Source organism: Myotis lucifugus, unplaced genomic scaffold (genome assembly GCF_000147115.1).
Source record: "Myotis lucifugus unplaced genomic scaffold, Myoluc2.0 scaffold_458, whole genome shotgun sequence".
Classification (NCBI taxonomy): domain Eukaryota; kingdom Metazoa; phylum Chordata; class Mammalia; order Chiroptera; family Vespertilionidae; genus Myotis; species Myotis lucifugus.
The window spans coordinates 309,659-361,350 of record NW_005871506.1 but is presented as its reverse complement, the minus strand read 5'-3'; the positions used below and the strand labels follow the sequence as shown (position 1 = coordinate 361,350).

Below are 51,692 nucleotides of genomic sequence, written 5' to 3'. Positions count from 1 at the left end.
GCCCCGACCCCATCCCGACCCGGTGGCAGCTGGCAGGACTCATGCTGGACGGAGGGTGATGGCCCCAAGTTGTCCGGAGAGCGCGTCTCCGCGCGCAGGGACTGAGCCAGCATCCGAGGGCGAAGTGGGCTTCCTCCTTGCCCCCTCCTCGCCCACGCGCCGAGTGGACGCTGGACGTGGGTCCCGCGGACGCGCACCAGCCCTCGGGCTTGAGCCTGACCAGCTCCCTCGAGCCAGCCCGCGGCTGTGCGGAGGGCGGTCTGCCGGAGCCCTGGACGGGGATGGGAGCCTGGCCCCGCGCGCCTCCCGGGCCCTTGCGTCCGCTGTGGTCGGGAAAGGCGCGTTAGGACCAGTGGTCCCGCGTGTTTTTTCCTCACTTCCGCCCTCTCCTCTGGTTGAATGTCATTAACGCTCCTCCTCCTTTCAAGAGGTTCTGGTCTAGGGAGTCAGTTTCTTTCGCTGCCCGCCCTTCCGCACCGCGAGCTGGATGTCTCCTAACCCAGGGGAGGCAGGCCCCGCGTGGCATGCCCAGCGGAGGACAGTGCCCCTGAAGGGAGAAGTGCCCCCCCCCCCTCTGGGAGAAGCGGGGTTAGTCCCCATCCCAGTCCGGGCTGTGAGCGAGCTCCTGGGTGGTGAGGAGGCTGCTTTGGAGCAGATGGTTCACAGGGTGGCAAAGGCTGACTTTGGTGTCCGTGTAAGCTCTGTCCTTTCCTATGCTCCAGGCTTGTTTTCCCCAAGTCCTTTATCAGAATACACTAGAGGCCCGATGCACGAATTCTTGCAAGGGGCTCTGCTGGAGGCAAAGACCAACAGTAGTTAGCATAATTATGCGAGAAGTCCGCTGGAAGGCTAATGGACTTTGATATTCAGCAAGGGCTGAAAATCAGCATATTGCCCTGCTTCGGCTGAATGGCTGAAGGCAATCCCCTAACCTGATAATCCTTTTACTGTTTACCAAACTTTACCATTGATATGCCTGTTTGCATTCCTAAAGGGCAAATGTGTATTCTAGTAAATAAAAGCGGATGGGTCCAGGGTTTCAGAGAGCCTCTCCGCTAGAGAAAGGCCTCCACCTGGCTCCCCCATGCCTTCCAAATTCATATTTCTTTTCTAGTGTGTTCATTTGTGCGTCAGCCCCTTCTCCAGACCTTGAACCCTAACCACAAATGGATGCGGCATTCACAGGGCTTGGCTCCCACATGCCTCTGCCTTGGCCCGGCCCGCCCCTGCTTCGTGGGGAAGGACGTCTGGTCTAATTAGCATATTATACTTTTATTATTATAGACTATTGGCCCAGTGCATGAAATTCGTGCAGGGGGGAGTGTCCCTCAGCCTGGCCTGCACCTTCTCCAATCTGGGACCCCTCAGGGGATGTCTGACTGCCGGTAAGTCGGACATCCCTCTCACAATCTGGGACCGCTGGCTCCTAACTGCTCACCTGCCTGCCTGCCCGATTGCCCCTAACCACCCTGCCTGCTGGCCTTCTCGCCCCCAACTGCCTCCCCCCTGCCTGCCTGCTCGCCCACAATTGCTCCTCCCCTCCCCCCCCACTGGCCTGATGGCCCCCAACTGCCCTCCCCAGCCGGCCTCATGGCCCCCAACTGCCCTCCCTGGTGGTCTCCTGGAAGGTCTCCCAGTCTAATTAGCATATTAACCTTTTATTAGTATAGATTATAGAGGAGCAAAGAGAAGTATTCTCTGATAGAGAAGTACTTTAGAGAAAAGTGAAGAATTCTATCCCATGATGAATATTTTTAAACTTTTACATGAAGAGTCTTAAGCATATACAAAGTAGAGAAGGGGGACATCAGTGTCTCTCACATCTCTCTCCCTCCCTCCCTTCCACTCTCTCTGAAAATAAATGGAAAAAATATCTTCAGGTGAAGATTAACAACAAATAAAATGAAATGAAATGTGCTTCTCCCTTACAAAAAACAATAAAAAATCAGGAAAATACAGTCATAAAATATAAAAGAAAAAAATAACCAATAATCCAACTAGCCTAAGAAAAATACCATTAGCATTTTAGTGCAGACTCTTTTGTATATACACACACAGACACACAGACACACACATGACTGTATATAGAAGTGTACAACTGAGATCATATTTTGTAGAAGCTAAATTATTTTTTATAGATCTTCATTGTTTAAAACAGTGAAAGTAAATAATACCAGTAAGTAATATCAGAAAAATAAGAATCACTATAATCCCACCATCTAGAAGATAGCTATTAAGTATTAAATATGTAAATTAAAATGTATAATACATGCTTCATTGTACAAAATTGTAAAATTCCAATCTCTGTTGTTTTGAACCTGCTTTTCGACTAGGTTTTTGAAGTTGAAGATCTCTGGTGTGAGGTGTGTACTGTGGGAAGTCTGAGGTGTGCTTGTTCCAGGAGCACTCAGAATTGTTAGGGTCATTGCAGTGCAGGAAGATTTGATTCCATGTGGGCCACATGGACAAGGTCTAAAGGGCACCAAGCACACGGGTTGCTTCCCTTCCAAACACTTACTTTGTTTGAATTCTGGAAATAGGGCCGCCACATCTACTAATATAAAAACCATGGGTGGTGTTCATCATGACCACAACCACTGCGACCAAGCAGAAGGAAGTCAGTCCTGCAGGGGTTGTCTTGGCAACGGCTGCGCCCTTCCCCGAGCTATTTCCTGGAGCTGTTTCCTATAAGGGTGGGGTTTGAGGCAGGAACCCGCCCTCAGAGCATGGAGGCAGATCTTTCTAAAGTGTGCTGAGTGCCAGCACAGCCAGGGGTGAACCTGAGTGGGGCTGGCTGAAAGACTTAGAAAAGACAGACAAGAGAATGAAAGCCGGGTCTCGGTGGGACGCTGCTTCTCTGAGAGACAGCGACCACGCCCACAGCCATGCCTTTATTTTATAGCAGATGCTACGAGGCAAAGTAAGAGCGTGACCAGGATGTTTACAACATTCTCCTGGGTTTCAATCCTACTCAACTACATGCACCTGAACTCTATCAAGCTCACATCACTCAGGCATGTGGGGCCACTTGTTCAGACCATAGGTTCAAGCTTACAACTACAGCTGTTGGCTGTAATTGTGCTGGGAGGGCCCTGCCCTCCAAGCTGGGACTTGCACGTGGCAATGAGAGGACGGTGCCCTCTCATCAGTCCAAGGCTTGAACCTGTCCAAAACACTGTAGCAGCTCCCCACAATAAAGTTTTAATTCTGTTTCTTTGTTACTGATGTTGTGGCCCCACACCATAACAAAGAAACAATTTCCGGAGGATGAGGCCCAGGAATCAGGATTTTAAAAAGATCCCCAGGTGATTCTAATGTGCAGCCAAGGTTGAGAACTACTGCTATAGATAATATTAAAAATATATCTAAACATGTAATTCTTTGTCCAAAAAATGAGCATGTTCAAAAATTAAATGAAGAAATTTTGGATATACTCTATGGAGATTTTCACACATATTTGAGTGATGATTCCATTGATTCCACAGATGATGCTGAAAAGGAAAATTTTCCCATCAAATTTCTTAATAGTATTACTCCTTCAGGAATGCCGTGTCATAAATTAAAAGTGGGTGCAATCATCATGCTATTGAGAAATCTCAATAGTAAATGGGGTCTTTGTAATGGTACCAGATTTATTATCAAATGATTACGACCTAACATTATCGATGCTGAAGTATTAACAGGATCTGCAGAGGGAAAGGCTATTCTGATTCCAAGAATTAATTTGTCCCCATCTGACACTGGCCTCCCATTTAAATTGATTTGACGACGGTTTCCAGTGATGCCAGCATTTGTGATGACTGTTAATAAATCACAAGGACAAACTCTAGACAAAGTAGGCATATTCCTACCTAAACCCGTTTTTGCACATGGTCAGTTATATGTTGCTTTCTCTCGAGTTTGAAGAGCATGTGATGTTACAGTTAAAGTTCTAAGTACTTCATCACAAGGGAAATTAGTCAAGCACTCTGAAAGTGTTTTCACTCTTAATGTGGTGTACAAGGAGATATTAGAATAAGTTTAATCACTTTATCAGCCATTGTTTGCATCACTGTTGTTTTTATATCATGTTTTTGTTGTTTTCATATCATGTTTTTGTTGTTTTCATATCATGTTTTTGTCGTTTTTATATCATGCCTCTGTTGTTGTTATATCCTTTTGTTACTGTTTATTTATTAATAAATTTATATATTATTTTCATATACATTTTACTAATTTCCTTTCATCTCTCACACTTCTATTATAGAGAAAGGGCAAATAGCAATATTAAAATATCTCTGCTAATTCCCTTTTTAAAAAATATATTTTATTGATTTTTTGCAGAGAGGAAGGGAGAGGGATAGAGAGTTAGAAACATCGATGAGAGAGAAAGATCGATCAGCTGCCTCCTGCACACTCCCCACTGGGGATGTGCCTGCAACCAAGGTATATGCCCTTGACCGGAATCGAACCTGGGACCCTTGAGTCCGCAGGCTGATGCTCTATCCACTGAGCCAAACCAGTTAGGGCAATTAATTCCTTTTAATACCAACAAATTACAGCAACAGATTCCTGGAGATGAATACAAACTACAAACAACCAATAATATCAAGCGACGCAAGGGAAAACAGAAGCACAGAAATAACTGGGGGGGGGGGAGGGGCAGGAAAATAAAAAGAATAAGCAGACTACCCTCACAAACAATCCTAAAAAAACCCCCAATATACTCGTCAATCAAGCAAACAACAATAAAACAATAGAGAGAGAAAAGAAGAAGAAAAAATTTGGATAGTGAAGGAAGATAAGGGAAAGGTGTATAAGGATTTAGAGCAGGGGATTGGACATAGGATATATAAGTAGGGTGAAATTTTGACAGGGGGTAAAAAGAATAGGGAAAATCTAAAGCTGGAGTAGGGTAAGAGAAACAGGACAACAAAAGGGAAAAAGTGGGGAAGAGGGTTTAGCACAGAGGCAAATTGAGGTAGAGAAAAATGTTGCTAAAGGAACGATGAAAACAGAATGGAGAACATTAGTCCCAAAATAAAATAAAGACAAAATAAAATGACACTTTAAAAAATGGTAAAATGGTAGCGGTAATAATACTAGTTAAAAATAAAAATGTAGTAGTTGAAAGGGTAAAATCAGGTGATGGGGGGAAAAAAAAGAAAAGAAAAAAAATGTTTTCTTAGTTAAAAGGTGAAAAAGTAATTTAAAAAAATAAAAAAAATGTGCAGTAATTCAGGTGCTTCAGATCTTCTCTTCTTTTTGGCACGCCTGGAATTCAGGAGAATGTTGAATTTCCCTCTGATACACTGTTCCTTCGTGTTGTAAGCCACAGTCCTGATTTTAAGGCAGGCCGTATTGGTTCCCCATACTGCCTTATCTGTATTTACAGAAGAGTCAGTTCGTGGCTCTGCCTCTGGGTGGCAGTGTGTCTGGATTGACCTCCGAGGCTATAAGTTCTCTCTGACCAGGAGTTCTCTATTGTACCTGAACCAGCTCCGCCCAGAGCTGGTTCCCCAGGCGCCACTCCCAGCTCTGTTTCCCAGGCTCCCCAAAAACAATCTTCCCCTACAAGCTCCGCTAGCGGCCCCAACTGGGCAATCCCATGCACTGGGATCAACAATCAAACTCACAGATTTAAGAGGAAGTGTGTAAACAAGAGCCTGGGAAGCTGTGCGAACTCGCAGGGCTCCACCTTCCAGAACTGCGCGGAGTCTCTGTGCGCACTCTGGCCCCTGGCACCAAGTAGCTGGCCACCTAGGAGAATCTGAGGTTGCCTCTTTGCATCCAGTCCAACTATGGGTTTATTTATAGTGTTACCTTCTGCCAGCAGCCCTGCAGGAGCCCTCCCCACTTGCGGGTCACGCTGGCCTCTATGGGCACGGATTTTGGGGGGCGCAGATTTACCCCCGCACACGCGCGCGTGTTCCTTGCTCCAACCTGAATTGCAAACCGCACCTTTGGGGGAGGTCTAACCTTTCCGTGGAGGGAAGCAGGTCTCCTCTGAGTTCATGTAGTCGCGCTGCTTGAGAGCCGTTGCCTCCGGGTTAGTAGCCGATCTCTGGATGCGGATAACAGCTGCTCAAGATGGCGCGGTCTCGCCGCTGAGCTGGCGCCCAGGGGGAGGTTTCAGCCTCAATCTCTAACCATCCCCATTTTCTAGGAGTTCTCTGTCTTTCCTGGCTGCAGACTGTCTCTCAGCTGAGTCTCCTCTGCTTTTTCGGGTTGTTTGTTACCCATTTCAGCTGCTGGCCCTTATCTGCTCCGGGACAAAGCACCAACACGTCCGTCTAAGCCTCCGCCATTTTTCTCTACCGAGCTCTGATGTACTTTAGATTAGTGCTTCTGATTAGGTGATGGGAGCAGAATGCTAAATTGTATGTATATCATGATTATAACTATAAAAATTATCCATGTGAAAAGTCTTGAGGGAAATAGTAAAAATTATTTTTAGTTGTGGGAGTCATTGTGAGTATGTGTGTTGGGGAGATGTGATTGTAGGAGGGGAGTGTATGGTAGGAATGGGGTTTGGTTTTACTTGAGGTATTGGCCAAATTTTCTGTTACTTTACTGATTTTATATTAATTACTAGAGGCCCAGTGCATGAATTCGTGCATGGGTAGGGTCCCTCAGGGTGGCCTGCGGGGATTGGGCCCCAGCTTGTGACCCCAACCTCACAGTGCCGCAGACCCGCCTGGCACCCCGCCTTGGCCTGGCACCGCCCCCTCACCTGCTCCACCATTCCGCCTGTGGGGGCAATCGATTGGGGCTAGGCCCCCTCCCCCAACCCCCTCCCCCTTCCAATCGGGCCCACGCTCACGCCCACCTTGGCCTGGTTCCACACCCTAACCTGCTTCACCATCTCGCCTGTGGCGATCAATCGGGGCCAGGTCCCCTCCCCCACCCCACGGCCATCTGCAGTGCGATCCCACCTATCGGGCCCCCACTTGCACCTGCCTTGGCCTGGCGCTGCACGCTCACCTGCTCCACCATCCTGCCGTGGTCCCACTCTTGTCGGGGCCCATCAGGGCCAGCAGCGCCTCCACTGCCACCCGCTGGCAGCACTGCGTTGCCAACGCCCACCATGTTCTGCGCTGCTCCTGGTGGTCAGCACACGTCATAGCGAGTGGTTGAACTTCTGGTCGAACTCCTGGTTGAGGGGACAATTTGCATATTAGGTTTTCATTATATAGGATAGGATTTTGAAAAGTAGTGCCTGTACACAAATCACAAATTTCAACAGTATATAAAGGAATCTAGTAAAACGTTTCATTACAGTTTTTAGAAATAAAAAGGTAAATAAACCTTAAAGATAAATTTGTTCATGTTTTACTTTGACTCACTTTAGGTTTTAGATCAATATGCAAAATACATCTACTAGTAAAGAAATTCAGATTTTCTAGTAAACTGAAGACCTTTATAGAACATTGAATTAACATGTTCAGGTGCTTATCAAAGATGGACTGTTAATTTTTATTTGGAGAAATGTAAATGGAAACTACCTATAGTTCTGGAAGGTTGGCTTTCCGATGGGCATTGTGCTTTCCTTAACACCTAACGTAAGTATCTCTAAGAAATTCCTGGTGAGAAGAACTGGCCTGGCCCTGCCCAGTGGCTCGGCTGTAGTGTTGTCCCTATCCAAAAGGTTATGGGTTCGATTCCCAGCCAGGTGCATATGGGAGGCAACCGATCGCCTTTTCTCTCTCACATTGATGTTTCTCTCTCTCCCTCTTCCTTCTTCTCTCTCTCAGATTAAAACAAAATATATCCTCGGGGTGAGCATTTAAAAAAATAATTGTATTGATTGCCCTGTAATTTTCAAAAGTACTTGAGACTAGTGGACTAGGGTACACAAGGTTATTCTGGCAATACTATCTGTGACCTAAAATATGGAGACAACCCACTGACCCTCCAGGCTGAGTGAAGTACATCACATGCCAGAGAACTGGGCAGCTGCAAAAATAAGAGAGGGTTCCATACTCACAGCCTCCAGGGCCGGCCTGGGCCAGCAGGACCTGACTGTAAGAAAGAAAGAAAAAGAAAGAACGTGAAATAAGAAAGAAGGGGAAATGAGAATATGTGCTAGTATATATTTGCTGCTTGCAAAAAGACACACACATATATTTTTATTGACACAGGAAGGATAAACTAGAAACCAATATTTTTTATTATTTATTTTTTGTTAATCTTTACCTGAGGTTAATTTTCCATTGAGAGAGTGGGAGAGAGAGGGAAAGACAGAGAGAAACTTTGATGTGAGAGAAACACATCAATTGGTTACCTCCTGCATGAGAACTGACCAGGGCCTGGGCCAGGGAGGAGCCTGCAACTAAGGTACATGCCTTTGACTGGAATGGAACCTGGGATCCTTTGGTTGTCAGGGCAACGCTCTATACACTGAGCCAAACTGGCTAGGGCTAGAAACTAATTTTAAAGAACTTATTCAAGTAGGTGGAGACAGGGTATAAGGGATTTGGATGGGAGTGAAACTTCTCTGAGTATGCCTTTTTAGTTTTAAATTTCTTTTTGTTAATCCTCACCCAAGGATATTTTTTTTTTTCCTGAGAGTGAAAGGGAGGGAGAAAGAAGGGGGCGGGGGGAGAAACATCAGTGTGAGAGAGACACATTGATTGGTTGCCCCGCACATGTACCCTGACTGGGGTTGGGGATCGAACCTGCAACCAAGGTACATGTCCTTGACCAGGAAGCAAACCCAAGAGTCTTCGGTATGTGGGCTGATGCTCTAACCACTGAGAAAACTGGCTAGGGCCTGAGTCTGCCTTTTTATATAACTTTGACTTGAACCATACAAATAATATTCTACATACTCAAAAAATTCAAGCAACAATAATAGAAAAAACCCTAAAATGGAATTCAAATAGAAACAAATGAACCCAGAAAAATATTTTTAAAAAATTAAAGGCTGTTATTGGGATGATTAGTGTTAAACTTCTTGGCTATCATAATGGTGCTGTAATTATGTAGAGCGCGGTCCTTGCTCCTAGGAAATCCATGCTAGGCGGGTCTAGGGAGGTATCTTCATGTCTGTAGTTTACTTTCAACAGATCCACAAAAAGTACATGTGTGTAGAAAGACATAAACAATGTGGAAGGACACGAATAATTGTTGAATCTTATATTATTTGAATTTTACAGTGGGTTCAACATATTTCAAAATAAAATGGAAAAACACAATATGGGAAGTTCATTGATGATAACCTATATGCCATCTTGTACTATATGTTAGATTGTGTGGCTTTTATTAATCTTAAAAACAAACAACAAAAACAAACAAAAAACCCCTTTGTTCCCAAATAAGTAAAGGAACCTTACACATAGGCACACAGTTTTGTTTTGGTTAATCCTCACCTGAGGATATTTTCCCATTGATTTTTAGAGAGAATAGAAGGGGTACACTGATTGGTTGCCTCTCACACATATCCCAGGCCGGGGATCAAACCTGCAATCCAGGTACATGCCTTTGACTGGGAATGGAACCCGTGACTCTTCAGTACTCAGGCCAACACTCTAACCAATGAGCAACACTGGTCAGGGCAGGCTTTACTTTTTAACTCAACACCCAATCTAGCATTTTAAAAAATATATTTTTATTGATTTCAGAGAGGGAGGGAGAGAGATAGAAACATCAATGATGAGAGAGAATCATCCATTGGCTGCCTCCTGCATGCCCCACATTGGGGATTGAACCCACAACCCAGACATGCGGCTGTGCGATGCGGCTGTGGGATGTGGCTGTGGGATGTGGCTGTGCGATGCGGCTGTGCATCACCATCAGGATATGGGCCATACTGTTTTAGAATACACGGACAAGTTTATCACCATACTGGAACTTTACATCCTTCGGATGGTGTTTCTCAGAAGTTTTCTCAACTCAATATTTTAGATACTGCTGAAGTGACAGGCAAAAGATTAGCAATGCCAGAAAACCAAGCTTGCTCAGAAAGACTAATGATCAGCATCAACAACCTCATGCATGAAATAAGTGAATTAAAATCATAAAGATGCTACATGAGGTAGAAAAGGAAGCCCAATCTGAAGCAGCTGTGAAAGGTATTGCTCCCACAGAAGTAACAATGGCGATGAAATACGATTGTAACAGTGACCTGGGTAGATATAATTCTCCCTGTGTAACCAAAGTTGCCATCATTTTCAGAAACAAAGATGGAGAACCTCCTTTTGAAAGGGACTTGCTCATTCATTGTAAACCAGATCCCAATAATCCAAATGCCACTAAAATGAAACAAATCAGTATCCTGTTTCCTACATTAGATGCAATGACATATCCTATTCTTTTTCCACATGGTGAAAAAGGCTGGGGAATGGATATTGTATTAAGACTCAGAGATGACAATGTAATCAACAATAATACCAGACAAAATGTAAGGACACGAGTCACACACGTGCAGTATTATGGATTTCATCTACCCGTCTGGGACATGTTTAATCCTATTTTAAATGCAGGATAATTAACTCTACAGTGTATTGTTGATTCATATTAAAAAATGGAAACCAATGGGATAAATTTCATCAAAGCAAACCAATCTAAGTTGAAAGTTAAAATATATAGTGGTTTGATGGATTATCTCACATCTAGATCTGAAAATGACAATGTGCCGATTGGTAAAATGATAATACTTCCGTCATCTTTTGAGGGTAGTCCCAGAAATATGCAGCAGCGATATCAGGATGCTATGGCAATTGTAACGAGGTATGGCAAGCCCGCTTTATTCATAACCATGATGTGCAACCCAAAATGGGCAGATATTACAAACAATTTACAACGCTGGCAAAAAGTTGCAAACAGACCTGACTTGGTAGCCAGGGTTTTTAATATTAAGCTGAATGCTCCTTTAAATGATATCTGTAAATTCGATTTATTTGGCAAAGTTACAACTAAAATTCATGTCATTGAATTTCAGAAATGCGGACTGCCTTATGCTCACATAGTATTGATATTAGATAGTGAATCCAAATTACAAATGGAAGATGACATTGACTGTATCGTTAAGGCAGAAATTCCGGATGAAGACCAGTGTCCTTGACTTTTTCAAATTGTAAAATAAAATATGGTACATGGACCATGTGGAATACAAAATCCAAACAGTCCATGTATGGAAAATGGAAAATGTTCAAAGGGATATCAGAAAGAATTTCAAAATGCGACCATTGGAAATATTTATGGATATCCCAAATACAAAAGAAGATCTGGTAGCACCATGTCTATTAGAAATAAAGTTGCCGATAACACTTGGATTGTCCCTTATAACCCATATTTGTGCCTCAAATATAACTGTCATATAAACATTGAAGTCTGCACATACATTAAGAGTGTCAAATATTTATTTAAATATGTCTATAAAGGGCACAATTGTGCAAATATTCAAATTTCTGAAAAAAATATTATCAATCATGACGAAGTACAGGACTTCATTGACTCCAGGTATGTGAGCGCTCCTGAGGCTGTTTGGAGACTTTCTGCAATGTGAATGTATAACCAATCTCATGCAATCACAAGATTAGCTATTCATTTGCCAAATGATCAGAATTTGTATTTTCATACCAATGATTTTGCTGAAGTTATAGATAGGGGTAGGCATAACTTGACTTTGATGGCTTGGTTTTTATTGAATAGAGAAGATTCCAACGCGTGTAATTATTATTATTGGAAGATTCCACAGCATTATGTGTTTAATACTTCTTTGTGGAGAAAACGCCAAAAGGGCGGGAATAAAGTATTGGGTAGACTGTTCACTGTGAGCTGTAGAGAACCAGAACGATATTACCTTAGACTTTTGCTTCTGCATGTAAAAGGTGCGGTAAGTTTTGCTGATCTGCGAACTGTAGGAGGTGTAATTTATGATACATTTTGTGAAGCTGCTAAACATCAAGGATTATTAATCGATGACACTATCTGGAAAGATACGATTGATAATGCGATTATCCTTAATATGCCCAAACAACTACGGCAACCTTTTGCATATATATGCGTGTTTGGATGTCCTTCTGCAGCAGACAAATTATGGGATGAGACTAAATCTCATTTTATTGAAGATTTTTGTTGGAAATTACACCAAAGAGAAGGTGCCTATGTGAACCGTGAAATGCATGCCCTTAACGAAATTGAAGAAGTATTCACATTGCATGGAATGAAATGTTCGCACTTCAAATTTCCGGACTATCCTTCATTAATGAATACAACTACATGTGATGAATCGTAGGAGCAACAACAGGCACAGGTTTTGATAAATTCTCTGAATGATGAACAGCTGGCAGCCTTTCAGACTATAACTTCTGCCATCGAAGATCAAACTGTACACCCCAAATGCTTTTTCTTGGATGGTCCAGGCGGTAGTGGAAAAACATATAAAGTTTTAATACATTATATTAGAGGTCGTGGTGGTACTGTTTTACCCACAGTGTCTACAGGAATCGCTGCAAATTTACTTCTTGGTGGAAGCACCTTTCATTCCCAATATAAATTACTGATTCCATTAAATGAAACTTCAATTTCTAGACTTGATATAAAGAGTGAAGTTGCTAAAACCACTGAAAAGACCCAACTTCTCATTATTGATGAATGCACCGTGGCATCCAGTCATGCTATAAACGCCATAGACAGATTACTAAGAGAAATTATGAATTTGAATGTTGCATTTGGTGGGAAAGTTCTCCTTCTCAGAGGGGATTTTCGACAATGTCTCAGTATTGTACCGCATGCTATGTGATCGGCCATAGTACAAACGAGTTTAAAGTACTGTAGTGTTTGGGGATGTTTCAGAAAGTTGTCTCTTAAAACAAGTATGAGATCAGAGGACTCTGATTATAGTGGATGGTTAGTAAAATTTGGAGATGGCAAACTTGATAGCAGTTTTCATTTAGGAATGGATATTATTGAAATCCCCTGTGAAATGATTTGTAAAGGACCTATTATTGAAGCTATCTTTGGAAATAGTGTATCTATAGATAATATTAAAAATATATCTAAACGTGCAATTCTTTACCCTAAAAATGAACACATTCATAAACTAAATGAAGAAATGTTGGATATACTTGATGGAGATTTTCACACCTATTTGAGTGATGATTCCATTGATTCAACGGATGATGCCGAAAAGGAAAATTTTCCCATTGAATTTCTTAATAGTATTACTCTTTCAGGAATGCCATGTCATAAATTAAAATTGAAAATTGGTGCAATAATCATGCTACTGAGAAATCTTAATAGTAATTGGGGTCTTTGTAATGGTACCAGATTTATTATCAGAAGATTACGATCTAACATAATCGAAGCTGAAGTATTAACAGAATCTGCAGAAGGAGAGGTTTTTCTGATTCCAAGAATTGATTTGTCCCTGTCTGACACTGGCCTCCCATTTAAATTAATTTGAAGATAGTTTCCTGTGATGCCAGCATTTGCGATGACTATTAATAAATTACAGGGACAAACTCTAGGCAGAGTAGGAATATTCCTACCTGAAACTGTTTTCAGACATGGTCAGTTATATATTGCTTTCTCTCGAGTTTGAAGAGCGTGTGACGTTAAAGTTAAATTTGTAAATACTTCATCACAAGGGAAATTAGTCAAGCACTCTGAAAATGTTTTTACTCTTAATGTGGTATACAGGAGATATTAGAATAAGTTTAATCAATTTACCAGTCATTGTTTTTATCAATGTTGTTTTTATATCACGTTTTTGTTGTTTTTACATCATGTCTTTGTTGTTGTTATATCATGTGGTTATTGTTTATTTATTAATAAATGTATATATTATTTTCATATACATTTTACTACTTTTCTTTAATCTCTGACACTTCTATTATAGAGAAAGGGCGAATAGTGAAATTAAAATATTTCTTCTAATTAATTCCCTTTCAATGTGCACAAATTCGTGCACCAGGCCAGTAGTGCTGTATGTAAGAAAGGTTAAAACAGGGAATCACTTGCAGGTCTGGAATGGATGAGTTCAATTTACATTATTTCTAATGGCAAAAGATGATTTGGTTTTCAAACAAATTGCTTCCCGAACAGTGTTCTGGAATGCATTAAGTTCGAGAACCAAGGTTCCCCTGTATTATAACCACCCACCTCAGTTTACCTACTCAAACAACTAGATGTCATCCTTCAGCGCCTCCTTCCTCTTTACCCCTCCACCTTCCTTAATCACTAAGTCACCAAGCTTCAAGAAGAAGGAATTCTTCTAAGCATTTTTCAAATTCTCCCTTAATGTACTCACTACTCACTACCAGGCACTCATTTAGAAATGCTTAGTGCACCAAGTTTGCTCCAGATGAAGTGCAAACTCTACCATGTTATATAAGGGCCACCCTGACCCTGCACAACTGGAATCTGATGTTGAAGCAATATTGCGCAGAAGTGAGGTGACCGCCCTTCTCCAGGTTTGTTGCACCTTCTCTCTCTGAATAACAGCAACAAGCCCGGACACCTCATGCCACAAACACATGCCCTGGTCAGCCTGGGGCCCCTCTGGAACTCATGATTGTCCAGGGAAGTTATGCACAGAGACTTGGCAAACATTACTTCGTGGTTCTGGGGGTTTCTGGGGTGTCTAAAGGCTTTTACAAGAGAAGGACACAGAGAATGTGGTGATCTAGCTTGATCTCATCCTGAAAAAGACAGGGGTTGGTGATTTCATTGTAGTCATAGTAAACCAATCTTTGTGAAATGTTCTGGTGAACATTATGGTTTGCTTCACACAAGCCGTGGGTGGAGAGAGGAGGGGCGGAATCTGCACTTTGAGTAGGTCATAGATTTCCCCCAAAGGTCTGGGTTCCTGAACTTGTATGGAGGTCCTGTTCAGGGGGAGACGGGGAGCCATGGCATTCTATTTCCTTCCTAAAATCTAGTTTTCTGCTTGACTCGGTTACTGTCTGTCTGTCTGTTCATCTACAGGAGTAATAATACTCCCCTCTCCTCCCTCTCTCTCATCCTTCTGTCTTCCATCATTTTTCGTTATCAATTTCTATTTTTGTTGATCTTTCTTTTCTTTTCCTTCCTTCCTCCTTTGTTCTCTTTTTGTCTCTCCCTCTAATTCTTTCTATCTTTCCTCCCTCCCTTCATGCCAACTTCCTTCCCTCCTTTTTCTTTCTTTCTCAATTGCTGTTTTAATCTCTCTCTCATGTTTCTTTCCTTTTTCTCTGTTCCCCTCTCCTTTCCTTACCCTCATCCCCACCCTCCCTTTCTTCTTCTTTTTGCTCCTCTTTTTTAAAAAATTTACATTCTTTATTGTTGAAAGTATTACATATGTCTTCTCCTCCCCCCCCGCCCCCCACCCCATTCTCCCTTTCTTCTCTCAACATGTAACATGGAAGATTTTGAGCTCATAATCAGGGAGACAAAACTCAGATGTCTTGTAAAGAATCTCACATCTCCTGAGGAAGGCAGATGGCCTGAAGGGAATGAAGGGACAAGGGCAGGGCCCGAAGAAATCCCTGCAGGCGTCATGGGGCCCTGGCTGGCCCAGACCTCTTCCACTCCTGCTCTCGAAGCTTCGTCCGCTGGATTTTCCCAGAGACCGTTTTGGGCAGGTCCAAGACAAACTCCACCTGTTGGGACAGATCAGTCCAGGGTTGGCCATCCATGACTTCACAAGGTTGAATTTTTTTGAGGAATTACTGTAGGTGAGGGGAAGCTCCTGGGGCTGGGAGGCTCCAGGTGAGTGACTACTGAGTTTGGAAAACTCCCAGGACATAAGAAGGTGCAACAGGAAGGTTCAGAAAGTGCTCTGGGACAAGGAGAAGAAAGTGACTAGAACAGGACATAGGAGTGAGCCGACTGGTCTCTGACGTACTGTGGGGCAGGGAGAGCAGTGCAGGGGACAGGAGTCAGACACCTGAGCTCTGACATCAGACTGCGCTCCAGTCTCGCCTCCACCATCTACCTGGCTTTGAACTAGGCTTTTCTGAGACTCATTTTTCCTACCGAGTCACCTGGAAAATCACCACAACCTTGTGGCGTTGTTGTGAGATAAAATGCAGGCTGAGTTCTTGGCGGGGCAACACCCAAGATGTCAGCCATGGGTCTGAATCTGGACTAGAGACAGTGGGCAGCTAAGAGTCAGGAAGCCTGGTTTTCAATTTCATCTCCATCCTTTTCTGTTGGTGTGTCCTCAGCACAACTCAAAAACCTCTCCACCTCCACCTTCTGACCCGTGGGAAGGAATGCTTGCTGTTCAGGACCCTTCCGTCTCTAATATTCCTGAATCCTAAGGTGTGCGCAAGGAAGAGAATTCACTGAGGCTTCTGGCTGTAGGGCTCAGCTTGCCAGAGCGTTGGTCTAGAAGTCAGATGGTTTTGGGTTTAAGAAAAGTAATAATAAGAGGGATACTGGTATGGAAAAGGTATCTTCTCACCAGCTGACTTGCTGTGAGGCAAGGCTAACTTTGTAAAGGAAAGAATTTGTTAAAATCACAGTCGGATAAAGCAGGGGTTTGGCAAACTATAGCCTGTGGGCAAAATCCAGCCCTTCTCCTGTTTTTGTAAATAAAGTTTTATTGAAACAACAGCCATATGTGTTCATTTACAGTTGAGGCTGGCTGCTCTCTCACTGTGGGGCAGAGCTGAGTAGTTCCCACAAAAACAGTATGACCTAAAACATTACTGTTTGGTCGTTGGGTGTTAGTGGAGAGTAGAAGGGAACCACAGGAGGTTCAGTTTAATGCTAAGAAGAAAGCGATGCTGCACATCATGAGGAAGGGAGCAGAACGGGGTGGTTGCTGGGAGGAGGAAGAGTGTGGGAAGAACCGCTACCAGGGCATTCTAAGGGGAGATGTAAAAGGAGACACATCTATGGGATAAACTGTTACCCTGTGTGACAGGACCCTCTCCACTGGGTCCTCAGAGATATTCAGCTACAAGTAAAAATCCATAATATGCTTGTTGTGGTCAGATTTCTAGTTGCTTTCAAAATACTTATTAAATTCTTGCTAAGGTACCTTATAAGCATTAACTGTTCTTTTTAACAACCTGTGCAGGGGTGACACCATAATCCCCATTTTACAGATAGGGAGAGTGAGGCACAGAAAGATTGCTGAGTGAGTGATGGAGGTGAATGCCAGTCTGTGTGGTGGGCTCTGATGTACTGCAGGAATGAAAGACTCACTTTCCCGTTGCCAGGCCCTTGCGGAGCACAGCAGCTCAGGAGAGTTGTCCCTCCCAGGGTCCTGCCCCTGGCCTCGCCCCTAGGCCCTGCCCTGGGCCCCACCCCCCAGGGCAGCCTGCACCCATGCCTGACCTACAGGGGCTGTAAAGGCCTTTCCCCAGCTGCTGCTCAGGAAATTGAGAGGGTGTCTTAGCTTCAAGACTCCCCATGGGGCTGGCTGAGGCCCCCACTAAGCTCCATCACAGTGCAACTCTACCTCCAGTCAATCCATTCCCCTCCCTTCCCCAAGAGTTCACCCCAAAGACTCCCTCACAAACCTCTGCCATGTTAGTCTCCTTCTGAGTCTGCCTCTCAGAAACCCGCCAGGGACAGCTTGTGCGGACAAGCGAGTGAGCACCTGGGTTACATAGAATCTGAGGGGCTTCATGTGGCCGCTCTCACCTTCTACCCCGGACTCAAAAGAAGAGAAATTAAATCCTTCCCTGGGACAAAGTCTACCTTGTGCCCAACTCCAAAAACTGGGCCTCTCTTCCGTGTCCACCTCTATGCCTTAGTTCCCTGCCCCACAGTAAAAACAGCTGAAAACTGTTATAGTAGATTGTATGCTTTTTGCCCTTTCTGATAACAGCTCTTCCATTTACCCATGGGAGCCACCCCTCCCTCACTCGGTCCATGTCCTGGTGTAGGGCAGCCCTTCCTCCCATCTTCCTGCATTCCCTCTAGGGGTGACCGCATGACCCATAACTGGCCAATCACAGTGTTCATCCCCTGGTTACAGGGATTGGTTTAAGAATGGACACGTGACCAGAACTGTTCCAATGAGAATCAACTTGAAGACTTGCTGGTCCTTTGGGGACAAGGATGCTCTTTTTCTACTGGGATTTGCAAAGCTGCTGAAAGAGTGTTTGGAGCTGCTGGAGAGCACTTCAAGGAATGAAGCCAATACCGAAAGGAGAGTCCAGGGCAAGAGCCATCCCTGACCCCCATTGGCCTGCCTGTTCCAGCTGTGACTAAGGACTCACCCTCCTGGCCTTACCAGTTGTGTGAGAAATGAACTTCAAGTTGGATTTCTGTTGCTTGCAGCCCAGAGAATCCTGAGTAATATCGCAAGACCTTGGTGCAGAGAGTGGGAATGTGGGCTGGGTATGGGTGAGAACTTGTTATGGGAGCATCTGGTTTTTAATCAGGGTGAGCTCAGTGCTGAGCTACCTTTCGGGATCTATAATAGTTTCCAGATTGTTCTGGGGGGACTTTCTTGGTCATAGTCAGGCAGAACTTTGAAATAAGAGTCCTGGTCCACAGCCAGAGAAGGGAAACATGAGAGGAGACCACCGCTCCTTCACGTTGGGGGCGCCAGGGCCCTCACCTTCCTCGGGTACTTGTACGGGGCGGTCACCGACTTCACGTGCTGCTGCAGCTCCCTGGTGAGCTGCTCCGGGTCATGGGACAGAAACTGTGGCGCCAGGACCACAAAGGCCTTCACCACCTGCAGTGAGGACGAGGGCAAGAGAGGAGGGGTCAGAGCACATCGTCACCTCCTGGGATACGACAGAGTCAGTGTTAGGACGTCCTCCACAGCCACCGACCTTATGTCCTCTCCATTGTACCGCCAGGTATTTGTGGCCAAGAAAAGGGAGAAACTGGGGGTAATAATGGCCAACAGTCCAATTCTCTCTCAAATGGCTTATTGGGTGGGCAGTTAGGATGGCAGGTTGAGACCTGGCTCACCTCATATCCCAGAGGCAATAGCGAGACAGGGAGAAGCTAGGTGTAAGTGAAGAGAAGACAATAAAGGCTGTGGACCACAGACCCGGAGGATCTGTCCAACCCTCCCGCTACAGCTTGCACAGCTGTGAATGGAGATCCGATTGCCTTCCTTAATTCATGGGAACCACAATGCCATCATATACAGCCTGGCTTCGCTCCATGCTTGGCACAGAGTTTTCTCAGTAGAGGATCCTCTTTGGCCCCCATTTGCCTAGTGGCTGCTATGGTTTCCATGGTGATATGTCCCATACCTGCCAGACATATGACAGTGTCAGCTTGCACCCTGCAGAGATGTCCCAGACATTGACCCACACCTCTGCACCTTAACCTCCCCCCCCCAAGCTCCCGTGGACTTCACCTGGACCTTTTTCTAGAACCCCACGTTATTATAAGGTCTTCCATCTTCCCCATATTCTCACTGCAAAATCCATGGCTCAGGGGCTCCATCTCTTGGCTCAAATCCCTCCTCTGTTCTTCTGGTCAGGGATCAGTTCTGATTCAAGTGCCAACAATAGTGACCTTCTGAGGTGCTTGCTATGTGACAGATCTTATTCCAAGCACCTTATAAATATTAACACATTTACTCATCAAACAACCCCTCATCTTACATATGGAAAACTGAGGCTCAGAGAGGCTAAGCAACTTGTCCCAGGTCACACAGCTAGTAAGCAGGAGGGCCAAGATTTTGGCTCAGGCTGTCCAGTTGCCAGAGTACATGCTCTTAACCATCACACTTTATACCCTTGTTTCCCAGATCTGCACCCCTAGCTTGCTGCTCCACATCACCTCTCCTCGGATGGGGTCTGGGCTACTGATGACAGCCGTCTCCACCACAGCAGGGTGCTCCATGAGTGCATTCTCCACCTCTCCAGGTCCAATCCGGTGCCTGGAGAAGAACCCACCTGTCAGAGAAGACTGGGCACCACATCTAGGCCAGGCCCAAGGTCTAGAATCATCAGAAATAGGACCCAGATTACACTTCTCAGCCCAGAACCCAGCTCACCCGCTGGAGTTAATGATGTCATCTGCCCGCCCCATGAACTGGAAATATCCTTCTTGATCCTTGATGGCCCGGTCTCCCATGAGCCAAAAGTCCCCTCGAATGTTGGCTGCTGTCTTCTCAGGATTGTCCTGGGGCCACAGAATGACAGTTACTGTGCCTGCAAAGCCCACACCCTCTGCCCCCGGCCGGGGCTGCCATGAACAGCCGTGCAGGTTGTGCGTTTTACAACTTGAACAACTGTGCCTGGCAGGCTGCCCTGAGCCTGTCAACCCCAGCCCCGTGGAGCTGGTCTCCCCCTTCGTTTCAGTTACTCCCCCAGCGTTGCCCCTATCCCCGCTCGAGTCTAAGGGTAACATCAGTGCAGCCAGGCCCCCGTGCCCAGGGCATTTCCCCTGCCGGGGCCCACCTTCCCTTCAGGGTCAGCCTAACTGGCTCCTGCTCCATTTCATGACACCATTTAAGGGTGCCAAGGTGGATGGGACGCTTTCATGGCTACTTTGTTAGATCTGAAAGTTCTAGAAATATACCAGCTGGACCCTCTGTTCAGCTGAGGCAGGAGTTCTTGAACAGGGAGAAGGCTTGGGGTTCACCCCTTGTTAGTGCATCTTGGTATTTTGTTTACGTGTGGGCTCCGGATTGGACAGTCAGTCTTTGGGTTCAAAGATGGCATAGGGAGTTCATAGGCTCCCGTCTCCATTTGGAAAATACGGGTATTGAAGACCAGAGCGATCAAGAGGCGTATCCAAAGCCCAATAGCCATTCCAGATGGCAGAGCAGAGACTGGAAGCCAGATCTGACCCCAGCTTGACTCTTTCTCCAGCCGCCTTCAGCCCTGCTGGCCTCCTCTCCAAGGCCCATGTCTCCTCATCTGGATCATGGGGGTGACAATGTGGATCTCCGGCAATTCTTTTCTTCTGCGCACGCTCACATAGCACTGTTCTAAGTGCTCCACAAACACTAATGCCTTTCGAGAACCATAGTCATGCTATGAGGTATTACAATACACAGTTTACAGGTTTGGAAACTGAGGCATGAGAGGTCAGTCACTTTCTCACATAGAAAATAGTGGAGTAGGGTTTTGAACTCAAGCAATTTGGCTCCAAATACCTCATAAGGGCATCAGGAAGATTAAACGAGTGTAGTGTCTACGAAGTGCTTTAGGACTGTGTGCATCATGTAGCAAGCACACAGTAAGTGGCAGCCACTGTTATGACTGAATGTATTATTTGGTTTAATATTTGAGGCCTTCCTTGCCCACTTTTCAGCAGTGGCGGGCTTGCATGAGCCTTGTCATCTCTGGTCTCACCATCCTCGCCTCTAAAGCGAGGCGGCTGGACTCGAGGATCACCTGTTTCTAATGTTCCAAGGTCTGAAGACAGGGACACCCAGCTCTGTGGCGAAGTCCCAGTGCGATGTGGCTCACACGGCTGTGAAGAGGATCAGTGGCGGGGAGTGGGGGTGAGGCTTGGACGCAGAGCTGCTCTGGGGAGAATGCTACCGCATATGCTTCCTGGCAGCAAGCTTTCTGCCAGGAGCAGTTCTTGTGCGTGGAAAGGGGCATCCAAATAAAGACAATTCTTCAGATGAGGTCTTAGTGTTCGGCTAAGGATGGCAGGGTGAGGGCCACCTTCTCTCTTGGCAAAGCACCCTTCTTAGATCCTGGGTACTCCTTTTCAATGCCTCTTGGGAAGTCCGTAACTCGGGGACCCTCCCCTCATCCCTCTCAGAGCCCCTATTCCCACCAGGGACAGAGGGGAGGAGCCTGAGTTCATTACCACGTAGCCCGAGAAGATGCCTATGGGCCTGTTGGGTTTGATCCTGATGCCCAAGTCTCCCTCCACCCCAGGCGGCAGGATGTGGCCCTGGTCATCGATGACCTGCAGGAGGAAGCAGATCGGGAGAAGGAGCCGCGGGACAAGGTGCCTGGGCAGCAGCCGGGAGAGCCGACTAGGCACACGGAGGCCCTCGGGCTCTAGTGGCGGCTGAACACACGGACCCGGAACCCAGGGAAGCCATGTGCTTGGAGCCCAGGTCTTGAACCCATCTGCCTGGCATGGTTTAGGTGAAGCCCCCATAGAGCCTGGGCCAGAGGAGCTCAGGACGTGTCTGGCTGTAGGAGCTCAGGAGGCATAGCAGCCGCCCGTTGTCTTCGAGGCCCGTGAACTTGGGCACCAGACAGATCAAAACACAAATTCCGACCCTGCTACCTGACTCATTGTCTTTGAGCTACTTAAGCTCGATGTCTCAGTGCCTTCAACTGCTGATGTCACAGGACTGTATCGGAGTGCAGGGGGCACTGAGAAAAAGAGCTCATGGACGGCCGCCACAGGGGAGTGGCCTGGAATAGAGCACACACTGTTATACTCCAGACCTGCAGGGCCCTGCACGGAGCCACGGACACACATACTCAAGTTCTATTGCTTGGAATGTAACCTGAAGAAATAATAGAGACAGGAGCACAATTTCAGCTCCAGCACACTGACTGTATGCTGTTTGTACCAGTGAACTGTTTGGAATCATCTCCTGACCAGCAGACAGCACACAGTGGGGGCCATGCTCTCCTCCACGGTGGAGTCACTACAAACCCTGGCGCGTCAGCAGCATGAACCAAGAAGGTGGACACCAAGACGGCTCAGCAGAAACAGTAAGTGTCAAAATCACCCTTATTTTTTGTTTTAAAAATGTATATCTATATCTATATCTATATAGATATAGATATAGATATAGATATAGATATAGATATATATATAGATATAAAAGCCTAAGCAACTGTTACGACCGGACGACCAGATGTTGGGATGACTGGCCATTAGCTATGACATGCACTGACCACCAGGGGGAAGATGCTCAATGCAGGAGCTGCCCCCTGGTGGTCAGTGTGCTCCCACAGCCTACCTCCCCCCGCCGGCCAACCTCCCTTGGTCCCTACCCCGGACTGGGCGAGATGGCCCCTATTGGCCCTGGTCACCGGCCAGGCCAAGGGACCACACCATGCATGAATTCGTGCACTGGGCCTCTAGTATTTATATAACTAACTGGCCAGCTAACTGCTAGCTATTCCAAGTGTTTTTTCCTGCATGATAAGAATATTAAACTCTCCCTCTCCTTTCCTTCCTTCCTCCTTCTCCATAGTATTAAAACGCATTTACTTTTCATTACTTTTCCTCCATGCAGAATGCAATATGTAAGTTACTGGAAAAGCCTGTTTCCCCCACCGCCCACCTCGAGAGGCGCCAACTCACCTGCACGTCATAATGGGGGATCGCTGTTCCCAGGCAGCCGGGCTTGACTTTCATTGTCTTGGAAACTCTGCAGGTGAGTCCCTGTGGGAAGCAGCAGACAGATGGGCAAACGTCAGGAGGGTCATAGGTCCCAGCAAAAAAGAAAAGAAAGAAAAAGGACCCTCAGCAGAGCAGTCCTGATGTGGTGGGAAGATGAGTCACATTCGGTGGCTCCCTTCCGCCCCTCCCTTGCTCTCCCCCTTCTCCTTCTCTCTCCCCTCCCCTGCTCTCCCCCCTCCCCTGCTCTCTCCCCTCCCCTGCTCTCTCCCCTCCCCTGCTCTCCCCTCTCCCCTGCTCTCCCCTCTCTCTTGCTCTCCCCCTCCCCTATTCTCTCCCCTCTCCTACTCTCTCCCCTCTCTCTTGCTCTCCCCCTCCCCTATTCTCTCCCCTCTCCTACTCTCTCCCCTCCCCTGCTCTCCCCCCTCCCCTGCTCTCCCCCCTCCCCTGCTCTCCCCCCCCCCCTGCTTTCTGGCCTTCCCTGGAACCCCTAAATTGTTTGGAAAGCAATCCATTGACTACTCCCCAGTAAGGAGGAACTACCAACCACATTATAATCTTTTTACGGGGATCCATACTTTCCTAAGGGACCACGGGCACCCAAAGTCCTTTAAAGCCAAATGGAATTAAATGACCTCCCCTAAGAGGCCAGCCTTGCTGGGCCCTGAAATACACTCCCAAAGAGACGTGGGCCTAGCCAGGCTCCCTCTGAAAGGCCGACCCTGCGGCTGCGCTGTCCTCCCCCCACTGCAAACCTCCGCCCACAGCGCTGCCAGTCCCCCAGGGGTTCTCCCCAGGAGGGTGGAGGATAGGGGTGGCGAGGAGGAGGGAAAAGTGCTGAGAGGCTGAGCAGAGGCGCTGGGGAAGGAGGGGAAGCGCCCAGACGGCTCTCATAAGCAGCACAGTGAGTCCCGGCCCAGGAGACCTGGCAGGTGGGGTGGGGCTCTTGGTGGTTTCCCTTCTGCCTGAGCAGCCTGTGCCTGGCACGTTCCAGAAGCCAGGGCTCTGCTGAGACGGCCCCACTCAGAGGGCTTGCTGGCCTCCATGCCACCTCCCCCACCGCACTCATCCTACTCCTCTCCACAGAACCTCGTGGCCGCCCTGTCACGTCTATTAGCCCTCCCCCCACGAGTGCAACCCCTCTCCCCCCACTCAGCCTGCGGTATCAGGGCCGACCCACAGGGGGTGCTCCATGAGTACTGATGGGACAGCACATGAGGAACGTGGCTCACATTCTTATTGTCAAAGTGGAATTGGCCCAGGGGGCCAGCTCCTGGCCCGACCCCCACCCCCACTCCCGGGCCTACCGTCTCCGTCTGGCCATAGAACTCGCGGATGTCCAGTCCTGTCTGCGCCCGCCAGCTCGCCAGTGTGCCCGGGAGGAGGGCCTCGCCGCCGCTGAAGCAGCTCTGCAGGTGTGGGAACTTGTAACTGAGGAGAGAGGTGAGTGTCCCCCACAGACTCCGTGGGTCAGTAGGTGAGCGTGGGGAGGGGGAGGTCCTGACCACCCGAGCCCATCACCTGGACAGGTCCTGCTGCACCAGCATTCGGTAGACTATGGGGGCCCCTACCATGTTGTTGATGGGGTAGCTGGACAGCACCTGCAGGAGGAGAGCCAGGTGAGACGCTGTCCCCAGGTCGAGTGCCCAGCCAGCCAGGACACACGGTGGTTCCAGGCCTGGGCGCTGGCATGGCGGGGTCTGCCTTTAAGTCCTAGCTTATTTGTTGTGTCTGTTTCAGGTCCAATGAATTCTCATGTCCCCTCAAGCCCAATGTAACAGAGAAACAAGCACCTATCATCGGAGGGAAAGGCCCAGGGTTATTTTGTGGCATTTTTGTCAAATCGAGCTGCCTACTCCTGCCGATGTGATGACTGTCCTCATATCCACACCTTCAGGTTATGCAAACCCCAGCCTCCAGGGAAGGAGGCGGCCACTGTGGCAAAGTGGCTGTGCTCTTGGTTCAGTGCCTAACCTCCGGACCAGCTTCACGACAGATTAATTCAGGTGGGAAAGTGCCTTCAGAAGCGCTGCTAAAATTTAGCTGGCACTGAACACTTGCCAGACCCTGTGCCAGCTCCTTCTCTTCTCACAACAGCCTCACGGCGTCTGCATGATCACCCCCAGTCAGAAGGGAAAGCTGTGACTCAGAGGATGAAGTGACGTGCCCAAGGTCACACAAGCAGCCAGGAGCGGAACCAGCATTTGCCGGCAGTATGCCTAACTGCTATGTAACACCACCTTTGTCTGCACAGAGCTTATAGAAAAACGACTTAGGCAAAAATATATAGAAAAACGATTAACATCAGTGAATCATGCAATTATTTCCTCCAAGTACTCTTTTTGTTTTAAAACCTCACCCAAGGATATATTTTCCATTGATTCTAGAGAGAGAAAGGGGGAGATGAAGAGAGAGAGAAACATCGATGTCAGAGAGAAACATGGATTGGTTGTGCACATGCCCGACTGGGGATTATATGCACTCCGACCAGAGATCGAACCTGCAACCTGGGTATGTGCCCTGACTGGGAATCGGACCCGCGACCCTTCAGTGCATGGGATGATGTTCTACCCAACTGAGCCACACCAGCCAGGGCATCCCCCAAACACTCCTGACGAAACACTGCTGGTAAAAGCAATGGAAACATCCCATCTCCCTTATTGCCTTGCCCTACAGGAAGCTCAGTATGTAATTACCTACTTACTTGCTGCACTTCTCTTTACTCCTGTTGGTTTCCTCACCCCAAACTCCAATCTATATTTTCCTAATAGGTTTTTAGGAAAAACTATTTGCTCCACTTAACAGAAGTCATATCAAATCATTTTTGGAAGGGGGCAGAGTAAGAATGTGTTTACATCAGAAAATGACAAAATCATTTGAATAGAATCTCCTGAGAATCCAGACCAAGCCTGACCGGTTGCCGGCCAAACAGAAGTCCGGGTGGGCCCGGGACTCCCCCAGAGACCCGGCGGCACAGGAGGTGCATGGCCCAGTCCTCCTCACGCCGAGTCCAGCACCGGGTGCGCCTGTGCAAGCAAAGTGAGCCCTCCCACCGCCTTGCGCACTGGGCCAGGCTGTTTGCAGACTTTATCTAATGGCTGCCCTGTCAAGTTCGGTGGGAAAACTCCTATTTATTCTTCAAAACTCCTCCCGTCCCAAACTGGCAATGACCCTAATGTCCATCCACAGTGGGACGGAGAAGAAATCATGATTGGACACAGAACGGAACACGCCACAGCAGCCGGAGAGGACAAACGTCTCCACCGAGCAGCCAGTGGCGAGTAGTCACGAGTAGTCAGTGTTGAGTGGAAGAAGCCAGACACAAGAGATCACACACTGGGTGGCTCCACTCTATGACGATCACAGAGAAGCAAGTCACCCTGGCAGTGGCGGTCAGGAGGCTGAGGAGCCGACGGAGCGTGGCAGTGGCGTGGCGGCGGGGGCCCTCCCTGCCGTAATGGGAATGTCTTACGTCTTGAAAAGGCGGCAGTGTGCCGTAACCGGTGTGGCTCAGTGGATAGAGCGTCGGCCTGCGGACTGAAGGGTCCCAGGTTCGATTCCGGTCAAGGGCATGTACCTTGGTTGCGGGCACATTCCCAGTGGAGGGTGTGCAGGAGGCAGCTGATCGATGCTTCTCTCTCATCGATGTTTCTAACTATCCCTCTCCCTTCCTCTCTGTAAAAAATCAATAAAATATTAAAAAAAAAGAAGAGGCGGCAGTGACAGGGGTGCCTGTCATAGACCGAATGCTGTGCCCCCCAGTTCACGCGTTGAAGCCCTAGCCCCCTGGGAAGGTGTTGGGCCTTTGGGAGGTAATTAGGTTCGGATGAGGTCCTGAGGGTGGGCCCTGTGGTGGGGTCAGTCTCACTCTCTTCACAGGGGGCCCGGCAAGGGGGTTGTCTGTGCAGCCGAAGGACATGGCCCGTGAGAGGGCGATGTCTGGGGGTAAGCCCCGCCCCAGGGTGCTTGTTATAGCAGTCCAAGCTGGTGCATGGTGTGACACAGGTCAGTTGTTTGCCAGCTGTGCCCTTAAAATAGCTGCACTCTGTGCATTTTACCTGTAGTCTGTGCTGTACTCCACACACACACACACACACACACACACACACACACACACATCACGTCACCTCCACAGCCCACCCCTCCCTACGCGTGGCTCACCACCATCTATTGGATGCTCGGCACCAGTTAACACGTGTTGAGTGAGCCAGTGACCCATGCCTGCCGTCTGAATATACTCTTTGTACTGCATGTGGGTTTCTCCCCTCCCCTGGCCCACGAGCCCTGGGAGGCCGGGGCCCTCTCCATCGTGCGTACGGAACAGTGTTCATCCCTAGGGCGAGGGTTAGCGGACCAGATGAGCTGAGAGAAACTGCAGTCAGTCGGAGCGTGCAAACCTTGGGCTGGCCGCCGCGCGGTGTGCATGGGCCTCTCTCACCTGTAGGATGGCCAGTGGGTCAAACTTCGGCAGGAGATGGATAAATACGCACGCTCCCGACGTCCAGGGTTCCAGAAACGAGCACAGGATGTTCAGTATCCACGCCGTGTCTGTTATGGTCCAGATCAGGTCTGAGGCTTGCAGGTCTGTCCACAGGCTGAGGGAAGAGAGGAAACACACGTGCATACACGACATGCACGCTGGGGAACGGAGCAGGAGCGTGCACACCGCGGGCAGGGGCAGGTGTGTGCGCTCAGGTGTGTGTGCTGAGTGTGTTGGCATGCTTGGTAGGAGTGTGTGGAAGCTGAAACTGATAGAGGAAAGAGAGTTGTTCTGTCTGCACGTTCTGTTTCCTAAAGGAGAGAGTATTAGGAAGGTGTGATCCCAGCTGACATTACTTAACAGATAACTGGGTCTCATTCTCATGTTATCCCCAGAGCGCAGTGCGGCTTTGACCTGTGGCAGCCACCAGGACGTGTTTACCGTGCTTCCTCACAAAACATCCCCAGGTGGTCCTCCCAGCAAGGAGCCTTGCTGAGCTCCAGCTCAGCTGAGCAGACCTTGGGTTCTGTTTCCGTGAAGCATCACATGGCCTATGCCTGTTTTCTTTCTCTCGTGCGGTCAGAATAAAAGGCGTTAGGCCTGTCGTAAAGCAGGAACGATTTAGCCTGGACATGGAGAGCTTCCGGTGGCAGGAGACCATGGTGCGTGTCCCTGCCTGAAGGTGGCTTCTACTTTCAATGCCGTAAGAAAACTGGGTCTCAGTCTGTCCGGAGCAAATCTGGGGGGTGGGGTGAGAATTAATATCTTAGAGCAGTGATGGCAAACCTTTTGAGCTCGGCGTGTCAGCATTTTAAAATACCCTAACTTAACTCTGGTGCTGTGTCACATATAGAAATTTCATGATCTTTGCAACCATAGTAAAACAAAGACTTATATTTTTGATATTTATTTTATATATTTAAATGCCATTTAACAAAGAAAAATCAACCAAAAAATGAGTTCTTGTGTCACCTCTGACACGCGTGTCATAGGTTCGCCATCACTGTCTTAGATACATTTAAGTGAGTTAGCTTCCCTATTTGAGAAACTGTATTTTACTATGGCTCTTCTACTAAATTATTTCTGTTAAATAATTTAGTTTTCTGGTATCACAGACTCACAGGTGGAACATTTAGGTTTTTGAGTTTCTTGCAGAAACGATTTTTCCAGGTCTGGTCATGACGGCCGGTGAGCAGCGCCTCCTGTGAAAGGCCCTGACGTCTGTTAGAGCTGCCCGGCCACCTGGCCCCGTGTTCCCCGGCTCACTGACAGGGCCGAGGCAGAGTGGAGGGCGTTCTCAGTGCTGACAGCTGAGACCTCCTTTCACCGAGTTAATCCGATGGTCGCTGCTGACACAGGTGCCCCTTTGGAGTGTGGGTAGCGCTAAAGCAAGTCACCAGCACCTCACAGGAGGAGCACCTCACAGGAGGAGGCGTGGGGGACGCCGGCTGAGCGTGGCATGCTTGTGCGCCAATCAGTCCGACTAGCAGCTCGTGGTGCCAAGGCCGGAGGAGGCCTTGAGCTCCCTGCTATGAGCGGGCCGGTGTCTGCCGGGTGCGAGGCCAGGCGCCCTCCTGCCCGCTCCCTGCCTTTCTCAGAAGCATCGGGGCGTAGCCGCCCACGAGCCCTGGGCCTGACTCAGACGAGTCTCTAGGCCTGCCCTGTGGCCAGGGGATCTGCTTACCCAGCGTCCATCTTGGCCTTGACGCCCAGGCTGGCGTGGGAGTGCTCTGCCATCTTGGGGAGCCCGGTGCTCCCGCTGGTGAAGTAGATGGCCGCCGCTTCCTGGCCTCCCGTCTCCACGCAGCGGTGAGTGGGGGACGCTCCTCTGCAGAGACAGGTCGCCCTCTCAGAGCTGCCCGCCCAGGGGTCCCTGCTGCAGGGCCAGTGGCGGCCGGAGGGAGGCTTCGGTGGGGAGGTCAGGAGAGTCCGAGCCAGCCAGCCTCGGGCGGGCGCCGCAGGGCTGACCTCTGTGAGCTGTGACGGGACTGATGGGACTCCCCGGGCTCATTCCCATGTCAGTGCAATGGGATCAGTGGGTCTCATAGTCGCGGAGGAAGTTACTGCGACACAAACGAAAGGGCTGCTTGCTTAGCGAGCACTCAGTCAATGCGCATCTACTTGCTGTCGGGATCTCTGACATGACACCAGGTAAAGAGGGGGTGCCAGCTAGTCCCTCGAAGCACGCGCACCCCTAGACCTCTCCTCCAGGGTCCTGACCTCGAGCCTCCCAGAGCTGGCCTCGCTGTCTCGTCCCCTGGCAGCTCTCTTAAACACACGTCAGCAGAAAGAAAAAGCTCCCCTTCTCCAGGGTTTCCTGGGCTCCTGGTCTCTGGGGAGGGATTTCAGACATGGGACGGGGAGCGGGCTGCCCCGCCAGTGCTGCCGTGGCTGCAGGCCTGGCTGGGGGATGCGGAGCGGCGGGACGGGGCGGGGAGGAGGGGGCGGGGCGGGAGGAGGGGCCAGAAACCGGTGTGTCAGTCATCGCTTGTGTGTGACCTCAGACGCTCCTGGCCGCACCCCGACTCCTTCCCTTGAACAGGCTGGGTGAGTTTCCACCCACTTAGTGTTGTTTCTGGTGTGGGCCAGGGGCTCGCTGCTGCCCCTGGCTGGAACCCGGAGCTACTCTGCATGCCCGTGTGTGCAGCCCAGAGGGTGGGTGGCTAGTGTCCCCACCGGGCAATGCGCTCCCGGTGGAGCTCGGTGCTGCTGGTCCTTCCATGAGAACCCTGAGCAGCATTATGTGCCCTCAGAAGGCCCACTTACCCCTGAGTGACTCCCCTTGTCAGTCCTCCGGCTGCTCCCGACCTGCCCGGGGAAGCACTTGCACCTGAGTGCCTGGTTCAGGGCCCACTGGTGATGGGAACCAGGGAAGGACGTGCGGCTACTCACTGCAGGAGCGTCTTGAAGTCCAGCCACCCATCCCGGCCTTTTGCAGACACCAGTAGCTTCGTCTTCAGAGACGGGCAGTCGGGTGCCACAGTGTCCACTGCCTGGGCCACGTCCTCCCCTGCCACGATGGCCCTGGCCCTGGACACCTGCAGCCTGTAGAGGATGTCCCTGGCCGTCATCTGGATGGTCCCGGGCATGAAGACGAGGCCTGGAGGAGTCAGGTGCTTAGAGAGAACAGGAAGGGGCTGTCTCCTTCCCTGCAGAAGCTGACGGAACAGCCAGTGGGGTCCAGTGGAGGGGAGGTTGGGGAAGGGACGACCAATGGGGAATGTTAATAACGACAGACCAGGGGCCACAGAGTGAATTAAACACAGGTTTCCCTGGGCTGTCAGAGCTGTAAGAGGTCTAATGTCACACCATTGACAGTCTAAGCCTAATAACCCCGCCCTCAGCCCCTACACAGACACAGACACACACAGACATTCACAGACACACAAATACACACAGAGACACACAGATACACACAGACATACACACACATACACACAGATACACACACATAGACACAGATACACACACATAGACACAGATACACACACATAGACACGCACATACACAGACAGATTCAGCTCATCTGCAGTTCCTGGCCTCAGTACCACTCCACTGAGCCGCCCGGGGCCGCTGCAGATCGGACTGCTCAGGGCCCTCTGAGAGCCAAAGGGCCAATGGTAAATGCGTTAGGCCTTGGGGACCAGACGCTCTCCGTCCCAACGACTCAAGTCTGCCCTTAGTCCAGTGCAGCTCAGGCAGGGACAATACATAAGGTCATGGCTGTGCTCCAATGAAACTTTAGTTACAAAGACTGGCTGTGAGCCAGACTTTTAATAGGTTCTTAGAAAATTCACACGCCACCTATCAAAATGGTGGTGAAGTAACGATGTGAACAGCGGATAGCTCATGCTGCCTTTCTCCGGACATCTGTAAGGCCCATGAGCACAGACCATGCGTGGCTCGCCCGTGCCAGCCACCTCGAGCAGGCGCTTAGGAGATAGTTTGCCTAAACAAAAGGGGGATGCATGCTGCGTGCAGCGGCATCTTTTGGGAGGAATGGTGGCATTTCTCTGCCATCAGTTTCTTTCACGAGAGAGCCAGTGCCAGCCCAGGGGGTCAACTACCCACCTGCTCGCATGCAGCCCAGTGTCACCAGCCACCACTCGGGCACCCGGGGCAGCACCACGGCCACGCGGTCCCCACGCTGCAGGCCGCACGCTCCTGCGAGGACATTGGCCGTCCGCTGGCTGAGCTCCTGCAGCTGCCCGAAGTCCCAGCGCACCTCCTCCCCGCGGCCGCTCACCCACCACAGGGCAGGGCCTGGGGCTCTCCTGCCGGCCTGAGGGAAGGGGAGGCTTGCTGGTGAGGGGCTGGGACACAGCCTGGGGAAGGTCCTGGTGGAAAGCTTTCTAAGCTTTCTGATCTCAGGACCCGTAGTCACTCTTAAAAAGTATTTTAAGAACCTTAAAGAGTTTTTATTTCTATGGATTCTATCTATCAATATTTCAATTAGAATTTATAAAATAGTAGTATTGCATATCAGTTCAGTTGTGAATACAGGAAAAGTGAGATAAACACAATCATAAAGCATAAAGTGAAAGTAGCCCCTCTGATCTTTCACAATATTTTCTGTGAAATGGTTTTTGCTTCTCAAAGGACAATTATGATACACTAGTTGGATTGGTATCTCTGTTCCAGTTCTCATAAAGAACTAGAAGCCCTGTGCATGAAATTCACGCAAGAGTTGGTCTTCACAGCCCCAGCTTCATCCGGGAGGTCGTCCAGAAGGACATCCGGTCTAATTAGCATATTATGCTTTTATTATTATAGATAATGAATTTTGATTGTGTTTTTCTTAATATCTTCCTATTTAAACATTTTTAATCTAAAAGCTTTGCTGTAACTGGGATTTAGCATTCTATGTTTGTGTTTATAATTTTAAAGTCAGAAAACTTGCCTGAAGGTGACCTGAGGAGGCTGTAACCATGAGCATCATTGCTAACACGGATGCATATGCCCATCACCGTCCTCACCTTCAAGTCTCAAAGCCCAGGGAAGCCATGCAGCCTGATAAACGCTGAAAATACGACTCATATTATCATAACATACATTCCTATTTCATTCATTCGGTAATGAAGAACTATTTGAATGACTTCTCTCTGTGAATAATACATTTTCCTTTACTATTCATGACTAAACCACAATACTTATGGAAAACTGGCCATTATTTAAATAGTATCCCTATTTCCTTATAATTAAAATTTTGCTCATAATTACAATCAAAAGAACCATTATTCAGGAGTTATAATGCAAAAAAAATTATTAGCACTGCCCGGCCAGAGTAGCTCAGTGGTTGAGCATTGACCTATGAACCAGGAGGTCACAGTTTGATTCCCAGTCAGGGCACATGCCTGGATTGCAGGCTCGATCCCCATTGTAGGGGGCATGCAGAAAGCAGCCAATCAGTGATTCTCTCTCATCATTGATGTTTCTATCTTTCCCTCTCCCTTCCTCTCTGAAATCAATAAAAATATACTTTAAGAAATCATTAGGACTAAATAAAATAAAATATTTTGTAAAACAAAAAAATTATGTTAGAAATTAAAACTGAGAAATTTTATACATGTATGCTTTAAAAAATAACAGCATGAATTCATTATATATTATCACAAATAAGATGTGAACTGTCTCATGTTATACCTCACCCACTTTTCTATTGGGATATGCCTTTTTATTCCTGATTTCTAGGGTCTCTTTTGTATTAGGAATATTAACTCTTTTGCTTTGAAATGAGTTGCATATTTCCCCCTGGTTGTCACTAATTTTTTTGTTGCCATTAATCCTTACTGGAGGATATTTTTCCCATTGATTTTTAGAGAGTGAGAGGGAGGGAGGGGGAAAGAGAGAAAGAGAGAGACATCAATGTGAGATTGGTTGCCTCCTGCACACCTGGACCAGGCCTGGGATGAACCTGCGATCCAGGCATGTGCCCTTGCCTGGGAATTGAACCTGTGACCTTCGGGTGCATGTTGACACTCTAAGCACTGAGCCACACTGGCCAGAGTGTTTTTTTTAAATGTTGCTCATGGTGTTTGTCAGTGGAGCAGGTTTTGATGGCTGCGTAGTAAATTTATTACATCACTTCTTTTGTGGACTCAGGATTCTGAGTCATGGTAGTAAAGACCTTCCTCATTATTCCAAGAGGTATAACTTTCAGAGAAAAGCCAGAAATCTACATTTTTATCAGAAAGTTTTAGATGTTCAAGTATTGACCGAATTTTGTGTGACGCATGCCCTGCACCCTGGGCCACGCTCAGCCCAGAGGCCAGCGTGTGCAATCTCTGCACTAAGATTGGGTGCTGATGTCAGGACCCCATGGCAACATCACAGTGTGGCTCCCTCTGAGTGCCATTCGTGTAAGCCCACTTCTTCCCAGACCCCAGCCAAGAGGGTCTTTCCACCCTCCAGAAAGGTGCACAGAACCTCAGGGGAAGGCAGGGCGGCATCCACCATGGATAGGGTGGAGGTCCAGAAGTCCAGGGTGGGAAGGGAGAGAGGCATTTCCTCATCACTCTTTCCCTGATGCTGATGCTGGAATCCTTTTTGTAATCTCTGCCTGGTGACCATTCTGCTTGCTTACTCCTGATGACAGGAACACACAACTTTCTGGGAAGACTGACTCAGTCTGTGGTCGGTGCTGATTCTCTCTTATTAAACCCAAATCTGCCCCTTCTGTGACCCCAGCCCACTAGTCCTTGTCTCACCCTGGGATGTCACAACAGAGCACGTGCAGAATGTGTAGGCAAACTGTGTCAGTTGCCCAGGGACTTACCAGATTGTCCCACCTGCACCAATCTCCTCACCCTTCTTTCTGCCAAGCCCATGCTCTCTTGCTCCCACCAAATGCGGCCTTCATGGGAGATGAGCATCATAGCTCATCATAGTACCTGACACGTAATGTGTTCACTATGTGTTGAATGTATGGATGAATTAGTAAACAGCCCAATTGTCCATCTCTGTGTCTCTTCTCCACCCTTTACCTTCTCCATGCCAGCCCAGTAATCCATCACATCGCTAGCGAAGTTAAACCTGGCAGGGACTTCCTGGTGGCCCCACGGCAGCGATGCCCGTTGCTTGGTATGAATGTGGACAGTGCGGCAGGCTATCTGTGTCCTCCTTTGGATGCAGATCCCCTGGAGTTTCCGCAGCCAGTGCATGGCCAGACCTGTACAGGAAAGGTGACAGAGGTGAGTCTTTCCTACTAGAGCTACTCCACTCGTCACCGCTGCCCATGGAGTTCAAGCCCCTTACAGCTTCTTCCAGAAGGAATTTGCTGTGGATATGCGTGCATTGCACTCAGCGTCCATCGCAGTCGGGCATGCCATTCTCCACAAGCACAGCACCCAGCCAGATCTTACCTCTCTAGCACTTCTGGCAGCTTTGTGGACACTCGGTTCCAGGCAGTAAACCCCTTAGTGCTTAAAGTACGGGGTGTGGTGGACTGATTGTTGTTCCCCACAACCTGCTCCTTCCCTGTATTGGGATTATATATCCCCACCAATTTTCACTGGGAAGTGTATGTACCCCTCATGTTGCCTTGGCCATGGATGTGAGTGGATGTGATTGTGTGGTGGTGGGTCAGGAGCCCTTGCATTTCTGCCCTCTCTCATGCTTGTTGCATGCCCCAGGTGGTGCTCTGTCTTCAGCGTGGGTCCCTGAATGATAACACGTGTAGGCTGAGCTGAGCCCAGCACACCCACAGCCTGCCCAAAGGCTCATGGGAAAAATATGTGTGGTTCTACGCTCTTGTGATGTTTGGATATTTGTTACTACAGTAAATGCTAATACAAGTTTTATCTATTTCCTTCAACTGAACTTAGCACACAGCACCTGACACACAGCATCACTTCAGAAATGATAACTCTGTAATTGTTTTCACACGGGCTTCAGGGGCAGTGCATCCAAGGCCATGTAGGCTGGCTTCTGAGTTCTAACATGTGCACCTGGGGGAGCTTGCGGAATTTAAGTCTAATGACCTTTTCTTTAAGGAATCAAGCCAGGAGTCCCACCAGCTGGCTGGTTTCCCATTCCCCACTGTGGGTCTGGCCAGCAGCAGCCAGAATGCTCAAGGTCTCAGATACTATGCCTCCTCTTTTATCCTCTAAAGAACAGAAGTGAAGATCTCCTGACCAACCTGCTGGTCTTGCTCTCCTTCCTTGGCTGCCTCTTTCTCAATCTTCAGGTCTCACCTCCTCAGAAGGGCCTGCATCCTTGACCACCACTCAATCCCCGTTCTCCTTTGACTGCCCTTCTTCCAGCCACCCCACCCTCTCCCTTTGCCACACAAGACACTTACTCCTCTGCCCAGTGCTGCTTCTTCGCTAAGACCTGGCAGATCTCCCTTTCATGGACCCTGTGGAGTGCAGATTGTTTTCCTGAGGATGTTCACGCTCCTGGATAGCTCTGGCCTCTAAAGACTGGTTAGTACTATGAAGAGATATGACCCCATCAGTCCATTCCCTGAAACAACGCTCACCTGCCAAGTCCTTCCAGGAAGTCTCTCTAGGGATCTCTTGGTCCACCCTCCTCCTGAGCAGACGGCTCTGGAATCTTGCAACCGTGGAGGAGAGCACAGCTTACCAGGCAGAAAGCTCAAGAGACCTGTGAAACGTCGGGGAGGGCAAGCTAATCATTAACTGTGGACAGTGGGCCTTACTTGCGGTAATGTCAATCCTTGTAATCATTATTCTGAACTCCATATCTGGTAAATTTCTTATTTCCATTTCAGTTAGCCCTTCTTCTGGAGAATTCTCTTCTTCTTTCAGTTGGGGCTTGTTCTTTTGTCTCCCCATTTGGCTGCCTGTTTGGGGTTGTGTCTATCTACTAGGTGGATCGGCTACGACTCCAAGTCTCTGGTGCAGGACAATGTCAGACTCTGTTTGTGACTGGCCCTGAGTACTGTTTGCAGCTATCAGCAATACACATCTTGTGGATCCCTCAGCTGGGGCTGGGTACCTTTGGAAAGACCAGTATGTACACCAAGGTTTGCTTTTTCCTAGCCCCAGGCTCAGAAAGAGATCAGGCAAAGACTCAAAGCCTCCAGAGATCTGCCTCTGCCTATAGTCTGATTATCATTCTCTGAGTCTTAATGCACCTCAGGCTATAGATCACAGCAAGGTATGGACTCACCAAGGTGGGGCGAGAGGTTTTTCCAATAGGGTGGGGCAATTGCTTTCCTGCAGGCAAAGCTGCCTGGATGGTAAATGTCTGCCTGAGAAAGATGTCCTCTGCAGTATGAGGGAATGACTCATCACAGGAAACCAGGGTGGCTGCCTTCTGAGCCCCCAACCCTGGACTCTCCTCACACAACTCTAGTTCCCCCTGCCTTCCCTCTGCCAGAGCCCAAGGTGAGTGGATGCACATGAAATTTTGTGTGTTGGCCCTTTAAAAGGGTGTCTGCCTTTCCAACCATCTCTCCCTGGCTGACAGCAACCCTGCTGCTTTTCACAGCCAGATGTTATATGAGTACCCTTCTCAGTTCTGGTTCTCTGGGTTAGGGACCAAGTTTGGGATTTAGACCACAGAGTTCTCAGTGGGCATACCCCACAGCTGAGATATCCCTCCTGAACTCCAGCTGCCAGGATCCTGGCCAGCTCTTTCTCACCTCTGCCCTTCCTACCCATCTCTATGTGGTCTCCACTTTCTTTCCTTGCTTATCAGGGTTCTCACCAGCTACTCCAGTTGAATAGTTTTTATGTATTTTAGCTGTAATTCCAGTTCATTCCTGGGAAAGTGTCCATGTAGTTTACACTTACTCTACCACCATTTTGGAACTCCTGTTCTTCTTTTTGAAGCATTTGTGAATGGGATTGTTTTCTTAGTTTGCCTACTTATAGTTAATTATCTATATATATAAAAGCCTAAGTGACCAGATGACTGGACAGCTGGATGACCAGCCAGTAGCTATGACATGCATTGACCACTAGAGGGCAGACATTCAATGCAGGAGCTGCCCCCTGGTGGTCAGTGTGCTCCCACAGCAGGAGCGCCACTCAGCTGAGAGATGGGCACCAGATGCTAGGCTCACGGCTGGTGAGCACAGCTGCGGCGGCACGAGCCTGTCCCACGGACACTCCCCCTGTGTGCCAGAACAGTGGCAGCAGCAGGTGCAGTAGGGCTGGGATGAGCGGGAGCAGGTGGCACACAGCCTGGGCTTGGGTTCCTCCTGAGCCACCTGCCACTTCCCGCACTACTTCATGGTGTGCGGGATCGATGAGGACAGTGGGCTGGAGCTCGACGAGCTGGAGGGTAAGGCTGGGCTACGATGGCCTGGAGGTCCACTGATCCCCACAGGCCAGGCCAAGGGACCCTACCGGTGCATGAATCTGTGCACTGGGCCTCTAGTTGATGTATAAAAATGCAACTGGGCCCTGGCTGGGTATATCAGTTGGTTGGAGCGTGGGTATATTCCCAAATGGTGCACATACCTAGGTTGCAGGTTATATACAGGGGCAGCCCATCTGTGTTTCTCTTTAACATCAATGTTTCTCTCTCTCTCCCTCCCTCTCTCTAAAAATCAGTGGATGGGAGAAAAAGAAAAAAGTAAAGGAAATGTATCCTCAGGTGAGAATTTAAATTTTTTAAATTTTTTAAAAATGCAACTCATTCTGTATATTTATTGTGTATCCTGCTATTTTGCTGAATTCGTTTATCAGTTCCAGTAATTTTTTTGTGGAATCTTTAGGTTACTATATACAGTATTGTGTCATCTTTAAACAATGACAGTTTTACTTCTTCCTTTCCAGTTTGGATCTCTTTTATTTCTTCTTGTCTGATCACTGTGGCTAGCACTGCCAGTACTATGTTCAACGGGAGTGGTAAAAGTGGACATCCCTGTCTTGTTCCTGATCTTAATGAAAATGCTTGTAGTTTTGCCCATTGAGTATGATGTTGGCTGTGGGTTTGTTATATGTGGCCTGTATCATGTAGAGATATGTTCCCACTATTCCCACATTGATGAGAGTTTTTATCAGAAATGGGTGCTGAATTTTGTCAGATGCCTTTTCTGTATCCATTAATATGATCATGTGGTTTTGATTTTTCTTTTTATGTGGTATATCACATTTATTGACTTGTGGATATTGTACCAAACTTACATCCCAGAATAAATCCCACTTGATCATAGTGTATGATCTTTCTTATGTATTATTATCAGTTTGCTAATAATTTGTTGAGGATTTTTGCATTTATGTTCATCAAGAACATTGGCCTATTATTTTCTTTTTTTGTAGTGTCTTTATCAGGTTTTGGAATTAGGATAATACTGAACTCATAAAATGAGCTTGAGAGTCTTCCCTCCTCTGGAAATTTTTGGAATATTTTGAGAAAGATAGATCTTAGTTCTTCTTTAAATGTTTGGTAAAAATCACCTGTAAAGTCAGCCAGTCAAGAGCTTTTGTTTGTTGGAAGTTTTATTTTCATTTTTATTAATGCTTCAATTTCACTAGCTTTAATCTGTGTATTCAGATTCTCTGATTCAGTTTTGGAAATTGTATGTTTCTAGGAATTTATTCATTTCATCCAGATTATCCAATTTGTTGGCATATAGTTGTTTGTAATATTTTCTTACAGTCCTTTGTATGAAATAGCCTGTACATTTTAAAATGTTGCCAAGTTATGTAAACTCACATCTCTGTAAAAAACCTTTTTAAAGTAATTTAAAAAACATTCTACTTACTAAAAGAAAATAAAAATAAAGTAATTGTTGATAGATGCAGTTATTGACATTGTATTATTCATATTTTGATCTTTTTTGTCCTTATTCTTAAATAAGTCCCTTTAACATTTCTTATAATACTGGTTTGGTGGTGATAAACTCCTTTAGCTTTTTCTTGTCTGAGGAGCTCTTTATTTCTCCTTTAATTTTAAATGACACCTTTAGTGGTTAAGTAGTCTTAGTTGCTTTTCATCACTTTGAATATTTCTTGCCAAATCCTTCTGGCCTCCAAAGTTTCTGTTGAGAAATCAGCTGATAGTCATATGGGAGCTCCCTTGTAAATAAATAACTGTTTTTCTCCTGCTGCTTTTAAGACTTCCTTTGTCTTTAACCTTTGGCATATTATTATGTGTCTTGGTGTGGGCCTCTTTGGGTTCATTTTGTTTGTGACTTTTTGTGCTTTCTGGACTTGAGCATCTTTTTCCTTTACCAGGTTAGGGAAGTTTTCAGTCATTATTTCTTCAAATAGGTTCTCAATTTCTTGCTCTTTCCCTTCCCCTTCTGTTATCCCTATGATATAAATGTTGTTATGCTTGATGATGTCGCAAAAACTTCTTAAAATATCTTCATTTTTCTAGATTTTTTTTTCTTTTTGCTGCTATGATTGGCTGTTTTCTACTACCTTGTTTTATAAATAGCTCATGCGATCCTCTGCTTCATCTAGTCTACTGTTGATTCCTTCTAGTACAGTGGGGCCTTGACTTACGAGTGTCCTGACTAACGAGTTTTTCGAGATATGAGCCATCTCTTGGCCGATTTTTTGCTTTGAGTTGAGAGCTAAAATTCGGGTTACGAGCCAGCTTCAGATACCCCACCGCTAGTTGGCGCAGCGAACGTCACAGTGAACGCCACAACATCAGCCCAGCATCATGTGTCTCACTCGTTCACTGTTGATTTGACATATGAGTAATTTGAGTTACGAGCTCCCTCACAGAACGAATTAAACTCTTAAGTCAAGGCCCCACTGTATATTCTTCATTTCAGTTCTTGTATTCTTCATTTATATTTTTTCATATATAATTTTTAGTTTTTTCTTTGTGCTGTTGAAGTTCTGACAAAGTTCCCTGAGCATCCTTATAACCCTTGTTTTGAACTCTATAGCTGGTAGTCTGCTTGCCTTCATTTCATCCATTTATCCTGTTCTTTCATTTGGGACTGTTTTTCTTTCCCCATTTCAGGTGCCTCCCTGTGTTTGATTTTATGTATTAGGTAGATCTGCTATGTTCCCATCTTGGTAGAGTGGCCTTGTGTAATAGGTGTCCTGTAGTGCCCAGTGGTGTAGCTCTCCAGTCACCCAAGCTGCACTCTCTGTGTAGATTGTGTGCACCCTTTTGTTGTAGTTAAATCTTGATTGCTATGTTTATACAAACAATCAGGCCAAATTGAATACAATAAATAAATTGGTCTTGATTTGGCTCTTTTGATAAACATAGGGGTAATTTTGAGGAGAAAAATTCTATTTCAATAGAGGTTATTAAAACTGAAATATTTTCTTTCCCTTGCACCTGACCATTTGTTACAGTTTGTCTCCGCCAAGTCACAAGCCCACCTCCTTCTATGCCCAGGCTTCATCGTCCCTCTGACAGACAGCAAGGATCTCTTGGCTCTGAAAGAAACCTTCAACCCGCCTCAGCACAAAGCAGCTACAGAAGAAACCCTGCATCCCCTTTCCCTGAAATAATTCAGAGCCAGGATCCTTGAGGGAATATATTAAGTAGTAAGACAGACATGAGCAGAACAAGGACGATGGGCCAACTAGAGCTACCAGATGTAACTAAGTCTTTCCACCTCTACGTATGTAAGACAAGGGGACTCTCCAGAAGCAAGAGGGAACTAGGCTGCAGACGAAGCAGCCCGGGAGGCTTCCCTAAAACCAGTGGGGTCTCTACAGATTCTCGTGACTTTTTCAGACCCTGACCTACCCACCCCACCAGCTTACACGGAAATATACCCAATCTAGAAAAGCTGAAATCCATAACCAATATTTGCTCAAGTTCTTACAGGCTTTACAGTCTACCCAGAAAGCAATCCAGAAGCACGTCCGAGACGCTCTGCCTGTACCAACTTCTGATCCGGTTCATCCCTTCCCCCCTGGTGACTCTGTTTAGGTAAAGAAATGCCACCCAAGGACTGACTCCTACCTGGAAAGGATTACCCCCACGGCAGTCAAGGTCGGTGAGATCCCGATGTGGCTTCATCACACCCGGCTTAAGACAGCCAGGCAAAATAGAGAGTCCAGGACTCTTCGCACCCTCTAGAGATTACTACTGGCCCTCGTTCCCAGCCCTTATCTTATAAACAGGCCCACTGACTTTATTCAGCAGAGAATTAATTATAGTCCTCAGGGACAATATAACTCCCTCCCCAACAATGACCCAAAAGAGTCAATGATTTGACTCATGCACATAAAACCAGTGGGGAATGAAGCATCCATCTTATATAAAAACTGCTGTTTGAAATTTTAACCCTGCTATTTTGGCTTCTGTAAACACTTGCTTGCTTAAATAATAAGGAAAATAGCACTACTCCCATTCCAGAGAGGCCATAAACTATGTCCCAGACAGAGTTTCAGTGCTGGCACCAGGCCAGGCCTTGAGGTACGGTCTCACAGCCCCTTCCCAGCACACAGGCCTTCTTTCTCAGAAGGCCTGGAAGTCTCGTTACAAATTTGGGAGACAAAGGACTGGAAAAAGTATAAATAAAGAGAGTTGCGCCCTAACCGGTTTGGCTCAGTGGATAGAGCATCAGCCTGCAGACTCAAGGGTCCCAGGTTCGATTCCGGTCAAGGGCGTGTACGTTGGCTGCAGGCACATCCCCAGTAGGGGGCGTGCAGGAGGCAGCTGATTAATGTTTCTCTCTCATCGATGTTTCTAACTCTCTATCCCTCTCCCTTCCTCTCTGTAAAAAATCAATAAAATATATATTTTTTAGAAAAAGAGAGTTGCCTCCAGGTTGGGGGGCCCAGAATTTGAAAGACATATTTTTCTCTGGGCCTGTGCAGAATTAAAATGTAACTCCCTTTCTCTAAGCGTTGCTTGGTATTTTCTCCGGTCTTCTGTAACAGGGATAACCACCTGGTTGAAAAAGATAGATTGATTAAAAATTAAAACGGTAGACAGTAGCTCTCTAGGAACCTGAAAATTCTGAAAAATGGGCTTAAAATCCCTACAGATACTAAACATGTTGTGAAACCACTCTCTATGCAACATATTATCCAACATGGGAAAAGGCAGTCATTTCAAGTACATTCAGCTGTCCTCCCTTTGGGCCAATTGTTGTGACTCTTACTTACTGTTACTAAGTGTCTTTCACCAAGTGGTTCCGGAACAGGCCACCCAAAGGCTGCTTGGGTCAAATCACGGTGTGGAGATGGACACAGCACCGGTGAGTGGGTCAGGGTGAGGGATTATGGAGAAGCTGGCCTGGAGACAGTCAGCATGGAATTCCTGTCTCAGGTGCTTTGTGGAAGGTGCGTGGGATTAGAGAAGGTGAGGGAGGGAGTGACTCCTCCCACGACTCGGAGAGGACAGCAGAGGGACACGGATCAGGGTCGGTAGGGAGCGGCAGATGATGGTCTCTCTCCACAACCCTCAGCAACGGGACCAGTCCTGCTACCAGATGTGGCTTTGGAGTCACCCAGGATGGGAGCCTTCCACAGTGCCCTGCCACCTGCTCTCGGGTGCCCAATGGCATGCACACAGACGCAGCTGGTCCCGGGCTGAGGGGTGGGGCATCTGTTGTGGTGAGCTTGTGAGTCCCACTGGACCTAAGGCCCTGGCCCCAAATTCCATTCTACCCAGTGCTCTAACAGTGTCTCTATTCTAACAGAAACAGCAGATGTGGCTGAGGCGATGGCCTACGGTGCATGGTTGGGGGCTGCCCAGCTCAAGCGCGATGTTTCAGACTGTCTTAATGTATTCAGCTCCATCTGGATGCAAATTCATGCAGCAGGAGTTTACTCTTGAGGCGTGTCTGCCAAGGATATGGATGTGTGAGCTTGAGTGTGTATGTGAGGCAGAGGCAGAGTAGATGTTATAGGTGGGCAGGTAGGTGGCAGGTAGATGGTAGGTAGCTTCTCCATAATAGCTGAAATGAGAGGACAAGTGTGCATGTGGGTGCCTTGCTGTGTGTTCACACACTTAGGAGCCCCAAACACCACACAGGTGGACTGTAGCTGATCAGATCCTCCTGCACAAGCAGCCAGAGGGGGAGTGCAGCTGAGGTGGTTCCCGGGAACCTGGAGAGCTAAACCCAAACACCTGGTGGCAGGTCTTAGTGCTACTGGGATGGCTCTTATGGAGATGAACAGGTGAACTGGGCACTTAGTCATGCCTTTTCTCCTGCAAACTTAAAACCTACCTTCCACTCATCTCACCTACTCCCAAGTCCTAGACCCTTTGTCTCTTACATTCAGGATGACCTTGGCATCAACTTGGGGCACAAAAATGCAAGACCCATTGGGTCAGGCCAAGAGGAGGGTCCAGGCTGCCTTCGCCCAGCCAGTATCGGCCACATTCCAGAAGACGTCCACTTCAGTCAAAGCCACCCACCGACTGCTCCAAATTAGAGAAAGTTGGAACCATCAGCAATGCTTCTACCTTTAAAATGGCCACATTGGCCACGATACCTTTTTTGGAGCTTTGCCCACAGTGGGGACTCACTTATGCTGCCAAACTTGTCGAAGAACCATGAAGCCAACCTTTGTCTCAACAAGCATTGGGCGAGCATCTTCTAAACCAGTGGTTCTCAACCTTCTGGCCCTTTAAATACAGTTCCTCATGTTGTGACCCAACCATAAAATTATTTTCGTTGCTACTTCATAACTGTAATGTTGCTACTGTTATGAATTGTAATGTCAATATCTGATATGCAGGATGGTCTTAGGTGACCCCTGTGAAAGGGTCGTTCGACCACCAAAGGGGTCGCAACCCACAGGTTGAGAACCGCTGTAATCTAAACCCATGTCCTAGGCTAAAGATAGAGAATTCAAAAGGCAGACCCACACTTACAAGGAGTGTGCAGTCTAGTGGGAGTGATATGCCAGGAAACACTCTCAATACAATGTGATAAGGGACTGCAGGTATTCAGCCAACATTTATGTGGGACTCTTTGTGGATGTAGCATTAGAGACACGGAGATGAACGCTCAGCCTGATTTTGAGGAGCTTATGGTTTAGTGAGTATAAAAGTCTAGGAAGACCCTGCAGAGCATGCTTTAACACAGTGGCTGCCAACCGGTGGTCCGTGAGGTCCGAAAGGTTGGCGACTGTTGCTTTAACAGTTAAAACAGAGCCTTCTGCAATTACAGAGGATGGGCACCTATCCCCGCGGGAGGATGGCGGTGGGTCTGAGAAATAGTTTCATAGAGGAGGTGACACCTGAGCGAGAGGTAAATGATGCATAGGGACCCCACAGGTGAGACAGTAAGGAAGAGCATTCTAGGAGGGGAACAGCCTGCAAGCATGGACGACAGAAAGTGGTGTGTTCTGCGCCTGGATTCTGGGGCCCGCGCTCTCCTGTCCTCGTCCTGCTCCTCGTCCTCCTCTGCCCCGTGCTCCTGGCCTCCCTGTTCGACGTAGACATGCCTCAGCTGCTCAGGTCTGAACCTCTCTCTCCCAGATTCATATCCCTCTTTGCTCATCACATGCAATTTCATGGCCGTAAACACCATCGCTGTGCTGGTACCTCCAGCATGAATCTTCCTTGTTAACTCCAGGCAGGTTTATCCCTCTGCCGACTCCACAGGTCTCCTTTAGCTCGGGGATGGAGAGGTCTAACAGCATCTGGAACCGACAAAGCCAAAACCAGCTCCTGCTTCCTCCCACCAGACAGCTCACCCCACATCTGCCCCGTCCATGGATGCTGCTGGTTGTTCAGGCCATGCAAGTTGGCATCATCCTTGACTCTTCTTTCTCTCTCACCTCATATAAAATCTGTCTACAAATATTGCTAGGCCTACATTCAAAATACATTCAGAATCTCGCCTCCTCTTGTGCCTTCCATTGCTACCCCTCTGGGAAGGCCTCCACCCTGGCGTCTTAGCTGGGCCTCTGCTCCAGCCCTTGCCCCCTATAGTTAATCCGCAACCCAATATCCTGAATGATCTCTTAAAAACTGTTTTATTGATTTTTTTAGAGAGAGAGGAAGGGAGAAGGAAAGGGAGCTAGAAACATTGATGAAAGAAGGAAACATCAATTGGCTGCCTTCTGCATGCCCCACACTGGGGATTGAGCCTGCAACCCTGGCATGTGCCCTGACCGGGAATCGGACTGGCGACCTCTTGTGCATGGGTAGACACTCAACTACTGAGCCACACCAGCTGGGCCTCAGTGATGCTTTTTGTTTTTTTTCAGTGATGCTTTTTAAAAACAGGTCAGGTCATGTCACTCCTCTGCTCAAAATACAGAAATGTTCCTCACGAAGTTAAACATAAAATGACCATGTGGCCCAGCAATGCCACTCTGGGTACACACCCACAAGAATTGAAAGCAGGTCTCACAGAGATATTTGCACGCCCATGTTCATAGCAGCGTTATTCATAAGAGCCAAAAGGTGGAAGTGGCCCGAGTGTCCTGCCCAACAATGGCTAAATGGATAGACACAATGTGGGCTGGCATGGACAATGGGATATTACTTAGCCTTGAAAAGGAAGGCATCCCAACACCTGCGACAACACGATGGACCTTGAAAACTTATGCAGAGTGACATAAGCAAGACACAGGAAGAAAACTGCTATATGGTCCCACGTATACAAGGTTTCCAGAGTAGTCAAATCCAGAGACAGAAAGTAGAATGGTGGTTGTCAGGCCTGGGGGAGAGAGGGGAGTTACTGTGTAATGGGTGCAGAGTTCCAGTTTTGTAAGATAAAAACCTTCTGAAGACGGACAGTAGATATGGCTGAACAACAATGTGACTACACACTGAACCATACACTTAAAATGATTATATTACAACTAGAGGCCCAGTGCATGAAAATTCATGCAGTGGAGGAGGGGTCCCTCAGCCCGGCCTGTCCCCTCTCACAGTCCGGGAGCCCTCAGGGGCAGGAGGCGACCTGGCAATCAGAGGAAGGCAACGCCCCCATCACACCTCTGCTGCTGCCACTACCGACAGTGCAAGCCTCGGCCAGCCCTGGTTACCTGTGCCTTGGGCGGCCCTGGGTGGCTGGGCAGCCACCATCCAAGGCTTTCCTGCACCTTGGACTGGCCCTGGGTGGCTGGGAGACTGAGGGGACTGAGGGACTCCATAGGCAGGCGTGTGGAGTGGCTGTGCCCACCTGGGGGCGGGCCCGGCCTTGCCGCATGCCTACCACCCCAGCGGGGATGAGGGGACAGGGCACCACCATCTTGGGGCTGTGAACACTGCCATCTTTGAGGGCATGGCAGTCAATTAGCATATTCCTCTTTATTGGCTGTGGGTGCTACCATCTTGTGAGGGTGTGATGGTCAATTAGCATATTCCCTCTTTATTAGATAAGATAGTAAATTGTGTGCTATGTACACGTTACTACAATTTAAAAAAACCTTCAATGGCATCTCCTCTCACCCAGCATGAAGCCCTTAGATCCTCCCCGATTTGCCTCTTTGTTAGCTCTCTGACCTCAGCTCCCGCCACTTTACCCCTCACTCACTGCTCCAGCTCACTCGCCTACTTTTGGTTCCTTGGGTCCACTAAGCAAGCTGTCCCCTGGTGCCTCCCATAGAGCCAGTCCAGAGCTGGCACGGGAATGCTGGGCCATCTTGGGGGTCCTTGTGAACTTGATCGCCAGTGGGTCCCGTCTCTGGGTCCTCACAGGTGATTTCGCTATGACTGTAGCGAAAACAGTCATAGTAACAGTGATATTTATAACGAGCCTGGCTGCCATTTCATAAATGCTGTGTGTGAGGTGATGTGCAGGAAGCATCAGGTCCTGCCACGTCTGACCCTACAGCTGGCAAGGTCACGGGTAGGTGCTATCATCATAACACTTCGCAGATAAGGAAGCTGAGGCTTAAAAGTGACTAAATGAGGAAGCCAGCCCACTGATGGAGAACATATTTGGCAGTGATACATCTGAGAAAGGGTTAATATCCAAAATATATAAGGAACTCATATAACTTAACAAAAGGAAGACAAACATCCCATTAAAAATGGGCAAAGGACCTAGCCACTTCTCCAAACCAGGCATATAGATGGCCAGAAGACATAGGAGAAAATGCTCAGTTACTGATCATCAGAGAGATGCAAATGAAAACAACAATGAGGTATCATCTCACACCTGTCAGACTGGCAATCATCAACAAATCAACAAATGACAAGTGCTGGAGAGGATGTGGAGAAAAGGGAACACTTGTGCACTGCTGGTGGGAATGCAGACTGGTGCAGCCACTGTGGAGAACAGTATGGAGTTTCCTCAAAAAAAAAAAAAATGGATCTGCCATTTACCCAGTGATCTCACTTCTAGGAATATATCCTAAGAAACCTGATACACTCATCAGAAAGAATGTATACTCCCCTGTGTTCATAGCAGCACAATTTACAATAGCTAAGACCTGGAAACAGCCCAAGTGCCCATCAGTAGATGAGTGGATAAAAAAGCTGTGGTACATTTACACCAGGGAATACTATGCAGCTGTAACAAAGAAGGATCTCTTACCTTTTGAGACAGCATGGAGGGACCTGGAGTGTATCATGCTAAGCAAAATAAGCCAGTCAGAGAAAGACAAGTATCACATGATATCACTCATGTGGAATCTAATGAACAAAATAAAACGATGAACAAAATAGATCCAGAAACATAGAAGCATAGAACATAGACTGTGGAATCTCAGAGGGGACGTGGGAAGATACCAACTAGAGAACTTGTATGCATATATGCTTAACCCATGGACACAGACAATAGGGTGGAAGGCCTGGGGTGGGGGACAGGGGGTGGGCTAGAAGGGGTCAATGGGGGAAAAGAGGGGACATATGTAATATGTTCAACAATAAGGATTTAATTTTAAAAAAAGACTAAATGACTCACTGAAAACAGTCCATGCTGGAGGACTTGCTGGTGGAAGGTGCACACAGCCCTGTCATAATGCTGCACTGCCAGGCACAGTCGTAGCCCCACCTCAGTCCCTGGGGATTGGGTCAGCTTCATAATGGGTTTCCTACGTTTGGATTTTTGAGGTCTGGGTAGTTACTACAATCTGTGACATAGTGAACCTTTTCACCCACGGATTCTCAACATTAGTTGCACCTTAGAATCACCCAGTAAATTTATAAAAGAAAAACTATTGCCTGGGCCCCGCCTGGAGAAAATGAAATCAGAACCTTTGACAGTGGGCCTTGGCTTTGTATTTTATTAAAACACAGAGGCCTGATGCACGAAATGCATGCAAGAGTAGGCCTTCCTTCCCCCGGCTGCCGGCACCAGCTTCCCTCCGGCACCCGGGACCCAGGCTTCCCTCGCAGCCCTGACTTCGTCCAGAAGTCCGTCTGGAAGGACATCTGGTCTAATTAGCATATTATGCTTTTATCATTATAGATTACTTAGGTAATTCCAATAACAGCCCAACTGGAGAACCACTGACAGTTCATCGAAACGACCTGGACAGAGCTCTTAACGCACACATTCCCGGGGCCCTTATGCAGATACGCCCGCATGGGTAGGTCAGATGTGGAGCCTTGGAATCTGTATTTAAAACAGCACCCATAAATACATATTTTAAAAGATAATTTTATGGTAAAAAGTTTACATTTTAGTGCAGGAAAGAACAGGGGCTGAGGGGGTCTCCAGTTCGATTTCCCACGTCCTGAAACTTTAAATGTGTCATTTGTGCTTAATTCTTAATACTTATACATGTTGAGGTGTGGTCAGAGCGGCTCACTTGGTTGAGCATAGTGCTGTGCATCAAAAGGTTGCTGGTTTTGTTTCTGGTCGGGGCAGACACCTAGGTTGAGGGTTTGATCCCTGGTTGGGGCATCTGATCAATTTTTCTCTTCTCTCTCTCTCTCTCTCTCTCTCTCTCTCTTCCTCCTTTCCTCTCTCTAAGCATGATCTCCCCTGAGGATTAAGGAAAACAAACTTACACAGCTGAGTATTTTCTGTTCCTCTCTGCTGCTATTCATCATATAAAAATGTAGCATAAAATATATTATAGAAAAACACTATATGTTAAAAATACAATATTTTGGAAAAATACATGCTATATTATTTGTAACGCATGCTTGTGGGTCTTATAATCCTAAAAATTATAACACATTTAAGTGAATGTGATGCATAGTTCTCTCTGTTTTAGTTATTACAATGTTATTGACTATATCTATATGCTGTACTTCATGTCACCACGACTATTTGTACTTCTTAGTACCTTCACCTTTTTCGACCACCCTCCTAACAGCCCTCCCATCTGGCAACCGTCAAAACATTCTCTGTACCTGTTAGCTTGTTTCTGTTCCACTTGTTCATTTATTTTGTTTTTATTTTTTTAAAATATATTTTTATTGATTTCAGAGAAGAAGGGAGAGGGAGAGAGAGATAGAAACATCAGTGATGAGAGCAATCATTGATTGGCTGCCTCCTGCACACCCCACACTGGGGATGAGCCCGCAACCCAGGCATGTGCCCTGACTGGAATCGAACCGGAGACCCCTCAGTCCCCAGGCTGCCAAGAGTGGGCAGAGCCTGAACCGGGCAGCGGGCAGGGGCGTCCTGCCAGCACACTCCCAGCCAGCGAGTGCCGGCCTCCTCACGGCTGCCAGTGCCGGAGTTAAAGTCCGGCTCCAGGGCCTGGAGGGGTCCTGGACCTGGTGGAGTTTCCCTGAAAGTTCAGGTCGCACCCTAATCTGGAAAAGGGACAGGAGCTGGACTATGCTTAGCAGAAGGGTACAATAGTGGCAATAGCATAAGCCAAGCCACAACCCCCCTCCCCCCTGCTCTGCTCCCAGCCCTCAGGGCAGCAGACAACAAGCAAACCAGGGGCTGCGGGGCTGGTGCCTGAGCGGGGCTGGTGCCTGAGCGGGACAGGGAAGGACCGCAAATGTCCCAAGGGATCCCTGTGAGGTGGAATTTGGGATTGTGCTCGTGGCTGCACTTTGTAAATTTACTGCTACCAGCAGCAGCAGCCACACAGTCAGCCTGGGCTTGCGGCTGGGCTGGGGTCAGCTGGGTTGTGTGGCCGGGCTGCAGTCAGCTGGGTCGTGTGGCCGGGCTGTGGTCAGCTGGGTCGTGTGGCCGGGCTGCGGTCAGCTGGGTCATGTGGCCGGGCTGTGGTCAGCTGGGTCGTGTGGCCGGGCTGTGGTCAGCTGGGTCATGTGGCCGGGCTGCGGTCAGCTGGGTCGTGTGGCCGGGCTGTGGTCAGCTGGGTCATGTGGCCGGGCTGTGGTCAGCTGGGTCGTGTGGCCGGGCTGTGGTCAGCTGGGTCATGTGGCCGGGCTGCGGTCAGCTGGGTCGTGTGGCCGGGCTGTGGTCAGCAGGTGCTCTCGGGACAGCGCATCCTGAAGTGTGTGCCAGTGCCTTGGGTTAAATATTGCCACCGGCCAGTTTCAAGCTACTGAAGCTTTAACAGCCAGCTGCAAAGTCCTTGAATATTGACAGCCTCTGCATGAGCCTCAGCCAGCCTGGCCAGCACTGCCAGCCCTGGTGCTCCATGGTTTCTGCCAGAACATTCCTTGCGGGGTTCACTGCTCCTGCCCTCAGGCCTCCTTGCAGGGCCTCCCACGACCTCTCTAACCCAACCGGACCCCCCCAGCTCACATCACTAGTTTCCATTCTCTGCTTGACTTTCCTTCTTAACTTCTGTCACTTTTCTTTTTCCTGGCAGTTTAGTGTTGTTCTGAATTATTTATTTATTTTTTTCTTTTTATTGCTTAAAGCATTACAAAGGGTATTACATATGTGTCCTTTTTTTTCCCCTGCCCTTGACAATACCCCGGCTTCCCCTACCCCCCAGTGTCTTATGTCCATTGGTTATGCTCATATACATGCATACAAGTCCTTCGGTTGATCTCTTACCCCCTTCCCTCCTGCCCCCCAACCCTCCCCGGCCTTCCTGCTGCAGTTTGACAATCTGTGTGAGGCAGCTCTGCCTCTGTATCTATTATTGTTCAAAAGTTTATAATGGTCTCTATTATCCATGAATGAGTGAGATCATGTGGTATTTTTCCTTCATTGACTGGCTTATTTCACTTAGCATAATGCTCTCCAGCTCCATCCATGCCGTTGCAAATTGTAAGAGTTCCTTCTTTTTTACAGCAGCATAGTATTCCATCGTGTAGATGTACCACAGTTTTCTAATCCATTCATCTACTGATGGGCGACTTAGGCTGTTTCCAGATCTTAGCTATGGTGAATTGTGCT

General features: G+C 47.9%; 1 protein-coding gene across 1 annotated transcript; it reads right to left on the bottom strand.

The window, feature by feature from the left end:
* Positions 1-15,333: 15,333 nt before the first annotated feature.
* Positions 15,334-34,809, bottom strand: ACSM2B (acyl-CoA synthetase medium chain family member 2B). The gene is made up of 13 exons (XM_023744384.1): positions 34,633-34,809; positions 31,721-31,931; positions 30,542-30,749; positions 29,334-29,477; positions 27,608-27,764; positions 24,691-24,770; positions 24,477-24,600; positions 23,134-23,214; positions 21,667-21,768; positions 19,892-20,019; positions 19,675-19,774; positions 18,488-18,607; positions 15,334-15,566 (listed from the first exon to the last, which is right to left on the bottom strand). The coding sequence occupies exons 1-13, from the start codon at positions 34,807-34,809 to the stop codon at positions 15,462-15,464; spliced, it is 1,737 nt and encodes a 578-aa protein (XP_023600152.1). The 3' UTR covers positions 15,334-15,461.
* Between the last annotated feature and the right edge of the window lie 16,883 nt (positions 34,810-51,692).

Coding starts and splice junctions, on each gene's coding strand:
- ACSM2B (XM_023744384.1), bottom strand. CDS start 34,809: ATGCACTGGCTGCGGAAACTCCAGGGGATCTGCATCCAAAGGAGGACA. Junction 23,215..24,476: donor TCTATGGCCAGACGGAGACG/GTAGGCCCGGGA, acceptor TGCTTCCCACAG/GGACTCACCTGCAGAGTTTC. Junction 15,567..18,487: donor CGTACAAGTACCCGAGGAAG/GTGAGGGCCCTG, acceptor CTGTCCCAACAG/GTGGAGTTTGTCTTGGACCT.